Raw genomic sequence first — 72,089 nt, 5'->3', positions numbered from 1 at the left:
GCAAAGGAAATGACTATGTGCATTCATAAGGAAGGTATGGATTTGACGTCAAGTACTGTGATAGCAAAGGGAAGAGTATGTCAACTCATAAGAATGATACTGATATTCCTATTTCCAAGGCCACAGCCATCAACGGGGCATACTTCTGATAGTTCGCTCATTGTCGAATGTCGTTCAACTGAGACTGGGATCAGCGGTTTACAGCACTCCCCACATAGCTCAAGTTTTGGGTTTGTAGAGAAATAACGTCCAGTCCATATATTCGGAAATATGTTGCACAAGCGATCAGTAGGCTACTGCTGTGTGCGTGATATGGAGAAGTACCGCGAAAATGGTATAATACTATGGCAAACCATGCGAAAATACAATTGTCCTTGTAATCCCAGTCTGGATATGGGTGTAGAAAAGCAAGCAAGGAAGCAAGCAGGTCCAGACCAGAATCAGTAACACGGTTTTGCTGACGGGGAACGAGCCCAAAATTGTAGAACAGTTCTGAGAGTGACTTTGGTCCACTGAGAGTGCTCTGGTCACCCTTCGGCCGTGGATGACCACCGACCTCGCAGGGAAATATCTAGTGCTGCGAGGAGTGTATACGGTGCTGTCTGTTTTCACGGTAAATGTACAAATTATGTAAAAGGGCTGATTTTGCATGGTGCATTATATGAATTGTATGTCTACTGCATCGACACAGTACACGGTGATATACTACTGGGTTGGAGATCTGCTTCGCTCTTTAATATTCAAGCTACTGTCCTCAGTGGGAGAGCAGTGTAATTGAGTAAGAGTCTTTCATTTTTTGATGAGCTGTAGGTAACTTTGCAGGGTTTAATTGTTGGTGCAGCATGGTGATCTGTACAAAATACAATCATAATGCTCTATTCATTCACAAAACATCCTTTGTACCTGGACGTAGGAGCGTCTACAAACTGATCCAAACAAGATGGATGCAAGTTATGTACGGAAAATTGTGAGAAAGCATGTGTTCAAAGACAAGTTGAAGCAGTCCATCTCTGGCAGGGATCCCGTCACTCATCTGCCATTATGGCATTAGGACATCTCCAGACCTGTAGCTGTAGGATACCGAAAATTATGGCCATGTTTTTCTCTTCTGTAAGACTGCTTCGAATTCTGTTAGTGTAATTGTTCTGATTTCCCCCATCTGTGCTTCGAGCGTGCTCTCTTTCCAAACAACAAGAATGCTTTTATGATTAACTGTATTTTCATGAGCATGCAGAGGCTTTTAGCTGTGGGAAAGTTTAATGTTTCTGAGATTTATATTGATAGCAGGACGAACATTTCACTTTATGCTGCAGCCACACGCGCGCGCTTGGAGCATCTGTGCTCTGCAAATAGGTCTTCGCTCCTGCCCGATTGCGTCAGCAACGGTGCGTAGGTGATCACGTATTTGGAGAGGAATTTCTCAGGTGTCAAGTATGAAAGGGATGCCACTGCCTCATGCTTGAGGGATCCAAACTGGCACCTGTGCGTGGCTTGGCAGCAGATTGCTGCTTCACTTCGCAGGGGCTGTCAGTGCATCCCGACTTCTGGGAGCATGTGCAGTAGCCTCCTGTGCGGTCCAGCTGTGCACATTGTTTTCGTTTCTGTTGCATTATTTTGCGAGCAGGTGTGTAGGCTGTGCTTTGCATTATTTGGACAGTTTAAGACTTGGTTTCGTGTCTGCATGTAAGTGTACTGCATTATTTAGGAGGAGTTTGCATGTATGTGTGCTGTGTACTGAAGTTATTTTTTGTAATTTAAGAATTGTTTGTGTGTCTGCAAAGCATTATTTCGGTAATTTATGAGTAGTTTACAGGTCGGTAGGCTGTGTGACACGACCCCAAGCATGTCAGAGCGTGTGTTTTATATCAGTGTGATAAATATAGTATCTAAAATCCATCCCTAAATAAATTATTCCAAAATAAATAAGTACACTCCTTCCTCTCTCCAGCAGCTCAGCACAATCTGAGTCATTTTCCCCTCCAGACAGCCATCTTGGGCTACGTTACAGAATGGGTGAAAGCATCCTCTGGTGGCAATGCTTTGCATTAGGTCAGTTGGACTACGGATCTCATGACGACTACACTTGATGGTGGTACTACCTGTAATTGCACTTCGAGTCCCCTTCCCACCAGTCCTTAGTAAGAGGTGGCTGTCGCATGACTTAGGTTAGTGGAGGCAGTACAACTACTCTTTCTTTCCTGCCATTTTCTTAGGTTAGTAGAGGTGTGTTGCACTGTCCTGGTTGAATTTGAACTTCCCGCCATTTTCTGGGGGTAGGGAGGGGGTTAGGTTAGTAGAGGTAATCCAACTGACCTATCTTCCCGCCGAAATGCGCTGTTGCCAAGTCTACAGGTCATCTTGGATGACGTCATCGACGCCATCTTGGATACATCTGGCAACAATGGAGAGTGGGGCGACGCCTGCTTAGTTCCCCTACTGAGAACAGTTTGAAAGTAATTACCCTAAAACGCAGTCCATTATTTTATTTTATACGAAAGTGTGAAGAATAGAGTTTTTTGTGACTCCTAAAGTAAAACGTAAATGTCGTGTGACTAGGGCCTCCCGTCAGGTAGACCAATTGCCGGATGCAAGTCTTTCGATTTGACGCCACTTGCGCGTCGGTGGGGATGAAATGCTGATGAATAAGACAACACAACACCCAGGCGGGAATGAAACCCCGTCGCGCTGACCACTCAGCTAACAGGGGCGGGCATTCCTGAAGTGAATTATAATTGTGCAGTTTCTCGTGTTGTTCTAATAAAAAAGCGAGTGGCATTAAGCATAAACAAACTAACTGACGATTTAATGATTTATACAGTATCAGTTCCTCGCTAAAAGTTTGTTAATGCCTCAAGATTTTGGATTCACGACCCAAGTGCTGTTTTCTGTGCGAGAAACAACTAGAGATTGCTGCAGGTTGGTGAACATTAATTAGAACTAAAACATTCCACTCAGGGCGATGGAAGCAAATAGGTACCTCGCGTGTACTGCAATTTTAGTACAAATGAGATCAGTGACACGTCATTTGTGGTAAGACAGAGGAGGCATGGAGGGAAATTTTCGAGGGAAAGGGTTTATCATATACACAAACAATAGCCATCTCTCTCTCTCTCTCTCTCTCTCTCTCTCTCTCTCTCTCTTTCACTTGCCGTAATATGCTTTCCACCTGGCAGTTAAAGTGCGCATTTCCGAAGTTTTACCGTATTGTATTATATTAAACTCAATTAGCGTTTGCTGTTTTGTTGTTTCTCTGTAGGTCATCGTTTCTACAACCTATCCGCAGGCGTTCATATGAGTCAGCTAGCACGGCTGGCCAGTCAGCACAAGTGTGTCACTAACATCTGTGCGGCTGTGAGATTTTTTCGGTCTTATCGGCGACATTGCTTATTATTGTCTCACTTGAGTGCACATGAGAGGGCGTGTTTTAAGCTCCACGTAAGCGACAGGTCAGTGCGGTAACAGCAAACGAAGAAGTATACATACCGCAATGTTTTGCATCAGGTTATTGTTAACAACACAAAGTCTGTGCTGTGCAGTCAGTATTCGACTCCAGAGCATGCGGTTAACCAAGCATTAGGACTGTTTGTTTACTTTGCAGAGTTTTTACCCACGTGAACTAAATGGATAAAAAAATCCCAGCGGTGCGTTTAAGCGAAAAAAATAGTCTGGAAAAAGAAGAGAGTAAACAAAAGTTGACAAATTTCTTACTCAGCTTTCCACAAGTACTTGCGGCCCAAACATTTGTGCTGACGGTGACTCAGACAATGTGGTACTTGCTGAGAAGCCTATTGGAGACGATGCCTGCAGGCCACGACCACGCCACTGATCGTTTCGACGACGTCTGCATCGCACGCGAAACAGGGAAAGAACAGTCGACCTACACACTCTTCGAAAAGGTAAATAAAGTTTCCTATGACTTGGGTAACTCCACTAATGAGACACTAAGTGATAAAGAAAAACGTCTAATTATAGATATGAGGCCGTTACAGCCTTCAGGACCATTTCCTAAAGATCCCCACCAGAACAACAGGTGTTTTCAATATCGTACTAAGTATGTTCCAGTTTCCAAGTATGGACCAGCTAATCGTTTTTGGCCGTGTTATTTCAAAATTATAGATACTGCCTAATGTTAACCTTGCTGGTTGTTTGCTTCGCGAGGGAGTACTGTACGATATGCAGCTAATCAGGACTGGAAATACTTATTACAAAGAATTAAAGAACACAGTTTCTGAGTGGCCGTACGGAAGTATGTGCCATGTACATACTTAGGAAAAAGAATGGTACAATCGACAAGGAAGTCGAAAATTAAATTCGAAAAAAGATTCATTTTGGAAAATGGTTCTTACAAGGTTATTCGATGTCATAGTTGCTCTAATAAAAAGTTAGTTGGCTTTCAGAGGACACCTAGAGAACTTACGTCAGGAGGAAAGATATCAGGGCAATTTACTGTCCGTTGTAGAGCTTGTCATCCGACATGATGACATTTTGCGGCAAGTTTTAGCTATGGCCAAAGGTAATCATTTTTACTTCTAAAAATTTTTCTTAGGGTTTTTTTTTCAATTGCTTACATTCGAAAACATTTTTAAAATTACACCATTTTGTTTATAGCACCTACAACGTATGTGAGTCCAACAATTCAAAATGAAATGATTGAGTGCTTAGGAAACAAACTTGAAAATAAGCTGCTAGAACAAATTAAAGCATCAATTTTTTCCATCATAATGAACACTGCACAGGATACATCGAAGGTAGAGCAGATAAGTACTATTCTGAGATATTCAGTAATAACCAGATGGGAAAATGGACAACCGATCGGTATAGAAGTAAAATAATTATTCCTAGGCTTTTATGCAGTTAGCATACGTGGCACAGCAGATTTGGTCAAGCAGGTGACTAAATTACTCTTTACTGACAGAAATATAGGGTTAAAGTGCGTGGATCAAGATTATGATGCGACCAGTATGACGAGTGGTGCTTATAATAGTGTAACAAAGCAGATTTAGAATATTCAGCCAAATGCGGAGTATGCACATTGTGCCAGTCATAATTTGAATTTAGTAATAAATGATGCCGTTAGCAGGTGTGTGGAAGTACAGATTTTTTCGCAACAATACAAGACATTTAATTTTTTCGGGAATTGCGTAAGTGTTGGGATCTACTGTCTAAATTCACTGGCAAATCAGAAACCATTCTAAGAAAATTAAATCCAACTACACTCATGCTCATAAATTAAGGATAATGCTGATACATGGTGAAACGACGCACTGGTGGCAGTTTGCGGGTTTAAATCACCTCGGGGTAGGAGCATGCGGTGCATCTGAACTGCGGTCGTCGCACAATAGCGCTTTCAGCAGTCCACATACACAGAGCTGTGTTGATGCATGTCAGAGTACGGTGCAGCGAGTAAGTGTGCAGACGTTTTCAAACTTGCTAATGGTGACAGTGTGTGTAAAATGGCTCAAAGAACACATATTGATGACGTTATGAGGGGTAGAATACTAGGGCGCATAGAGGCTGGTCAAACACTGCAGGTCATAGCACGGGCCCTCCATGTGCCACAAAGTGTGATCTCAAGACTATGGCAATGATTCCAGCAGACAGGAAACGTGTCCAGGCGCTACAGTACGGGACGTCAACAGTGTACAGCACCACAAGAAGACCGATATCTCACCATCAGTGCCCGCAGACGGCTACAGAGTACTGCAGGTAGCCTTACTCGGAACCTTACCGCAGCCACTGGAAAAGTTGTCTCTAGACACACAGTCTACAGACGACTGAACAGACATGGTTTATTCACCTGGAGACCTCCAAGATGCATTCCACTGACGCCTGGTCACAGAAGAGCCCATAAAGCCTAGTGTCAACAACACAGTACATGGTCATTGGAACAGTGGTCTCAGGTTATGTTCACGGACGAGTCCAGGTATAGTCTGAACAGTGATTCTCACCGGGTTTTCATCTGGCGTGAACCAGGAACCAAATACCAACCCCTCAATGTCCTTGAAAGGGACCTGTACGGAGGTCGTGCTTTGAAGGTGTGGGGTGGGATTATGATTGGTGCACGTACACCCCTACATGTCTTTGACAGGGAACTGCAACAGGTCAGGTGTATCGGGACGTCATTTTGCACTAGTATGTCCGCCTTTTCAGGCGTGCAGTGGGTCCCACCTTCCTCCTGATGGATGATAACGCACAGCCCCACCGAGCTGCCATCGTAGAGGAGTGTGGCACCACATTCTGCAATTATCCTTAATTTATGAGAATGAGTGTAGATGGAGTTAATATCAGTGATCACAAAGCGGTTACGGCATCGCTGATTTCAGCCGTAAATAGAAATATTAAAAAAGGTAGGAAGATTTTTCTGTTTAGCAAAAGTGACAAAAAGCAGATTACAGAGTACCTGACGGCTCAACACAAAAGTTTTGTCTCAAGTACAGATAGTGTTGGGGATCAGTGGACAAAGTTCAAAACCATCGTACAATATGCTTTAGATGAGTATTGCCAAGCAAGATCGTAAGAGATGGAAAAGAGCCACCGTGGTACAACAACCAAGTTAGAAAACTGCTGCGGAAGCAAAGGGAACTTCACAGCAAACATAAACATAGCCAAAGCCTTGCAGACAAACAAAAGTTACGCGAAGCGAAATGTAGTTTGAGGAGGGCTATGCGAGAGGCGTTCAATGAATTCGAAAGTAAAGTTCTATGTACTGACATGGCAGAAAATCCTAAAAAATTTTGATCTTATGTCAAAGCGGTAGGTGGATCAAAACAAAACGTCCAGACACTCTGTGACCAAAATGGTACTGAAACAGAGGATGACAGACTAAAGGCCGAAATACTAAATGTCAAAGCTGTTTCACAGAGGAAGACTGCACTGTAGTTCCTTCTCTAGATTGTCGCACAGATGACAAAATGGTAGATATCGAAACAGACGACAGAGGGATAGAGAAACAATTAAAATCGCTCAAAAGAGGAAAGGCCGCTGGACCTGATGGGATACCAGTTCGATTTTACACAGAGTACGCGAAGGAACTTGCCCCCCTTCTTGCAGCGGTGTACCGTAGGTCTCTAGAAGAGCGTAGCGTTCCAAAAGATTGGAAAAGGGCACAGGTCATCTCCGTTTTCAAGAAGGGACGTCGAACAGATGTGCAGAACTATAGACCTATATCTCTAACGTCGATCAGTTGTAGAATTTTGGAACACGTATTATGTTCGAGTATAATGACTTTTCTGGAGACTGGAAATCTACTCTGTAGGAATCAGCATGGGTTTCGAAAAAGACGGTCGTGTGAAACCCAGCTCGCGCTATTCGTCCACGAGACTCAGAGGGTCATAGACACGGGTTCCCAGGTAGATGCCGTGTTTCTTGACTTCCGCAAGGCGTTCGATACAGTTCCCCACAGTCGTTTAATGAACAAAGTAAGAGCATATGGACTATCAGACCAATTGTGTGATTGGATTGAGGAGTTCCTAGATAACAGAACGCAGCATGTCATTCTCAATGGAGAGAAGTCTTCCGAAGTAAGAGTGATTTCAGGTGTGCCGCAGGGGAGTGTCATAGGACCGTTGCTATTACACAATATACATAAATGACCTGGTGGATGATATCGGAAGTTCACTGAAGCTTTTTGCGGATGATGCTGTGGTGTGTCGAGGGGTTGTAACGATTGAGGATTGTACTGAAATGCAGGAGGATCTGCAGTGAATTGACGCATGGTGCAGGGAATGGCAATTGAGTCTCAATGTAGACAAGTGTAATGTGCTGCGAATATATAGAAAGATAGATCCCTTATCATTTAGCTACAAAATAGCAGGTCAGCAACTGGAAGCAGTTAATTCCATAAATTATCTGGGAGTACGCATTAGGAGTGATTTAAAATGGAAGGATCATATAAAGTTGATCGTCGGTAAAGCAGATGCCAGACTGAGATTCATTGGAAGAATCCTAAGGAAATGCAATCCGAAAACAAAGGAAGTAGGTTACAGTACGCTTGTTCGCCCACTGCTTGAATATTGCTCAGCAGTGTGGGATCCGTACCAGATAGGGTTGATAGAAGAGATAGAGAAGATCCAACGGAGACCAGCGCGCTACGTTATAGGATCATTTAGTAATCGTGAAAGCGTTACGGAGATGATAGATAAACTCCAGTGGAAGACTCTGCAGGAGAGACGTTCAGTAGCTCGGTACGGGCTTTTGTTAAAGTTTCGAGAACATACCTTCACCGAAGAGTCAAGCAGTATATTGCTCCCTCCTACGTATATCTCGCGAAGAGACCATGAGGATAAAATCAGAGAGATTAGAGCCCACACAGAAGCATACCGACAATCCTACTTTCCACGAAGAATACGAGACTGGAATAGAAGGAAGAACCGATAGAGGTACTCAGGGTAACCTCCGCCACACACCGTCAGGTGGCTTGCGGAGTATGGATGTAGATGTAGATGTAGAATATGATATTTGCAATAAAATCGTTTTTCTAATAGAATCTTGGCAGTGTGAGAGATACGTAATATTACAGAGTTCCAATAAAGATCAGAGTAGCGAAAAGTATTTAAAAAATGCTGAATTTCGAGTTCTTATTCCTCTGTGAATTCATGCAACAAAAAAATAGTTCAAATGGCTCTGAGCACTATGGGACTCAACTGCTGAGGTCATTAGTCCCCTAGAACTTAGAACTAGTTAAACCTAACTAACCTAAGGACATCACAAACATCCATGCCCGAGGCAGGATTCGAACCTGCGACCGTAGCGGTCTTGCGGTTCCAGACTGCAGCGCCTTTAACCGGACGGCCACTTCGGCCGGCAATTCATGCAACAAATATTGAATGACATCAATTATGCATCCAAAATTTTATAAAAACGCGTTATCGATTTGGACGAGGCAAGTAGAGCTTTAGCAGACCTTAAAACAAAATTGATATTTTATAGAAATGATTCCAGATCATTCAAGTGCACAGCCAGTGAAACTGATCCCAGTTTTCAAGAAAAACAGCAATAGAAGCTTAAAAAAACATTTCGATGAACTAGCTTCTGACCACTGATTTCGACATAGGGAAGAAATATTTAAAGTTACTATTTTCACTAATGTGTTGGACACAATTATGGCTCAATTAAATACGCGCTTCACGGGCGTGAGTGCAGTCTGCCAAATATTTAATTTCATAACACCATCATTTCCGCTCACTGTAGATGAAACAACTTTATTACAAAAACGTGATCAATTCCAAAGAAAATTTTTTTGGTATAATAGGATCTCATTTTTCACTTCAGTTTATTAATACATATCATCTTGTTCTACCTAAATTTGTTTCGACTGGACCGTTCACCAATTACGTAAGGAAATTGCAACTAAATATGCAATGCTAGACTGCGACAATGCGGAAGTGTTTACCTCTGTTTTATTATTTTATGCAATACCTGTCACTTTTGCAACAGCCGAAAGATCATTCAGCAAATTAAAAATGATCAAACCTTATTTAAGGAATAGCATAGGTCAAGCTCGACTCCGACATTTGGCACTAATAAAGATCGAAAACAAGGCCGTATCAAGTCTAGATGTACCGGTACTTGTTGATTTTGCAAAAACTAAAGCCAGAGAAAGATTATAAAATGAATTGTTAAAATAAAACTGTCTACTCTATTTTATCGTCTACCTGTATTATTAACTGTAATCTAATACAGCCGCCGGCCGGGGTGGCCGAGCGGTTCTAGGCGCTACAGTCTGGAACCGCGCGACCGCTACGGTCGCAGGTTCGAATCCTGCCTCGGGCATGGATGTGTGTGATGTCCTTAGGTTAGTTAGGGTTAAGTAGTTCTAAGTTCTAGGGGTCTGATGACCTACGAAGTTAAGTCCCATAGTCCTCAGAGCCACTTGAACCACTCTAATACAGCCACGAAAACACGGCCCATGCCTTCGACGCTCTAAACGAACTCATACTGATCGGTACGGTACACTGAGCTCACAGCAGACTATAATAGTTTAGAGTGAGTTGCTGCCACTGATAACAGCATGTCTCCTCCACGGATGTCAAAGTCCTGCCTTGACTGTTCACAGCATGCTTCACGGCAAGGGGGCATGATTTCGTGGCTGAGAACCACTTCTTCATTGTTTATTTTTTACTTGCTTCTGCCTGCGACGTTGTTCGCCTAGTATCGACCAACGTTGAAAATTATCACACGGGATCCTTATATCAGCATCTACATCTACATGGTTACTCTGCAATTCACACTTTAGTGCCTGGCAGAGGGGTCATCGAACCATTTTCATATTACTTCTCTACCATTCTACTCTCGAATGGCACGTGGTAAAAGGAACACTTAAATCTTTCCGTTGGTGCTCTGATTTCTCTTACTTTATTATGATGATCATTTCCCCCTATGTAGGTGGGTTTCAACAAAACATTTTCGCATTCGGAAGAGAAAGTTGCAATATCAACCGATACCTTCTGTCTTCTCTCCCCAGTTCTATTCAGTACTTCCTCATTAGTTATGCGATCTACTCTTCTAATCTTCAGCATTCTTCTGTAGCACCACATTTCAAAACCTTCTATTCTTTTTGATCTAAACTGTTTATCGTCCATGTTTCACTTCCATACATGGCTACACTTCAGACAAATTCACACTTAAATCTATCTTCGATGTCAACAAATTTCTCTTCTTAAAAAATGCTTGTCTTATCACTGCCAGTCTACATTTTATATACTCTCAACTTCGGCCATCATCAGTTACTTTGCTGCCTAAATAGCAAAACATATCTACTTCTTTAAGTGCCTCGTTTCGAAGTCTAATTCCCTCAGCATCACTTCATTTAATCCGACTACGTTCCACTATCTTTCAAGATATTGTACATACCGCTTAACTGCTTTTCCAAGTCCTTTGCTGACCTACAGAATTACTATGTCATCGGAAAATCTCAGATTCTTTATTTCTTCTCCTTGAGCTTTAATTCCTACTCCAAATTTTTCTTAGGTTTTCTTTACTGCTTGCTACAATTCCGCCTCACAGCTTTCTCAACTACTGCTTCCGTTTCATGCTCCTGGACTCTGGTTTCTGTACAAGTCGTACACAGCATTTGGCTCCCTGTTTTTGCCCATGCTACCTTTAAAGATGCAAAGAGCTTACTCCAGTCAACATTGTGGAAAGCTTGAAGTCCACAGTTGCTATAAATGTAGGTTTACTCCAACCTATCTTCTTTAAGAAGTCGCAACGTCAGTATTGCCTTGTGCGCTCCTACATTTCTCCGGAAGCCAAACTGATCTTCCCCGAGGTCAGCTCCTCCAAATTTTGGGTATTTCTACAACTGCTAGTAACTGTTTTCTTTAGAAGTGGAATTATTATATTCTTTCCTAGTATGTTGGCAATAAACCGAAGTCTCTCACCTGCTGTAATTACTACTGATCCCATGGGATCGTTCCATTCCATATCCTTAGAAATTGTTACACGCAGCTATTTGCACACGTTGACAGATTTCAGTTGGGACTCTTCGTTATTACAGAAGTTTTCAATTCTGAAATTTTAAGCTTTCCAGCACTATGGAATCTCATTAAGATACAACTGAATATCTGTGATGCTTTTTTTGAGACTGTTCTTTATTACAGATGTCATCACCAGCAAAAAGTCGTTACAATTACGAGGGGCATTCAGAAGGTAGGCCTAATGCAACACTGTTTTTCCTCAGCCAGTATACCGTGAGAAATGTGGAAATTGTTGTTGGGCGCCCATTTGAACATGTTTTTGTTGTGGAATATTCCCGCTTCAGCCCTTATAGTTCCATGAAGTTCCGATAGGTGGCGGCGCTATACTTATCTTGTAACTGATGTACGTTGCAATCGGAGAGCCGTCATGGAGTTTCTTTTGGTGGAAAACCAAAGCATCGCAGATATTCGTAAGCGCTTGCAGAGTGTTTACGGAGACTTGTCAATGAACAAAAGCACGGTGTGTCATTTGCCGAGATGTCTGACATCATCGCAACAAGATCACGCAAACCTGTCCGATTTTCCGTGTGCCGCTCGGCCGCACACAGCTGCGACTCCAATGTTGAAACGTGCGAACACACTCATTTGAAATGATAATTAAATCAAGACCCTACGCTGCTGACAGGTGTTGACATACATCAACGGGGACAGCTGAAAATGTGTGCCTTGACCGGGACTTGAACCCGGGACCTCGTGCTTGCATGGGAGACGCTCTATCCATCTGAGCCACCGGGGACACAGAGGATAGTGCAACTTGCACGCTCCCCATGAGACCCACATTCCCAACTTAATGTCCACACACTACATTCGTAGTGTCCCTGTCCGAAAGAAGAGATACCATCTTCATACACTCATTTGAGGTGATCCACAGATGACAATCAGACACCTCATTGCGCAAATGGATGTTTCTGTTGGTCGTGCTGACACATTCGTCCACCACTTGGGCTACTCAAAGATGCGAGTTCAATGTGCACCTTGCCGCCTAATGGAAGTCCATAAAGAGCAACAAGGATCATATGTACCGAACTGCTTGAGCGCTACGAAGTTGATCGAGATAATTTTTCTTCAACATCGTCACTAAACTTTATTGGACTGTTCTTCCTCATCCACCATACTGCCCGGTTCTCGCAGGCTCCGAGTCTCATCTGTTTGGTCCAACGAACGAAGCACACCCTGGATGCTGCACGTGGATGATGGGGAGGTTATTAATGAAGCGAGACGTTGGATCCGTCATCGGCCAGTAGAGCGGTACCATGAGGGCGTACAGGACCTCCCAGTAAAGTAGAGTAAGGCTGTCGCACGGAACGGAGGTTATATTGAAAAACAGGGTTTTGTAGCTCAAGCCAGGTCGATAGTTGGTGGTTGCAGAAAGAACATCGTTGCTACAGGTAGTACGCGAATACCAGTTATAGATGTTGGTCACTGATAAGTCGTGTATATGGAAGGTGTTAACCTCGTCAGCATCAGTTAAGGCCTGAAGATTGCGTACTGAAGCACGGAAAACTGGAACTATATAGTAACATAGTAAGGACGACTGTATGTATGCCATGTTATTACTTAATTTAGAATATTTGTTGGCCAGCTTTATCCCAGGACAGGATACCACATGGTAATGATAATGTTCGTAATCGGATATGTGCATGCATGCAGGACAGAGGTGGTGCTTTATCATGCTGATAAGTAGACTCATTCTGTCAAGTTCACTGTAATTGTGACTCGAATTTGTAGTCGCTTCAGTAACCTCACATCTGTCTCAGACCGTGAATTTGCACTTTCTTTCCTACTCCCCTATTCGGTGCCCCTCTTTTTGTCAGACTGTGTATTTCAATAATTTGAAATTTAATTTTTGGTGGTAGTGGTTGCATTTAATAGTGTAAACTGCAAATATCATTTGGCTATTCTTGTTTCTGCAAGTTATTTTCTAACGAATATTACTGCAGAATTATGACCCGAATTTTCTTTTTTTCAAATTACACAATTTGTGCCGGCCGCGGTGGTCTAGCGGTTCTAGGCGCTCAGTCCGGAGCCGCGCGACTGCTACGGTCGCAGGTTCGAATCCTGCCTCGGGCATGGATGTGTGTGATGTCCTTAGGTTAGTTAGGTTTAAGTAGTTCTAAGTTCTAGGGGACTGATAGATGTTAAGTCCCATAGTGCTCAGAGCCATTTGAACCATTTGAACACAATTTGTTTTGCTGTTACATTGAAAAGAACCATAAAAGTGGTCTTTAACGAGACAACATCTGCAGAATTTCCACAAATAACAGGAAGATAACAGAGCAGTCAGGAGTAGAGATCCCACAGATTTCTGCTCTACTGTACCAGATGTAAAGGAAAAAGTGAATCAGTTATGGTTCCTATGTTTGTTATGACGACTGTCATACCAAGTGCTGAAAGTTATGAACTTCGCCACTGATACGTGCTCCTTGTACAAGCGAGTCTGGACAAAACACACTGCACGTTCAGTTTCATCTGAAGTAATCGGAACACGTTATACTCCCATCCCATCTCGTGTTCGGCCAAGCAAGGCACGAATTACCTGAAGTGCAGAATGCTGCCCGAATCATAATACTTCCACTACCAAAATTTCTCCTCGTTCTTACCTGCTGCTCTGTTCTCAGATTCCATCTGGCTCATATATATTAAATTTCTTTCCATCACTGAAGATCACGTTATCCCATTCTGTAGACTGTGACATATGTCTCTCAGCAAACTCCAGTCTAGCCTGTTAGTATTTGGGTGTTACAGTAGTTTCTGCAGTCGTTTCTTGAATGCATGATGTTTGTTATTTAACATTTGTCGTATACGTCTGGCAGTTACTGAAAGCTGTAAATCAGCAACAGGTTGAGAAGAATAACGGTTTGTGGACCAATTTCATTGACTTGAATAATTTTCTACTTAGCCCATATTTCCTGTTCTGTCTGTAAACTTGTAACACCAGAACTCCATACCTCTACTGACATATTTTTTTCTTTCTTGTCTGTTCTTCCGTCCGTCATTAAGATATTGTAAATATTGTTTGATTATATTGATACCACAAGAGTGTATCCTTTTTCCTTTCTAAAAACTTTGATATCATGGTTTATTCCTATACAATGTAGTGTCTCTGTTATTTAAATTCTTTGCCTCATTTGGAGGAGACAAAACTTACTGTATATAATTGTAATTTCTTTCTGAATAATTTTTTGTAGAAATACCAATATGTGTAACTGATCTATTTTATTTAAAGTGACTGTTTCCTATTATGTAAATTACTGTCCTTCACTACGGGCTTTTAATTATTGTATGATATATGGTGTGGTTCCCATCAGGGACAGAACTTTGTAACGTGCGCAAAATGTGGTTGGTATGGATAGAAAGGTGGATGGAAGAGTCAGTCTGGGACTCTCTGGCCAGACATGGTGTTGAACCCCTCTACCATACTTCACACCAACAAATCCTTAATCCGTGCCATCCTCTGTTATGTCATTCCCACCTGGATATCCGCCCTGCCAAAACTCTATAAGTCACTCCAGATCCTCGAGTGCCATGCATTCTGTCTCGCCTTCTGTATCCGCCTCCCGTCCTCCACATGGATCCTCTATGACCTGACTCCTTTCCCCCATCTGCTCCTATTCTTCAAACATATCCATATACTCTGCAACTCCCGCCGCCTTGATCCCCCTCATCCCCTGGTTGCTCCTCTCCTCTCCAACCCCTGCCCTCTGCTGCGCCTTCATTGTTGTGCCTTCCCTGCCCTTCATTTCCTTTCCCAAGGTGGCTTCCGGCAACTCCCCCTCCCGGATGATGTCCTCTCTCCCTCCATTTATCCCTCCTATCAACTCTGGTCCTCACCCCCCCTCCTTTTCTTTGTCCTTTTCCCAGGCTCCCTCTTCCCCCCCACCACCACCCTCTTCTTTCCTTACCTACCCTCTCTCCCCCTCCCTTCTCACCCCCCCTCCAAGTCCTTTTGCGTTTCCTTCCTCTGCCTTTCCCCATTCCCTCTCGCATCTGCCTTGCTCCCAGGTTCCCCCTCCCATCAACCTTGCCTGTGGTGTGTCATCTTCATGCCGACATTTTAGTGCAGTGTTCGCAGTGATTGTTAAGTGTTGTGCGTCTTTTCTGAAGTGTTGCAAACGGACATCATGTTATCCCAGGGTGTGATTTTTATATCTCTTCGAACAGAATCAGGACTGACACCGTGTTTTTTGTCTATTATTTTCCCTGTCTGCTCCCTGTAAATTTTATTATCATCGCCCACCATTTGTTTTATGTTTTAACTTTCCACAAGTTTCCGCCATTTTACATTTTTACCATTTTAGCGCCTGTTTTTATTGTTTCTTATCTTCTTATGTTTAAAAAATTCTGCAGGCTGAAGAGCAGCGTACTAAGCTGCTGCCAGCCCGCCCCCTTGGGGGGGAGGGGGGGGGGAAATCGAAGTCCAATAAAGGAAAAAAAAGTCTGGGACGAGGTACCTACCCGCCATGTGCTCATATAAAAGTTGTGTATAGTGCTGGTGCCGAGAGAGGCATTACGTGCCGTTTTCCAATGTGCTGAAGCCTCTCATGCTTAAGTGATTACCGAGTATTGAAAAAATATTAAAGCCCAGTGTTTTACTGATTAATGCATCTTGAATATAGTAAAAAGAACGTTAAAGTTAATGTGTCAAAAGAGTGTGCTAAAGTAAATGATGTTTGTTGAAAGTAATCTTGCAATCAGAACTGCTTTCGAAAGACGAAAGTAAATAATTGAATATAAAGCAACAGAGTAGTTGAAACAGGCATTAAAACAATTTGCTGTTACTTTTAAAAACTATAAGTTCTTAAAATTGAGGCTTACAAAGTTTTGCTTAGTTAATGATCATAGTGCTGCCTGTTGTAAATTGCTAAAGGTGAGTCAGTATGTTACAAATATGTCGCTTTTGTGTCTCACTGCAATAAAAGTTGAGAACTGCAATTGTGGAAATTTATATACTCATGCTTGCTAAGTGCTTGTTTCTATTGTGTATTGAAAGTGCATATTAATAGTGTAACAGGATCCACAGTTTGTACATAGTGCTCATGATAGATAACCTTCAACAGATAGACCACTATCTATGAAAACAGTAACTTCCTTTATTCGGAGGACAGTGAGAAATAGTTTGCTAGAGATTTCTTTTTATTCCCATGTCAGAAAAGTAATTGGTAAAAGAAAGACTAAACCTATGCCCAATATACAATTTTGCAGTGAACTTTATTCACATCTCATGTCAGATAGGAAAGGGTTTGAAAAGTGATACTAAATCTACGCCCAATTTATGATTCTAAAGTGCACTTTAACAGTAATATTATTGAAACCATTCAGTTTGTCCAAGCCTTGAAGACAAAAGTGTATTTCATTATCTGTTGTTCTATTACTGTTAGCACTTTCTTTAGCGTCAACATCTGCTAGAGACAGAGTTCGTTGCACCCTGTGTCTGTCCATTAACGATACTCATACCTATTTTCTTGAACAAGAATGTTAACCATTCTCATGCCTAATTAGGCTGGCGACCGTTTTCTTTATTCTTTGAACAGTGTGGATATGTAAAATATTGTTTGTTAATGTTTAAATATTTAGGTAATTATGACTTTCACTTCCGATAGGCCACCTTCGTCAGGTACATCACGGTCCCATCATCATTTCATCGTTATTGAATTGCAAGTCGCCGAAGTGGCGTCAACTTAAAAAAAAAGACTTGCAATACAGCGGCCGAACTTCCCCGCATAGGGCCTCCCGGCCAACAATGCCATACGGTCAACACAAAAAATTCCTTTCAGAGGGTAACACTGCTCTGTTGCTTTATACCATAATTGGTTAACAAGAATAGTTTTAGAACATAAATAAAGAGCAGTGGTAGTGTTATAACCTGCGCCCTATCAAACGAAATTAACTACTATTATTAAATGGTTCAACTTGTTGGCGATTTGACTATCTGAGAGTCCTATTTCCTTGTACGCACAGATTTTCGCTTTTTCATCTGATGTTTTCCGCGTGGTACTGTCACAACCGTGGTTTATGTACACAACGCGCCGTCACTAGTGGTGTGTCTTTCCTATCTGCAGTAGACGAACATACTGACACACACCACCTCAGAGCCGACTGACTTTATGCCGAATTCCACCCTCTACCACCTGAATCATTGATGTGATATACTATGCTACTGACATCAAATGCGATACCACCTGATTGCATTTGTCGGTATACTGCGTCTCATATTATTGCATATACACTGTGAATAGCTGTTCCAGCCGACAATGTCAATTTTCCTGCAAATATCTATGGCTGTATACTGATCCTCACTGCTGTGTCTTGAGGACCGATCGACTCGGGTCCCAGTTCTTACTGTGGGGGGAGGGGGGGGGGTGTAGTCGTTTAAACCCTCGTCGAGATTCGAAGGAAGCGGCCGATTGCGCAGGCTTCTCCTCACTTTCTCAGTTCAGGGCGGACTGTTCGGTTACTTTAGCCTGCTACACACCATTTCTGACAGCCAGAACCACTTCTTTGACACCTTTCCGGTGTATTCCTGCGCGAAAACCTTTCAGATTTAGCAGGAAGGTCTCTATTGACGAAAATAGCTAAGAATTTTTAATACTGTGCAGCCTAGTCTGCAACTGTGATAATTAAACATACGTCAGCCTCAGTTGCAAATAGAAACCAATCTTTACCTAGGTTTCAGTCAAAATAATTTGGCCTTCTTCAGAAGCTATTCACACTAAACTATCGCATGCCAAAGTTTGGCCATGTCGAGTACAAAACTATGGCACCGTAGTACCCAGTCACAGGGCTGCATTACCTAGCTGAAGAGAAAAAGCAGGCCCCACTGCGCGGAAGAGGGTAGGCCGCGAGACCCGCGCCGGAAGTAATCGCAGCGAGCAGCTGTGTACCGAGCACCGCTGACAGTCATGCGCATGCGCGCGTGGAAATACAGATGTTTAGCAGTAGCTACCTTTACGTTAGGAATTGGATTCATATAAGCATTAAAAATGTTAATGGCGTAATATGTAAACGTACTCACTTCTGAGGAGAACGAGAACCCTATAAACGGATTCGGAACCCGTAAGAAAGACTAGCTATTACTCGGCAAAATTATTCCTCAATTTTGAATACATTAGAATTCGACTAAAGAAAGTGGAGTCAGGCGTCGGCGACTGCAAAGGAACGTAACATCAGGGCCGGTGAAGCAGTGGTTGAAAACCTTCTAAAACCTTCTTATTTCTCAACTGCAGCTGGTCATTAAGTAGGTTTTCTTTATCAAGCAACAGGTGTTTAAAGATTTGCAACTCCTTAAGGATGTGAAGCCTAGTGCCTTTAGCCTCGCAGTTTAATAACTCTGTGTTATTTGGTGGATTCGGAGCACGGGCCTTGAACAAGGCGTTCGGCAAAAGTCGAGCCGCGTGTGCCACTTTTCGAATAACAGCCTCAAAAAGAACTTCGTCCACTCGTTAAAGAATACCAATGACAAATTATCTCGTCCTGATGTGTGCAAAATCACCTGTAGTGATTGCCCGAGTTATTACATCGGCCAGACAGGGAGAGCCCTCTTAGCTAGATATAAAGAACATATACCCACGAAAAGTGGTGATGGTACGCAAGATTAAAGATTGCAAGATTAAACCTAACGAACTATAGAAAAGTTAGACTGCAGCATATAAAGCTAAAGTGCGAAGGGCTGTTAAATCGATGACAATTATCCAGCCCAGCAACGTAAACGAGTTGCTTAAAAAACTAGTTATTCACGACCATTAAATAGCTGTAAAATACTGCGTAGATATGATAACGCAAGAATAGCATCGCCAGCTGCTGAATGAGTTATTTTATTTGTTACATACTAGTAAAGGAAGAATGCTTTGGATTAAGTATACTAGACATGAACATGGAAAAAAATGACTTTGAGCTATTTGCCTAAGTCAAAGTTCTCTGGGTGCACAAAGTGGGTTATCGGGAACGTCCGATTCCACCCGTCTCCTTTGACCAATGACGTCACCAATATAGCGAAAACGACCATTCACACCACCTCCCATATCGCGACTATGACGTCATTAAGTAAGCATGACATCAAACACAAAAATAGATCGAAAATCCATCAAACACATATTATTCCAAAAAATATAATGAAACTAACAGGACAAGCGGGGGAAATTGGGGGATTTGGGTGGGGACAAACTAAAAATAAACACACGACACTAAACCAAACGACAAAACGCTAAAATAAAACGACTACAACCTTCCCAAAATCAACTAAAAACAATATCCACTGGAATCGAACACTTCCCTTGAGTTATATAGGTCAACAGAAACTACCGATACCAAATCATAAAACCCACAACTACAACCACGTCCACAATCATTACTACCTCAAAAAACACAACAACAAATGAAATCGAATACTTCCCTTGACCTATATAGGTCACCAGCAACTACCGATACCACACTATAAATCTCAAAACTTTCGCCACCACCACACTTAATACTAGCATAAAAAGACACCTAGAAAATCAAAATTGGAATTGAACACTTCCCGTGACCTGTTATCCTTACGACATCTCCACATTTAGCCGTCCCTGGTCCAAGACGCTAGAACTTTAGTAAGCGTCATTTCTTCATGACGCACTGAACACTTCACGACTTCATCCAAAAATCCGAATAGTTGAAGAAATTTTGTTAGAGACAACGCACTGTCCCCCCTCATCGCCAAAAATCGAAAACTGTTGACGTTGTCAGTCACATCCATACCTACAAAAGACATAAACAAAGCAATTTACCAAAATTCACACACGATGAACAGAAAGAAACTACAATAATGTCGACATAACAAAACCAAAATCGTTAACTCACTGAAAAATATTCCGCTGAAAGCACAGTCACTACCGACACCACACACGTGCAATGCTACCACGCAAATGAACCCCATACGCCATATTTTTTTTTCTTTATTGTGATTTCATTCCCCTGCCCCATAAGGTCAGAGAGGATGGAAAAGGAGGGTAGAGCATGGGGCAGCTAGTGAAGCAGCGGGATGAAGAGAGTAGGGGCGTCAGTGGGTTCACGAAGAGGCAGGAGACACTTGGGGGCGGGAGAGGAAGAGGGAAGACAGGACAGGAGGGAGCACAGAGACACTGAAAGGAGGCACAAGAGATGGAGGGGGAGTAGGAGGGGCAAGCCGCTCAGGAGGAGGGAGGAGGAGGAGAGGGAGCCCTGAGGAGGAGGCAGGAAGAGGGGGTTAGAGTTGGTAGGAAGGGTACGCCACATAACACGCTACCCATAAACACACCACCAGAGAGAACCACCGACCGCAACAATACGCCACCTATAAACACGCCACACACGCAAACTAAACCAAAAACATCACCTACCACACAACACATAAATACACCACCAGAGAGCACCATCGATCACATCAAAATGACACCTACAAACACGCCACTCTCACAAACTCAATTCCGCGCCATCATGACGTCACACATCACAACAGCCTTACGTCACCGGTGAAGGCCGACGGGTGGATTCTGACGCTTCCGTTGACCCTAAATCCGAGATGAGGTTGCTGGTTTGAAAGCGCCACTGCCGTCTTTGTTGAATGAGATCGCTGATTTTTGTCCTCTGTTGGTAGCTAAAACATTTACTTCATTACAATAGCATTATGAAAGGAAATGTTTACTTGGATTTGTGAAAGTTCAGTCCTAATTTCAGAACGTCACTCCCTGTCAGAGTTTTATAACGAACACTGCTGCTTTCCATGTAGCTAACATTTTTTCTCATGATACGTTTTGCAAATGTACGCTGCTCTGGCGATCGTAAAATGCGATAGCCCTTTAATGCTAGAGAAACATGGCGAAGCAACTTGCGCAGATGGTAAGACATAACTTTGTTAACCGATACCGATACACAGCTGGCAATCTTTCTAGTCGGCCTATCAATTCCAGAGATCCCCTCCCCCCTCCCATTCTCTGGAAAAGTGGAAAACATCCCCACCAACACCTGAGGTTTTGTGGACCTCCTACCACGCCGTGCGTCAGCGCCGGCACGGAGACCTGCCTCTGAACTAACAGAGCGCTCCATTGATTCGGGCTGAAACACGCCTCCTCTCTCTAGGACAGGTGCAGGACCCACCCGAGGCAGGCGATGAGTCGCACGGAGGTGAAGGTGTGGATGTTTTACCAAATAGACGCGCCTCCACTGACGGAACAGTTTCTGTCAACCTGCAGATTATGGGGCCCCTCATCATACAAGATATTTCCAGTCAGCGTTTGGTGTGGGAAAATCTTCGACATCTAATATATATGTTAACAGCTCATGTCCAAAACTACATTTGAGAACATTTCTTACATCTTTTTCATAATTTCTTGTAAGACAAAGGAAACGTTAAACTTATTTTATGAAGCAATTTTCGCACCAAACTGATTGAATTCTATATATTTTAAGAAAAGTGAGTTGGTTATATTTAGAGCCGGTCTGGCCAAACAGCACTCCGAGCGCCACGGCAAATGGTGCTGAGGGGAACAGGAAATGCAAAGCGAGTCAGCAGCCGGGCGCCGCTAGAGAGAGCCTGTCGCCTTGTCACATTTTTCCGACAACACCGACTGTGCTAAATTAGATTTACGTTCTGAATTAGGAACACCGCTGCGTCTACGCACTTGTTAAAAGAAAAAGTGGAGAAGTCACATCATTCAGTGCTAAATGGAAATTGCTCTTTGAACGCCATGCAAACTGCTTAATGCACCGTCACACTATTATGAGCTGGGAAAAACATTCATTGGAACGTCGTTATACCACCAAGCACAAAGACGATGCGATTAGGCGAAGAAGAGTTAAGGGGAAAAAATACAGCAGTGACAAAATCTTTTATGGTCGACCTCACCAGTTATTTGATTTCATCAAGTCTTTTAATGCAAGGGGAGAATGATTTACATATAGAACCGACTATATTGATGTTATAAAACAAAAGTTAATCCTGTGGAAAAATCAGCTTCTAGTTCATGACATGGAACATTTCTCAAAGCTCAAGGCAGTCATCTCTCGACCAGACATTATTATCTTCGTTTCAGTAATTGAAAAATTTCGTTATGAGTTCTCAAAGAAATGTCAAGACTTTGCACGTTGAAGACTGATTTTGATTTTTGTCAGACCGTTCATGGTTGTGGCTGCTGATGTACCTCCTCACTACCTCCCACTGGAGCTGATACGACCTCTCAGTCCACTACAGGAATTTACAAGAATCTTATACAATATTACCCCAAGAGCCATATCCTCGACTGCACAGACATTTTGGTAAAGTTAGTTAACATTTGGATCCACGCTAGTGTGCGATCGGTATTTATTTTGTTGTAAAATTGGGTTAGTCCCCTCAACGTTCGGGTTAAGCAGATTTTAATTTCTGTGACACCACGTGTTTGTATCACGAACCGCAGTTCCATCTGTATCACATACTAGCTTAGCGCCCGATACTTTTCACGCGTAGTCTGTATCGTCTGCACAGATTTTTTTTTTTTTTTGTTTTTCTTTAATCAAATTTTTATATTGTTCACAAATTACAACACCCTCTAAACTTTTCACGCTAACTGAGGCCATAGATGCATGGTCTTTTCCGAATGTAATTCTGACCAAAAAGTAATTCCGGTAACTGTAGTTCAAGGATTCTGTTAATCATGCCGTTTGCGTTCTTGTGATGATATTTCCACTGAAACACATACTTCTTTATATCTAACCTAGAAGTGAAATACTCGTACCAATTTCGTAGGCTAAGCTTTAAAAACTTTTAATGTAAGGAAATATTTTCTTCACAATTTTACCCCCTAAAGGATTGAATTTCTGTAAAGAGTAAACACATTTTTTTTTAAATTTCTAACAGAGAAACCAAATACTAATTTCCAAAGATTTGGCTTCTAAAACGTTTCCGTAATGAGTTGACATAAAAAAACTGGAAATAGGGTAAATTAGTGTTTCTTTTGGGTTATGGTTTTAGGGCTCAAAACTGCTACGGTCATTAGCGCCCGGTCTGGGGCTTAGGAAAAGGTAAAAAAACTGGAGATCAGCAGCAATGGGAACGAAACTCAAAAAAAGCGGGGAAACTAAAAACAGAGGGAAAGCTTAAAAAAACAATATAAAAGGGGGGTTGTTTGTCCCGAAAATGAGCTTCAAATGACTGACGTCATCTCACTGACATTAATAAACTCGAGAACGCGATCGGCTGAGCGCGTGTCATCTGCTAAAATGGAATATACACTCCTGGAAATGGAAAAAAGAACACATTGACACCGGTGTGTCAGACCCACCATACTTGCTCCGGACACTGCGAGAGGGCTGTACAAGCAATGATCACACGCACGGCACAGCGGACACACCAGGAACCGCGGTGTTGGCCGTCGAATGGCGCTAGCTGCGCAGCATTTGTGCACCGCCGCCGTCAGTGTCAGCCAGTTTGCCGTGGCATACGGAGCTCCATCGCAGTCTTTAACACTGGTAGCATGCCGCGACAGCGTGGACGTGAACCGTATGTGCAGTTGACGGACTTTGAGCGAGGGCGTATAGTGGGCATGCGGGAGGCCGGGTGGACGTACCGCCGAATTGCTCAACACGTGGGGCGTGAGGTCTCCACAGTACATCGATGTTGTCGCCAGTGGTCGGCGGAAGGTGCACGTGCCCGTCGACCTGGGACCGGACCGCAGCGACGCACGGATGCACGCCAAGACCGTAGGATCCTACGCAGTGCCGTAGGGGACCGCACCGCCACTTCCCAGCAAATTAGGGACACTGTTGCTCCTGGGGTATCGGCGAGGACCATTCGCAACCGTCTCCATGAAGCTGGGCTACGGTCCCGCACACCGTTAGGCCGTCTTCCGCTCACGCCCCAACATCGTGCAGCCCGCCTCCAGTGGTGTCGCGACAGGCGTGTATGGAGGGACGAATGGAGACGTGTCGTCTTCAGCGATGAGAGTCGCTTCTGCCTTGGTGCCAATGATGGTCGTATGCGTGTTTGGCGCCGTGCAGGTGAGCGCCACAATCAGGACTGCATACGACCGAGGCACACAGGGCCAACACCCGGCATCATGGTGTGGGGAGCGATCTCCTACACTGGCCGTACACCACTGGTGATCGTCGAGGGGACACTGAATAGTGCACGGTACATCCAAACCGTCATCGAACCCATCGTTCTACCATTCCTAGACCGGCAAGGGAACTTGCTGTTCCAACAGGACAATGCACGTCCGCATGTATCCCGTGCCACCCAACGTGCTCTAGAAGGTGTAAGTCAACTACCCTGGCCAGCAAGATCTCCGGATCTGTCCTCCATTGAGCATGTTTGGGACTGGATGAAGCGTCGTCTCACGCGGTCTGCACGTCCAGCACGAACGCTGGTCCAACTGAGGCGCCAGGTGGAAATGGCATGGCAAGCCGTTCCACAGGACTACATCCAGCATCTCTACGATCGTCTCCATGGGAGAATAGCAGCCTGCATTGCTGCGAAAGGTGGATATACACTGTACTAGTGCCGACACTGTGCATGCTCTGTTGCCTGTGTCTATGTGCCTGTGGTTCTGTCAGTGTGATCATGTGATGTATCTGACCCCAGGAATGTGTCAATAAAGTTTCCCCTTCCTGGGACAATGAATTCACGGTGTTCTTATTTCAATTTCCAGGAGTGTATATCAGGCGACAGCTGTAGACGAGACGGGCGCGTAACGGAGTAAAATAGGGGCACTCAAGTAAAAGGTGTCTCACCGTCCACAGTTGAGAGTAGTGGGGAAAAAGCGGAGAAGGATCGCCACTTAAAAGATGTCGATGGCTAAAAAGACAGTGCCCTATCCGGAGTCAAGTTAAAATTACCTCCTGCCGACGACGGGTTCGGGAGGAAGAGGTCCAGGCACAGGGAAGAGTTTTCACGTCCCGCAATTTATTATTGGAAAGTGTCAATCAATGTGCGAGCCATAAAAGAGCAACACGACGACACAGAACACTCCGTAGATCGTCGAAGGGAATCATGCGAACAGCAGGCTGAAGAAGAGAGACTGCAGCCTTGGCCGCTATATCGGCCGCCTCGTTTCCACAGATACCAACATGTCCTGGGATCCAGAGGAACGCCACAGAGACGCCCCCCAAGTGGAGCAAGTGGAGGTAGTCCTGAATCCGGTGGACCAGAGGGTGGACAGGGTAGAGAGCTTGGAGACAGTGCACATAATATACTGTATCCGCTGATGGCGACGGATGTATTGGACAGCCTGGAGAACAGCGTAAAGTTCCTCGGAAAAAACCGAACGCCGGCCGGTGTGGCCGTGCGGTTAAAGGCGCTTCAGTCTGGAACCGCGTGACCGCTACGGTCGCAGGTTCGAATCCTGCCTCGGGCATGGATGTGTGTGATGTCCTTAGGTTAGTTAGGTTTACTTAGTTCTAAGTTCTAGGCGACTGATGACCTCAGAAGTTGAGTCGCATAGTGCTCAGAGCCATTTGAACCATTTTTTTGAAAAAACCGAACACTGGTCGGGAAGCTGAAATCGATTAGGGGTGTCGCCAACAATGTAGGCACTCCCAACACCAAATGATGTTTTTGAGCCATCAGTGTAAATAAATGTGGCACCCTTCATTTGTGCGCATAGAGCAGCAAATGCCCGACGATAAACAAGAGAAGGGGTACCATCCTTGGGAAACTGACAAAGATCACGGAGCAGGCAGGTCCAAGGCCGGAGCCAAGGCGGTGCTGTACCCCAAGCTGTCAAGAAAGTTTCAGGAAAGTGGAAGGAAAGAGAGCGTAGCAGTTCACGGAAGCGGACTCCCGGTGGTAGTAGAGAGGAAGGGCGGCCTGCATACCCTAAATCCAAGAAGGCCAGCTCGCCGATTGGACAGCGGAGGTTCAGCAGTCTCAGCATAAAGGCTTTCCACAGGGCTGGTGTAAAAAGCTCCAGACGCTAAACGTAATCCACGGTGGTGGACAGAGTCGAGGCGCCGAAGAATAGACGGCCGAGCAGAGGAGTAAACTATGCTTCCATAGGTGTGATAGAGGCGGAGAAGCACCCCAGGAGGTACCGTTCAGGACACGGAGGGTGTTGAGGGATCGCAGACAGCGAGCCGAAAGATAGGAAACGTGGAAGGACCAGCACAGTTTTCTGTCAAACATAAGACCCAAGAATTTAGCGACATCCGTGAACGGAAGGTTGACAGGGCCTAGATGTAAGGAAAGCGGAGGAAACTCCATACGACGCCAAAAATTGACACAAACGGTCTTACTAGGAAAAAAGAGGAAGCCGGTTTCGATGCTCAAGGAGTGGAGGCGATCGAGACATCCTTGAAGATGTCGTTCAAGAAGGCTGGTCCGTTGAGAGCTGTAGTAGATCGCAAAATCGTCCACAAATTGGGAGCTCGAGACATCGGGAAGGAGACAATCCATAATTGGATTTATGGCAATGGCAAACAGTGCAACACTTAGCACGGAGCCCTGCGGTACCCCGTTTTCTTGGTAGAAAGTACGGGAAAAAGTAGTGTTCACCTGCAGTTTAAATGTGCGCTCTGCCATAAATTCACGAAGAAAAAGGGGCAGCCGAGCTCGAAAGCCCCACGACAACAGTGTGTGGAGGATGCCTGTCCTCCAACAGGTATCGTATGCTCTCTCCGCATCAAAAAATATTGCTACCGTTTGGCGTTTCCTGAGAAAATTGTTCATGATATAAGTGGAGAGAGCAACAAGATGGTCAACGGCAGAACGATGCTTTCGGAAACCGCACTGGGCAGGTGTTAAAAGACTTCGGGACTCCAGCCACCAGGCTAAACGGCAATTCACCAAACGCTCCAAAACCTTACATACACTACTCGTGAGAGAAATGGGGCGATAGCTAGAGGGGAGAGGTTTGTCCTTTCCAGGTTTCGGAACAGGAACGGCGATTGCTTCCGCCATCGTCTGGGAAAAGTACTGTCGGTCCAAACTCCATTATAAAGGCGAAGGAGGTACGATAAATGCAGCAACATTTGGATGTGGATACCATTCGGTCCTGGAGCGGAAGAGCGAGAAGAAGAGAGGGCGTGTTGGAGTTTCCGCATGGAGAAAACAGTATTATAGCTTTCGCGATTTTGAGAGGAGAAAGCAAGAGGTCGCACTTCCGCTGCACGTTTCTTCGGGAGAAAGGCTCCCGGGTATTTTGAAGAGCTCGAAATCTCAGCAAAGTGTTGACCCAATGAGTTACAAATTGCGATGGGTTCCACGAAGGTATCATGCGCGACAGTGAGCCCAGAGCCCGGGGAAAAACTAGGCGCGCCAGATAACTGTCGAATCCGACTCCAAACTTCCGAGGAGGGAGTGAAGGTCTTAAAGGAGCTAGTAAAGAAGTCCCAGCTTGCCTTCTTGCTCTCGCGGATGACGCGACGGCAGCGCACACGGAACTGCTTATAGCGGATACAGTTGGCCAAAGTAGGATGGTGGCGGAGAGTGCGAAGAGCACGTCGCCGCTCACGTATTGCGTCACGGCATGCCTCGTTCCACCGAGGAACTGGGGGGGGGGGGGGCGGGGGGGGGGGGACGCCGGGGCAAATAGGAGGTGCACGGTATTGAACGTTCCGCAGCTGTAAGAATAACTTCTGTCGTAGGACAGTTGCTATTCAGAATATACATAAATGACCTTGTCGATGACATCGGAAGCTCACTGAGGCTTTTTGCGGATGATGCTGTGGTATATCGAGATGTTGTAACAATGGAAAATTGAACTGAAATGTAGGAGGACCTGCAGCGAATTGACGCATGATGCAGGGAATGGCAATTGAATCTCAATGTAGACAAGTGTAATGTGCTGCGAATACATAGAAAGAAAGATCCCTTATCATTTAGCTACAATATACCAGGTCAGCAACTGGAAGCAGTTAATTCCATAAATTATCTGGGAGTACGCATTAGGAGTGATTTAAAATGGAAGGATCATATAAAGTTGATCGTCGGTAAAGCAGATGCCAGACTGAGATTCATTGGAAGAATCCTAAGGAAATGCAATCCGAAAACAAAGGAAGTAGGTTACAGTACACTTGTTCTCTCACTGCTTGAATACTGCTCACCGGTGTGGGATCCGTACCAGAAAGGGTTGATAAAAGAGAGAAGATCCAACGGAGAGCAGCGCGCTTCGTTAGAGGATCATTTAGTAATCGCGAAAGCGTTACGGAGATGATAGATAAACTCCAGTAGAAGGCTCTGCAGAAGAGACGCTCAGTAGCTCGGTACGGGCTTTTGTGGAAGTCTCGAGATCATACCTTCACCGAGGAGTCAAGCAGTATATTGCTCCCTCCTACTAATATCTCGCGAAGAGACCATGAGGATAAAATCAGAGAGATTAGAGCCCACACAGAGGCATACCGACAATCCTTCTTTCCTCGAACAATACGAGACTGGAATAGAAGGGAGAACCGATAGAGGTACTCAAGATACCCTCCGCCACACATCGTCAGGTGGCTTGCTGAGTATGGATGTAGATGTAGATGAGTGACCTCATCGTCGACGCTAGGAAAGTGACGGTCATCGAATGTCGCTAGAGACGAAAAGAGTGTCCAATCGGCTTGCGCAAAATTCCAGCGTCTCAGGCGCATATATGGCAGTTCTGGCTGCAATCGAAGGACACATGGAAAGTGGTCAATGGAGTGTGTATCAGCAAGAGCGAACTATTCGAAGCGCCGAGCTAGCGGAACAGTACCGAGCGAAAGGTCCAATTTGTCGTGGAGGCAGACAAAAATGTAGGGTCCCCAGTGTTGAGGCAAACAAGATCCGCTTGGTGGAACACGTCTATCAGTAGTCAGCCATTCGGACAAGGACACGGAGATCCCCAAAGCGGGTGATGGGCACTGAAGTCCCCAACCAGCAAATAGGGGGCCGGGAGATGACTAAGGAGATGAAGGAAATCAGCTCTTGCCATTGGTGTGGACAATGAAATGTATACAGTACAAAGAGAGAAGGTGTATCCAGAAAGGGAAAGACGGACAGCAACAGCTTGGAAGGAACTGTTTAAGGTACTTCGGTGATAATGGGCAGTATCATGGAGAACAATCATGAGTCCATGTGTTGGAGTGTCATCAGCAGAGGGGAGATCAAATCAGATTGACTGAAAATGAAGGAAAACAAAGTGATCGTAGGGGCTCAGTTTTGTTTCCTGAAGACAGAAGATGACCGGCGAGTAGGATCGTAAGAGGATCGACAATTCATCCCGATTGGCTTGAATGCAGCGGATATTCCAATGGATAATGGACTTAGGGTGGACAGTAAATGGAAGAATGTGACCAGGGTTGCCCTCAACTCAACGGCTGCTCAGAATCGGCGACCGACAGCGTGGAACGGCATTCAGCTGAAGGCAGAAGATCCTGATCCATAGGTTGTTCGGGAGCAGTTCCTGCCACCAGCGATCGGCCGGTTGATCGGCCGCCAACAGTGCGCCTTGGCAACACAGAAGACGGCCGAGGGCGGTTACCGCCAGGTTGTGCTGAAGATGAGACACGCCGTGGCGGAGAAGGAGAGGAACTGCGTTTTTTATTAGCATTCTTGGAAACAGGACGTTTAGATGAGGGAGGAATCGATGGTTGTGAAGACGGGATACGTAAAAAATCTTCACGAGTAGGCTCTGTTTTGGAAGTCCAGGTGTCTGATTTTGGGGCTCGTGATTTAGCAGAACCCAATAAAGGATGAGCCATAGAGTGAGCAGGTGATAGCGGGGACGTGGAACGGGCGATCTTTGCGCTGGGCGATCTGACGAGCGTGGCACTAAAGGTGAGATCACAAGTCTGCGTGTCTACCTCCTTTGTAGGCCGAGGAGAGGCAAGGACAGTGCTGTATTTACCTGTGGGAGGCACTGAGCTTTCGACTGGTGAATGACTTTCGAGCAGCAAAGGTCGACACCTTTTCCTTCACTCTGATTTCCTGAATGAGCTGTTCGTCTTTGAAAATGGGGCAATCTCTAGAGGAAGCAGCGTGGTCACCCATACAGTTGATGCAACGAGGGGATGGAGGTGGACAAGTACCCTCATGGGTATCCTTGCCACACGTATCGCATTTGGCCGGATTGAAACATGACTGGCTGGTATGATTGAACTGCTGACGCCGATAGCAATGCGTAGGGTTTGGGATGTAAGGGTGAATGGAAATTATCTCATAGCCAACTTTTATGTTCGATGGAAGTTGAACTCTGTCAAATGTCAAGAAGACAGTATGGGCTGGAACCAAGTCCTTGTCAACCCTTTTCATGACTCGATGAACAGCCATTACACCCTGGTCAGACAGGTAGCTTTGAATTTCCTCGTCGGACAATCCGTCGAGGGAGCGTGTATAAACCACACCACGTGATGAATTTAAAGTGTGGTACGCTTCCACCTGGACAGGGAAAGTGTGTAGCAGTGAAGTACGCAGCAATTTTTGTGCCTGGAGGGCACTGACTGTTTCTAACAAGGTGCCATTTCGTAATCGGGAACAAGACCTTACAGGACCTGCAATTGCGTCGACACCTTTCTGAATAATGATAGGGTTGACTGTGGAGAAGTCTTGACCTTCGTCCGACCGAAAAACAACAAGGAACTGTGGCACTGATGGAAGCATTGTCCGTGGCTGAGACTCATTTAACTTTCGCATGTGAGCAGACATAGCAGATGATGAGGAAATCATTGCGGAAGTATCCCACATGATTACCGGCGTCTCCGATGGCGCGCTCCTTCCTTGTTGGGACTCCCACCTTAGGTAATTGCTCACACGTCAGATCACATCTCCCAAGAAACGGACGGAGGGACCAATCGGCACTTTCGGAAGGTACCAGCTCGGGTAATCACCCCTCCATGGGCCTGACCGTTACCAGGGGTAAGTATGTGGAGAGTGTCAGAAGAATCCAGTTTGTTCTTGTACGGTGTTTGCAGTAAGATATCCCAACAGACGTCAGCCATCTCGGCAATTGTGTATCAACCTCTTTAACCAACAAGTTACGACAGAGCAAGCAGAAATTAATGTTCTTGCTGCTGTTGCAATTGATCCGCAAGTTGGCTCACACACAATCGCATGCGGAAGTGGCATGAGTCAAAAAGCTGTTCTACATATTCTCCATAGACACAGGTTTCATCCCTGTCACATCTTTCGCCATCAAGAGCTGCATAGAAACGATTATGAGATGCGTGATAACTTCTGTACATGGGCATTAAGACAGGATAATCCATTTGTATCACGTACCTTGTTTAGTGACGAAGCTGCATTTGCCAATCACGGCCAGATGAAACGTCGAAACATACACTATTGGTCTGTTGACAATTCCTGTTGACTCCGTCAGTTGGAACGACAGCGCCCATGGTGTGAATGAGTGATGTGGGATAGTGAACCATCAGCTCTTAGGCCCATGTTTCATGCAACGAACACTAAACGCACACAATTAATGCAGCCTCCTAACAGACCACCTTCCACAAACGCTAGAAGGCTAGAGACTAGGAGGAACCTGTGGTACCAACATCTTGGCTGTCAAGCCCATAGTGCACGAAGTACTACAGCAAGCCTTCACGAATTGCAAATGCACACATCGAAAGAAGTTTTGCTTCACTCCGGTTCCCGGAAGTCCTGAAGATAGATATTGATTGTGGATACTGCATCACAGACACAGCCCTTTGACTGTTCAGCGATGTCACTAAACCCGCCCAAAGATGTAAACAACCATGCATGTATTATTTAGTGCCAGGAAGGGCTCTCAACAAGTGAAGTGTCCAGGCGACTTGGAGTGAACCAAAGCAAGGTTGTTAGGACATGGAGGAGATACAGAGAGACAGGAACTGTCGATGACATGCCTCGCTCAGGCCGCCCAAGAGCTACTACTGCAGTGGGATGACCGCTACCTACGGATTATGCCTCGGAGGAACCCGGACAGCAACACCAACATGTTGAATAATGCTTCTTGTGCAGCCGCAGGACGTCGTGTTACGACTCAAACTGTATGCAATAGGCTGCGTGATGCGCATCTTCACCCCTGACATCTACGGCGAGGTCCATCTTTCCAACCACGAAACCATGCAGCGCGGTACAGATGGGCTCAACAACATTCCGAACGGACCGCTCAGGATTGGCATCACATTCTCTTCACCGATGAGTGTTGCATAAGCCTTCAACCAGACAATCGTGGAAGACATGTTTGGAGGCAATCCGGTCAGGCTGAACGCCTTAGACACACTGTCCGGCGGGTGCAGCAAGGAGGAGGTTCCCTGCTGTTTTGGGGTGGCATTATGTGGGGCCGACGTACGCCGATGGTGGTCATGGAAGGCGCCGTAACGGCTGTACGATACGTGAATGCCATTCTCCAAGCGATAGTGCAACCATATCGGCAGCATATTGGCGAGGCATTCGTCTTCATGGACGACAATTCGCGCCCCCATCGTGCACATCTTGTGAATGACTTGCTTCAGGATAACGACATCGCTCGACTAAGAGTGGCCAGCATGTTCTCCAGGCATGAAATCTATCGAACATGCCTGGGATGGACTGAAAAGGGCTGTTTCTGGACGACGTGACCCACCAACCACTCTGATGGATCTACGCCGAATCGCCGTTGAGGAGTGGGACTATCTGGACCAAGAGTAGAATACAGGGATGCATCAATGCAAGAGGACGTGCTACTGGGTATTAGGGGTACCGGTGTGTACAGCAATGTGGACCAGCACCTCTGAAGGTCTCGCTGTATGGTGGTACAACACGTGTGGTTTTCATGAGCAATAAAAAGGACGGAAATGCTGTTTATTTTGATCTCTACTCCAGTGTACTGTACAGTTTCCGGAACTCTTGGAACCGAGGTGCTGCAAAACTTTTTTTGATGTTTGTAGTTAGACTGGACGAAGAGGACATGTACTTTGGCCGGCCCGTGTCCCGGATATGACGCCTGCAGACTTGTTTATGAGGGGGAAGTTGAATGACGCTATCTATCACATTAACTACACCGCAGAAATGCTAGTGTGTACGTGCAGTAGTTGTTCCATACCAGACCGGAAGCGTGTATTGCCACTGCTGGTGTTATTGTGAACATAACATGTAATGGTCAATTGTATCCGTTACTGAACTAGTGTATGAAATTGTGTTGCCCTTCAGCGTGTGCTATCACAGATATTGTACCAATGTCGGCCTGGGAACTTCTCCAAGTAAGAGACCTCGTAAACGACTCGTACTATAGTCCTGCAACAAACAGCACTAATAATCAATTATTCAAAATGACTGTCACAATCGCATTATTTATTTTGCCGCCAACTGGTTTCAACCCGCGATGGGGTCATCTTCAGGGCAATTTACACCATTTGGTCGCTCCCTGGAGTCGTCAAGCTGCCTGTGCACGGTTGGTAACACAGGCACAGGCAGGGTGACGACTCCAGCGAGCGACCAAATGATGTAAATTGCCCTGAAGATGACCCCATCGCGGGTTGAAACCAGTTGGCGGCAAAATAAATAATGCGATTGTGACTGTCATTTTGAATAACTGATTATAAGTAAATTAATCGCTGTTTATCTCCATACAACTATGTTGTCTAAAAACACCACTGATATTCTAATTTATCCGACTTTTAGTCTGTTTATGTCAATAGTCATTGTCCCATTTAAAAAGTGACGTTCGCACAAAAAATACGCTTCTAAGTATTATTGCAATATACTGATTGGCTAACAATACGAGCCCGACTGCTAATTCATGCTATGAAAACCACTCATCAATAGCACTTTCTTTCCATTTCTAAAATATTTGTGGTGCAAGTTTTAGGTGATTTACCTTGTACATAAATAGCATTTTTAGTGGAACAATCCCTCTGAAATCCAAACTGTGGTACTCTAAGTAAACTGTATTTCTACTTCAATGTCAGACAACACTTGAGTACATTACTTTTTCAAATGCTATGGTAAAAATATCAGTAAGGAAACTGGACGTTAATGTTTTTCACCTTTCTTATGAATGGATTTAACCGTTGCATATTCTAATGTGTCTGGGAAAATTCACTGCGCCAGTGATGCAATACAAACATGTAGTACGTAAATGCTGCGCGAAGCACTTACCTCTGTGTGGGCAGTCCGTCCTTGGGCCCGAGCACGGGGACAAAGCTCACCGACCAGAGGTGGCGCGGCACGGGCGGCCGGAACCTGGCGAGCGCGTCCTCGAGGCTGAGCACCAGGTGCTGCTGCTGGCTGGGCGCCAGCCGCGAGCCCACCACCACCCCGCTGTCCAACACCCCCACCAGCACCACGCCGCCCACGCCTCGGTTCAGGAAGCCGCACAGGTTCCTGCCACAGGACACCACCGTCAGTAGATTAGAATCTACTGTACGGAGGACGTTGCCGTGTTTCACGACCAAATCGCTGAAGTGCAGACTGCGTCCGGTTCGCAGTATGGGGGACGGGTATTATCGTGCAAAAGGATAGTTCTGTCCGAAGGCATTCTTGGATGTTTTGACTTTATGGAAGATGTGAGAGATTTCCAAAGTTGGCTTTGCCGTTTGTCCTCGCGCTGTCAGAATTCTTTCACACAGAATCATCCTGTTGCACAATAACGCCCGCCCCCTCACTGCTAATCTGATGAAGTCTACGCTTCAGCGATTTGGTTGGGAAACACTGAAACATCCCCTGTACAGCCCAGATCTTTTACCGTGTGATTTTTACATCTCTGGTGACTGAAGAAAGACCTGCATGGAAGTTGGTTTCAGCCGGATGAGAAAGTGCAAGAGTGGGTGCTGTTGCGCAACCATCAGTGGCTGACCCCGTTCCACGAAACAGTAATTCATCGTCTCGTCTCCGAGTGGGGAAAATGTCTTAACGCGTGTGGCGATTACTTTTGAATGGAACCATTCCACAGTCCCGTTGTGGCGGGAGTTCGGTGTTCATTTGACAGAACCTGATAGTAACAATATAAATGAAATATTATGAAATCGCAGCCAGAAATGGATTCTCTATCTCCAATGTATAAAACTCAGTACATCGAAGGAACTCCTCAGACAATATCTCGATGAATAAACTGTCCACCCGAGGTATCTAGCGGAAACTTCAGAACTTAATCGTGAAGCAGCAAACAAAGAGAGAGTCTCTAAATTACGTAAGTATTAAGGAATGACCCAAAACACGCATAAAATCACTAATCCGAAACCCAGAAAACCAAGAAAGAAAAAATCTGAAGAAAATTTTTGGCCAAATTTACAGAGGTGCAATACGGATGTAAATGAAATATCGGAAATTATATCAGCATGTTAAGTACATCTCTTGAATTGTCAGGAAGAGACGATTACAACTGCACGGTCATATGCTCAGAATGAATCACAGGCAGCCTAGTAGCATTCTTGGTTTGAGTCATATCAATTAAATTTAAGAAAATTCGGCCGCTAGAAATTGTGACAGAGCTTCACGGAATAGGGATCACAGGTGACATGGTACAGGATATAACTGAATTCATAAAAACTGTCGACAATCATTTGTATGTAGATTAACTGGGTACTGGGACCAATAGAACATGGAGACAGAAGAACAGAGAAGGAACTTCAGTGAGAAGAGGAGGTGGTTTTGAGAAATGAGGAAAGCGAGCTCTTCAGCTGAATAATTTCCAATGGGCTCCTCAGCTCAGCATAACTGTGAACGACAGTTGAAAGGGGGAATACTGGATCAGTTAGGGCATGCTGTTACACCTACAGGTATAATGAGTCGGCGAAACAAGATCCCTGACAGTTGCAATGGGCTTGCTGGCGGCTACCTCAGCCAGTCCCGTAAAGTGATTTTGTATAAGACTCTATGGCAACGCCTAAGTGTTATCGCACGCCTCTAGTCAACTATTGTTTTCATCTTCAGCCATTTGTGCTTCGCAGTTAAATGCTGGCAGCAGCTTTGCCAGCTGTCAGCGGTCTACTTTTTGCCGACTCTACGATAGTGGTCCACATACGTCTGACAACGATATGGCAGCTTCTCTGGTAGGTAGTTCAGGGTGCCTATTGGCAATTGATTTCATTTCTAAGAAAGAGCTTGTAAGATGGCAAAGCAATGATTGATCTGGTGCTTTAACGAAGAAATTGGGTTCAGAGTTTCATTCATTTTCATGGGCTGGCAGGATGAACCAAAAACTATACAGGGCGTGGTGGTCAATATTCAGGGATACAACAGGAATGATCATTAGAAACAAAAAAGTCAAGTAAACATGGGGTCTAAAACTCATACATTAAGAGCTATGGGCAATTCTTGATCTTCGATACTGTGAAACAAATCTCTGCTACTGTAAGCTCTTTGCTTTCCATATTCTGGGAAGTGGTAGTATGGACCAATACAAGAAAAAAAGTCCAGTAAAGATGTGCTCGAAAATGCATACCTTAAAAGTTATGAGCGCTTGTTCATTAGAAGCGTTGGTTTCGAAACAGCGAAGATGAACAAGTGCTCATAGCTCTTAAGTTATGCGTTTTCGGTCACATGTTTACTGGATTTTTTTCTTGTTTTAGTCCATACTACATACTATCACTTCCCAAACTATGGAAAGCAAAGAGCTGGCAGTAGAAGAGACTTGTTTCACAGTATCGAAGATCAAGAACTGTTCATAGCTCTTCAGGTACGTGTTTTAGACCCCATGTTTACTTGACTTTTTTGTTTCGAATGATTATTCCTGTCATGCCCTTGAATACTGACCATCACTTCTGAAATACCCTGTATATTCCAGGGAAGAGCTAGAAAAATGTCTGATTCTTCACGGAGGATGAAAAAACAAGCTCAGCAAAGCCCAATAGCGCTTCGTGAATGAAGGCTCACCATCAGAAGTGCAAAGAAACGGTGACTGATGTCAGTAATTGGGTTTGAGAACATGTCAGGATGTACGAGGAGCCACGAATCCTGAGTTCTTGCAGACTACCAGCGTGTCCAATTTGATGCACTTCGCGGAGTGTATGCCAGACATGATTTCAAAAGTGTCTGCAGTGTCAGGCAACGGAGAGATTAACAGTCGCATCCAGTCGATGGCAGCGGACGTACTAATAAACGTTTCATAAATAAATTGAGAAAAAAAGACCTAAAGACCACTATGACTGCTACAAGAATGGTGGTGGCCACGTTTTCCGAGTCGAGCAGCCACTGGTGGAGTGCCTTTCAATTAGTGCAGATATAATCGCGAAGAGCAACAATAGCTTGCATTGTCGCAATAATTTATTTTTTTTAAATGATACTGGTAGACCCTTTTTTATTTTTTAGACATATTTGAAATTAATTAGTCCATTTCCTTTCTCTCTGAATCTTATATCAGCATCATTCTTATTCTCTTCTTCCTCTCTCCTCTCTCTCTCTCTTCGTTACGTAAGTCACCTTCTATCATTTAAATCTTACAATTAGCATCAGTAAAGTAGTGTAATGCGGTGTCAGATTTTGAGGCTGTACGGTGAAGTTACAGTATCTCTTTAATATTTTGCAATTGAAGATTATTATTTCGTCTCTACTATAGCTTGATCACGGTGTACTGTATAAAGTGATTCACTTGAGACAGCACGAAAAGAATCTCATTATTCCTGAGCAATTTAAATCTGAACTAACTTATGTGTCTGGAATCTCGCGAGGAAACGTCGAAATCCGGTCATCTGGAGAATGGAGGCCGGGTGAACACGTCTCCAGGATGACACACATGAACTAACAACATTGGAAATCGTGAGTGAATTACAATAATTTAACCTCACGAAATTTGTGCTGCGAAAGATATGTTTCTTACCTCAAAAACAAGAGAGTGACATGAGAAAACGTAACATTTTAAGATACTTGTGACCAGTGCATAATGCATTTCATTATATACAATTACAGGCCGCTGAAGATGCTTCATAAATAAACGATGCGAAACGCGTATGGCAAAAAACAAACTACCTTTCATTTAGTTGCAAAGACGGTACATACCTACATGAATTTTGATGCAGCTAAGGAACGACGGAAAACTGGCCTGTAGTAGCTTCGATGATGCAGGTCGTATACGAAAACAGCAACTAAGCACGCTGGACAAAAAGTTTGTCATTTCCAGGAGACGCCATGCAAATACCGCCTCTAGCCTTCATACTGGTCTCAACTCAGCAATAAAGATATTCCATTCCAGTAATTTCTTCAAGTATGCCGTGTCCAGATGAAGTCTCTCACTGATGATTAAGGATGCTGAATGCTATGTTTCACACGCTGTTCCAAACAGTCCCAGATATTTTCTACGAGAACAGACTCAGCCGATTTAGCTGACTCGTCTAGGAGCAGTAGCGTGTTCCTCAAGCAACTAATGTATGCATAAAGCTCTGTGAACACGGATGTCATCTTGCAAGACAGAGGTGTCCACAGTGCACTCGTCATGAGTTTTCAGAAGAGGACGACATATAGTCACAAAGAATGTAGAAATAAACATCGATTCATGTGTTTCGTGGAGTTTCCCCGGTGGATCGAATATTGCATCATTTTTGGGCGTGCATCATGGTTATTAGTACCTCTTACACCGAAAATCTGGCAGACAACCTTTCAGCTATTCTCACCGTGAGTAGCTTCCAAGATTTTTAAAATACAGGGTGACACAGAAAAACTGGAACACTTCCACAATCCAATAAAACTAGAAGATATGAAGGGAAGAAATTACACTCATATTAATCGAAACCTTACAACTTTGCCATTTACGAAACATTGATGGCATTTATAATTTTTTTTTTTAATTACGTTCTTTAGATGGCGTCTACTGTACGAATACATTCGTGAAATCTGCTGTTGAGATTCCTCATTGTCCGCTGCAACATCTCAGCTGGGATACCGTGATACATCCCGAATTCCCTGCTTTAACTCATCCAGGGTTCTTGGTCGAGTCGTGCAGACTTTGCTCTTGAGGTAGCCCCACAAGAAAAAATCACAAATCGGATAAATCTGGCGATCTAGGGGACCAGGGAATGCTACCGAATCGTGAGATCACACGCTTGCCAAACAATTCTCGCACATATGCCATTGATTGCCGTGCAGTGTGTAATGTCGCTCCGTCGTGTTGATGAAACCAGGCTTCCTGAACGTTTAGAAAGTTGTTCAATGCAGGTGTAACGAAAGTTCGTAACATCTCCACGTAACGATCGGAATTGACAGTTATTGTGTTTCCCTGTTCATCGCAAAAAAACTGCCATTTTACTAGCGTGTAAAGGGCGCTCATGAACGTCATTAGGATTCGTGTTGGCCAGTAACGGTAGTTCTGTTTATTTCACATAACCTGTGAGATGAAAATGTACCTCATCTGACATCCACAACTTGTTTAGAAATTCAGCGTCATTGTTTATTTTTGTTATCATTTGTTGACAGAATCCTAATAGTAACAGGTAATCGTTGTCCTTCGCTTCTTGCACCATGTGTAGTCTGTATGGATGAAATTTTAAATCAAGATAAAGAATTCTGCGAACACTCTTCAGGGACATTCCAACCACTGCTGCTTGACGCCGTGGGATCCGTAAGACACACTCACATGCAACATCAGTGTTCGCTCGAGAACGCACATTTCTTGGTCGTCCGGTTGGTTTCTTCTTGAGGGCAGATCCAGTCTCTTCAGAGTTACTAATCCAACATTTTATCGCGTGTTTCGACAGAACGGCATCATGACACCCTAAATTATAAAAACGTCGAAACTCCCTCTGTGCCGCTGCCAGACTATCATTGTTTTTATAAAACATTTTTGTGGCTAATGCACGCTGTTGTCCGTTCCACTGATCCATGATTACTGAAATGGCGGACTGTTTACTCGCTGTGACGAACTCGCAGAGCTGCCACCTGCCCATGGCTGCCACTACTCATTTCAAACATTCCTGTTATTCTGTGTCACCCTGTACACCTCTACGAGTAAACCAAATAAAGCACCTCTACGAGTAAAACAAATAAAGCACGAACTCAGCGAATCCACAGTGCTTACGAAGTGCTTGGTTGATTATTATGGATGACCTACAGAGTGAGCAGGCAAACTTGGAAGGAACATTCTGTAAGAGTGGATATCATCATCTTCAGTGTTCTGCCCTAGGGCAGCTATCCATGCAGTCCTGTCGTTTGCTACCCTCTTCTTTTTCTCATAATTATTTTCTATCCTTATTCTCTTCACCATCTGGTTTCTTCATCCTCATATTCCATTCAACGTTCCTATGTCCAAACCAACTGCATTTTCTCTTCCTGATTACCATTAAAATTTCTCTCATTTCCTCCATTCTTCTCAACACTTCTCATTTCTCACTTGTCTACCCATTTTATACGTTCCATCCCCCTGCAAGTCCACATCTCAAATGCTTCTTCTTTCTTCCTCTTTCCTCAGTGTCCATGTCTCAACTCCATATAATGCCACACCCCATATACAGCATTTCGCCAGTCTCTTCCTCTGGTCCCTGTGTATGTACCGTCTTATTAAATACCTCTTGAGCAATTGCTATACGCGTTTCCACCTTCTTATATCATCCCATGTCATCTGTAATTATGCTTCCCTGATAAACATAAAGTTAAGACGGCTCCTCAAGCGAAAATGCCAGTCCAACCAAACGAAGAGCAAGAAAAAAGAGATGTGAAGTCTACGGTCTTTCTACCGTGTGTGCGAAATATTTCTTTAAAAACAGCAAAAATAAGAAGAATAAAGTGTACTCGTTCCATCAGCCAAGACGCCAGCTCTTATGGGATGTGTTCGATAATGTGTCGTTACGAAAGGCGGGTATATTCGAAATGCCTCGTGGGTGTGGTAAAAGGTGCGTAGGATAAACAGTGCGCACTGTAAAAGTGTGTTGCATTGAACATAAGCGATACACCCGCCTACTAAGGCCAAATATATCTGCAGTGGATGAACATTGTGTTTCCACTGGTCATTCACAGATTACCGGAAAAGTTACGATACTGGCCCTAGCCTCATCCTACTGGGATTCTGTGGTCAAGAAAACTGTGGAAAAACAGTTAGACAGCTTTCTCAACTGAGACAAGGGTTTCCAACTCGATAAACCATGGAACTCCCTCACTTCACGTATGCACTCTATTGGTCTACTTTTCACTGCTGGCACTCCAGCATGTGCCATCCACAATAATCAGTCAAATATTTCGTAAGCACTGTGGGATTCGTTGACTCTGGGCTTGCTTTGTTTTACTCGTACTGCCGTACAGTTTTATCTATGACCTGTTACAAATAACGTTATCCCTGATGCATATGCCTTTACTCGTCAGTGTGAAGTGTTTTAAAAATCTTGCAAGCGACTCACTGTGAGAATGACTGAAATGTTGACAGCCGAAATTTCGGTGCTAGAGTTAATAATACCCCAAAAAATGATGGATCCTGATGCATGTTGACGATAATCTGATTGCGTGGGCCCGACTAACGTTACGCAAAACGTCAGAGAACTTCCTCCGGCCTGAACTACACCCTCTACATGGGCTGCAGGTTAAGCGCTTCAGTGGGTCGTATGTGAACTGGACACATTGCATCTTGAGGCAAGAGCGTGGCTCATCCGACAACAATATATGCCTCCGGTCACCTATTGTCCGATTTCTGTGTGGTTTTGCCAGCTGGAGATGCACAGCTTCGTGTGCTGCTGTGAGCAATGGTCTCTTTCGAGTTACCCTATTCAAAATGTTCACTGGAAACTGTTCCCTTCGCAATGTTCACTTGGAAACTGGTTGAGTAGACCTTCATTCACTGACAGCAGCAATATCTGTCCGGTTTAAATCCGGTCGTCAGTGACAAGGCGTGACACTCGACTCTCGACCCTGTCGGTTAGGAAGTTTTTGCGACCACTGTTTTTAAGGTGTGTTTAAACGTGCGCGCCGGCCGCGGTGGTCTAGCGGTTCAGGCGCTCAGTCCGGAACCGCGCGACTGCTACGGTCGCAGGTTCGAATCCTGCCTCGGGCATGGATGTGTGTGATGTCCTTAGGTTAGTTAGGTTTAAGTAGTTCTAAGTTCTAGGGGACTGATGACCAGAGATGTTAAGTCCCATAGTGCTTAGAGCCATTTGAACCATTTTTTTAAACGTGCGCGCCTTGTACCTAGTGGCCGTCTGAATGTGCTCGCTCCGCCCTGAAGAAGAGGCACGGGTATGGTGCATGCCTGTTTCTCAACATACGCGATTCCATTCACACCTAGAGAGAAGCACGTACGCTATTGGAGATGTCTGCTTTGTTAGCAACAGCTACCAACTCAGCCCATATTATTCTGATAAAAAGACGAAATAGTACTAATAATTACAAGGGCAGGGTGTGGTGTCACCGCCAGACACCACACTTGCTAGGTGGTAGCCTTTAAATCGGCCGCGGTCCGTTAGTATACGTCGGACCCGCGTGTCGCCACTGTCAGTGATTGCAGACCGAGCGCCGCCACACGGCAGGTCTCGAGAGACTTCCTAGCACTCGCCCCAGTTGTACAGCCGACTTTGCTAGCGATGGTTCACTGACAAATTACGCTCTCATTTGCCGAGACGATAGTTAGCATAGCCTTCAGCTACGTCATTTCTTACGACCTAGCAAGGCGCCATTATCATTTGCTATTTATCTTGTGATGCATGTACCGTCAGACCGATGTTCACCAATTATGGATTAAAGTTAAGTATTCCAACAGCTACGTACTTTATTTGCTAGACTCAAATCTTTTAACTGTTCCAGACCTCACGCCAGCCTGCGTGAGCTTAAACGCGTGCCTTTCGGCTTCACCTCCTAGTGGCTTCGTTGTCTTGCCAAGTCACAACACAGGGTTAATGAATACCTTTTGTTTCGTAATGTATGAGTGAGTTTGGTGGAATAAATAAAGATGGCCGCGCGGAGTAGCCGCGCGGTTTGAGGCGTCATGTCACGGATTGCGCGGCCCCTCCCGCTGGAGGTTCGAGTCCTTTCCCGAGCATGGACGTGTGTGTTGTACTTAGCATAAGTTAGTTAAAGTAGTGTGTAAGTCTAGGGACCGATGACCTCGGCAGTTTGGTCCCTTAGGAATTCACACACATTTGAACATTTTTTCAATAAAGATAGCAACTGGTGTGCTGTTTAAAAAGTTTACTCGTTTGTCATCGAGTGATTTCGAGGTAATACTTCTCCATCTTGTTGGGTCAATGACAGAAAAGGAGACTACGAAATACAGAAACTCTAGCTATACCATTAGCGACAAGACAGCGGTGACACTTCAGTTTATTGCTACTACCAACAGATACCCCAATCGGACGTTCCTGTTCAACTTTCTCTACCGCATCGATATCTGACATAATACCACAAGTTTGTAACGCTCTGGTGAAATTCCTGGAAAGCTACATTAAGGTAAGTTGATGCTTAATGTTTACAGGCAGTAGTTCAAGGAGACGGGATTATCTTGTTAGTTCACACTATACAATGCTGCAGAGCGATATAAATGGAACTGCTGAAAGAATAACACATTTCCACACAAATATACATCAGTAAAACTTCGCCAGTATTGGTGTGCACGCGTGAGTGAGTGTGTGACGAGAAAGCGAAGAGGGAGGAGAGAGTACCTTATTGTATCAAAAGCGGCTGATTATATCATCTGGTTTCTTTTTTGTTTACTTTCAGCTTCCAGGCTCAGGAAAAAGAGTGATTGGTTGTACGGCAGTATTTTGAAGTGAGGCGGAGTTTTCCGCAGTTTTTGGGGGGTTTGGCGGTAAACATGTGCTTGTATAGTGGCAGCAGCTACTTGTACTATAAGACTCCCGTCGAGTCCGACTATTTATTTCGGTATGTAAATGTAGGTATTCCAGGCCAGATATCTGATGGTAGGATATTTCTCCACACGTCATTGTACATCGCGACTGCAAATGGAAAGTTAAATGGAAGTTTTAACCCAACACCATATGTATTCGTCGCAGGTGAAGCCTTTCCGTTATCAAGCTACATAATGAAACTATTTCCTGGTGAACTGCACTCAGGATCTCCGTGACGTGTGTGCGGCTATAGACTGCCAAGAGCACAGCGTGTGGCTGACAACGCCTTTGGCATTTTAGCATCCTTATAAGGGATTTTTAGAAAGCCAATTAATGTGAAAACTGACACAATTGAGCTTGTTCTCACAGGTCCTTCTCTACATAACTTCCCTCGAAGACGTGTAGTTTCATCTTATCTACAGGGTCTGGCAAAAACACCTCCCATATTTCAAAGGATAGTTCCAAGCAAACAAAGAAAGATACACAGAGCATTCTTTTATTGGTAAACAACAAATGCTATGCCATTTTACATTAGCTGGTTTTAAAAATTATGTCCGGTAAATGGCGCCCTCCATTGTTGACACACCGGCGATGCCTTTCCCACAAGCTGTCCATAGTGCTTCGTGTCATTTCACGTGGTTCAGTGGTTTCAGTTGAAGGCTACAAGACTAATGGTTTGGGATTTGGTGTCTGGTTGATCCTATGATTTTCTCTGTTACTTATCGCTTTTTTCACCTATGATAATGACACAAATCGCAAGTTCAGTTGTACCGTATTTCGGAATACCTGTTGAAATGTATCTCTTCCTCCAACTGGCCGTATTAAGCCTCTTCAGAGTTAGGAGGAAGTCAAGGGCACACCACCATGCCAAGTAATGTTCTGGAGTGCTGAAACCAACCTTCGAGTTGAGCACAGCTTTACTTGATTTTCAGCCTACTAAGTGAAACAAAAATTCTTATAGGTGGGCCGGCCATAGCAGTTCCACTACAGACGTTCGTTCAACTGTCTCTGCACTTGCCAGTACTTCTCGCCCTTCCACGCTAGTTTGCGCAAGTATTCAACGTGAGCAACAAACATGAGAATGCAGCCGACAAAAAAACTTAAATCTTCGAACCCCTCTTAGATTGCTAACATTATCGGATATACACTGATTAGCTATAACATTGTGACCACCGACTTACTATCGATATAAACCCGTCAGGGCGCTAGCAGCACTACCTGGCTAGTTAGGACACATGCACGGTGTGAGCGTGCTATTCGTTTGTGGAATGAGGAAGGGGCGAGATCTATCAGAGCTTGACCGACAGCAGATTGTGATGGCCCGGAGGCTGCCCACGAGCGTTTCGGAAACTGCTCGACTTGTAGGGTATTTGGCAAGTGCTGTTGTGAGTGTCTTCAACGGGTGATGAAACCAAGGTGAAAACACGTCCAGACGTCTTGGGGTGGGCGGCCACCCCTCATTACCGGCGTCGGACGTCGTAGACTGGAGTGGTAAAACAGGACGGGTTACAACTGTGGCGGAATTAACGTCAGATTTAATGCCGGGCAGAGTACAAGCGTGTCTGAACACACAGCACACTGAACGTTCGTAATGCTGGGCCCCTGCAGCCGACGACGCACGCATGTGCCAAAGTTAACACCACGACATCGGCAACTTCGACGGGAATAGGCACGTAACCATCGGCACTGCATGGTGGAGCAGTGGCAGTGCGGCGCGTGGTCTGATGATTGCCGGTATCTTCTTCATCATGAGGTTTGGAGGGCGCGAATCCGTCGTCTTCCAGTAAAAGAACTCCTTAACAGCTGTACTGTGGGACGGAGACAAGGTGGTGGCGGCCGAAATGCGGGGAAATTGAGGAAGTACTTGCGTATCTTCTGGTTCGCTCCGGACAATTTGTACATGGGAACAAGTATGTGGCAACAAGAGGAATCCGGAAAAACGTTGACATCGAAAAGAAGGGAATCACAGAGGCAGTCAATTTTTTTTTTCCGTCGAGGCAGCATTATACTGTATGTCTATTGAGGTACCAGAGATACACGCCAGTTGACTACTGTATTTGGTGCTTTTCAGGAAGACAGAGAACTATTCACCTCAACACTTACTTCCATCTGCGCTAAAGGATAACAGAGACTGGATGGGTTGATCGTTTGAGATAGAGCTGTAACGAGGTACGATTAAATGGTTGACTGATTCATTTTAGAGAAGGAGAAGTTGCTGCAGGTCAATTTTTTTCCAGTGTTCTGTCCGGATGCATCAGTCACGTGACATAGGCTGCGTTCTACTCGTATATAGCCACGTGTTCCATATGTGGATTAAAGCACTGTCTACTTGCGATAGTTAACGGTAAACCTGTCGGTCATCAGAGGACATCCATCTCATGTGTGACGAAACTTGACACTGTCCTCTAAACGAACTTTCATTTATGCGATTCCCCCTCCCCCTGTCGCATCATGGGTGTAAAATCGAGACTTCGGCATCATAACTAAGTTAGTGGTAGGAGCTTGTGAGGCGCTGCAATCCTCGTGTACACAATTGCCCGACAGATGTGGTGTTTACAGAGTTAGTAACGGAATGACTTGTAATTTTCACATGTAGGACGCTGCTGATATGCGTTTATCTGTTTCCATGTAGGATGTATCCCCCACTGTTAACGATTATTTTATATAGGCCTGACGCAGGCATCATATAATTTATGAACCGTGATCGGATGTGAACAGTGGATGCTATACGTCTCCGCAGAGCTATATTGTGCTCGTATCATGCAGGGCGAGTGTTTTACAGAAGTAGTTTGTTTTTTGTTTTACGGTTCGATAAGATAGTTCATCGTACAGAAACCAGGTAAACATGCGCTTGAAACATATTTCTTACAATACAATATTAATGACGCTACATTCCATACGAGTGATAGGTCGGAAACATAAGCGATCTAACATTATAGGCCCATTTTAAGTGCAGAACGTTATAGCCTTAGCAGGGCGTGTGTTTATGTTCTCTTTCTTAGTAATACCTTTCAGGTACCGATCCTAGACCTTAGAACAATACTTCAGAGCTGATAGCTTGAATAATTTGCGTAAAAGTGTGTCCAACTCCATCCGTCTGGAACTCCATCGCGTATAAAAATGAATCGTTTCTTGTTCTTCTTAAGTGTCTCTACTACATCACGGCACTTTGAAATCTGTTACTATACGTCGATAAGGAGTGCTAAGCTCCTCCACATGATCGCATCTCGAGAAATCTCGTGCACTTGGATGGGTTAGGACTCGGAAAGGTCCATTCATTCACGAGACGTGGAGTGTAGCGGTCTTCATCTTCTGATTGTTTGTACATTAATTCGGTATCGGTGCTGCATGGCGGGTTTGTGAATTACAGTGTGAGGATGGTCTTTCACTCTCTAATTTTACCCCAAGACAGCGAGAATGCTCTGTGACTCCCATACACAGAGAGATGGATCGTAAATTAAGTACTATGCTCGAGGTATTAGAAATATGTAGAGCGCTGTCTGGTATACTTTGATGATTTATGTGATCGAGAATTAACAGTGAATGGGCGTACTGAGCAGTTATCTATACATGTTCGCAGTGATACTCGCAAAGTAGAGAAGGGATGGTTTAGCTATGATACAGAAATTGGGGAAACATGCTGTCACATGATTGGCAGGTGTTGGAGTTACTGTAAAATTGCTAAAATTGTACATATTACGGAACTCTCAGAACCGAGGTGACGCAAAACTTTTTTTGATGTGTGTATTTGAATCCCAGTTGTAGACCTTCTGTTCATTTCCTGCATAGCTTTTTCAATATGTAGATGGAACAGTGAATGAGAAAGACTGCATCCCTGCCATGCACATTTTTTCCATCTCAGCACTTCCTGCCGGCCGCGGTGGTCTAGCGGTTCTAGGCGCGCAGTCCGGAACCGCGCGACTGCTACGGTCGCAGGTTCGAATCCTGCCTCGGGCATGGGTGTGTGTGATGCCCTTAGGTTAGTTAGGTTTAAGTAGTTCTAAGTTCTGGGGGACTGATTAGCACAGATGTTAAGTCCCATAGTGCTCAGAGCCATTTGAACCATTCAGCACTTCCATTCCTATTGTTCCCTCTTGGTTTTTGTACACACTGTATAATACCCGTCTTTCCTTGTAATGTATACCTGGTATACATTTGTATTTTAAACGTGTTGCTCTAGTTTACCGCATCTAATATTTTTTGTATGTAACAAATTCCGAGAAAAGAGTGATTAAAATTCTGATTAGCCCACTATATTAAGGGCACAGCCTGTATCATATTTCAGTACAAAATGCAAGCCAATGTCACCCTAGGGGAGTTATACACAGTGGCGGCTCGTATGTATACCAGGCAAATGTGAGAGTGCGAAATTAATAGCATCTGCTGTATAATAAGCGTAAATTGTTGTGTGGGTGCAACGTAAGAATGCCTGATTTTCAGCGCGCAAGACAATTCGTTAACTAATACATGAATTAAGGTTCTTTTACATTTTTCCGAAAAAAATAAAAGAGCCCGAAAACTACTCACATTTACACAAAAATGCAAAACGGAGAGTAGCGAAAGCTTAAACGGAAGAAACAGAGGAACCAGCTAGACGACTTTTCACGAATGTTCAGACATACGTGCAATGAGGGCCTACAGTACAGATAAACCTAACCCACCATAAGATAAACAGGTGTCAGAAGCATAAATAAATGCTACACTCTCACAATCGACGATGTTGTGCTTTATGATTCTTGTAGTGACGTAACAAGACTGTTACGCCACTTGAGGTAGCCGAAAGAAAGGCACGCGTATACACACGCCGACTGGCGTCAAGTCTGGAACAGGATAACTATTGAATGGTAGCAAGAAAAGTACGTAGCTGCTTTATACTTAACTTTACTGATCCTTGTGATACATCTCTCTTGACTATACAAATGCGACTCGTAAGATACATGCACTGTTGCAATTGGCGCCTTGCTAGGTCGTAGCCATGGACTTAGCAGAAGGCTATTCTAACTGTCTCTCGGCAAATGAGAGGAAGGCTTCGTCCGTCTTGTCGCTAGCAATGTCGTCCGTACAACTGGGGGCGAGTGCTTGTTCGTATCACGAGACCTGCCTTGTGGTGGCGCTAGGTCTGCGATTACACAGTGGCGACACGCGGGTCCGACATGTACTAAATGGACCGCGGCCGATTTAATCTACCACCTAGCAAGTGTGGTGTCTGGCGGTGACACCACAATTCTCAGTGCCTCAAGGTCCAAAACTTAATGTACTACATCTCATTCAGAATCCTACAACATAGGTTTTTCTATCAGTATAACATATATTGGTGCCGCAACTAATTCTTACTATATAGCAAATGAATTGGCACGTCTGTGAAGTCTGCTACTGCCTGGTGGGATTTATGTCAAGCGAATATGGATGAAAGTTTGCTGCAGTGTGCTACCACCTGGTGGCAATGAAGTAAACTTGTAGTTGAGTGGTAAGGGCTAACAGTGTACACCGTGAATTGTGCCCATTGTTTATGAAATCCGTGTGTATTTGGCCCGTAAGGCAGTTACGTCAAGCGAGTTGCGCATGTGCAGAAGCTCCTTAAAACGTGCACAAGTGAAGATGTGCTCGCGACCCCGATGCCAAGTTTCACAGAGTCGAGAGAGCATGTAGCACAGTGCGTTAGATTTAGTGGCATGTATTTCAGATTACCGCATCTACATTACGTTTAACAGCATTCAAAGATGAGTAACCAAGAAATCCGCAAGTTGTCAAAAGTTAGGGTGTTAGGTGCTCTTACACAACAGCCGCTACTGGTTACACAGCTAGGTGTTGCGCACCTGGAGATGGAAGAGCGCGTGCGGCTGGAAGTGTCCTGCGCGCGGCGGCACCAGGGCGGGATGTCCTCGGGGCAGACGTTGCGGTGTCCCTTGAACTCGTGGCGCTCGTCCTCCTCCACGGAGAGCACCTCCCCCAGGCGGTACCAGCGCCGGCGGCCGTCCTTCACGCCGTCCCCACTAACGCCGCTACCCTCTGCCTCCTCAGACGTCTCCTCCAGAGGAACGTAGCTATCCTCTGCGTCTCTACTCTTCTCTTCAACAGACAGCTGTTCCTCTGCGTCACAAATCTTGTCCTCCCCGTATGTCTGGCATTCCTCTCTCTCTTCTGTGTGCTCCTGCTCCTCCTTGAAGATCAACAGCTACTTTAAAAAAAGGTTGTTGTTGTGCCTATGTTTAATGGCTGATGACGGTAACTACTGTGGCAGGAATTGCAACAACCAGTCGCTACTGTATTATCAAATTTATGTCGTTGTCCTTTACCAGTTTCATATGTTTTCCCACCCATCTTTAAAAGTTGTACACTTAGGTTATTACGATCTGTAATACAGGGTGTACATGAAGTCCGGGAACACTTTCAGTTATTTATTGCACAAGAATCAAACATTGTACAGATATCACACATGTCATTTTGAAGAGAAACCCTGAAAGTTTTTTTCACGTATACCGCTACGGCGTAGTTTGGTAATTTGCCGATAGTCAGCACTAGTCGCAAACATGGCGAGTTCAGGTGCTGAGTGAGCTTTCGACTTTGGAGTTCACTGTTTGGTGAAATGGCCTCTCCGATCGCCAAATCTCACTCCCTGTGGGGACACATTAAAGATCTGGTGAATGTACAGTCTCTACTACGGGATGTAGCAGAACTCCGGGAGAGAATACGGGAAGCGACTGCCACAGTCGACGACGCCATCCTGGGACGGGTACAGCAAGAATTCCATTACCGTACTCACGTCTGCCGGGTCACTCATGTTTCGCATATCGAAGGTGTGTAAAAAAAACTTTCAGAGTTCTCTTCAAAATGCAATATGTATGACATCTGAACAATGTTTAGTTCTTGTGCAATAAATAATTGAAGGTGTTCCAAGACTTTATGTACACCCTGCATTTGTCTGTAACATTCCCAGCTTGTTCTTCCTTTTACCACCTGTGGCTACCAATACACGAACACAGTGCATCATAAAAACAGTTTCATATTGCTTACGTTGCTTTTCACATTAGCTGCTGCAATCTCTTCCATAGTAAAGTGTAGGCAACTAAAATGTGGCATGCTGACGCTAGAATGTCACAAAAACCTGCTGACGCTGGAGAAGAATACACGCCTCACGCTGGAGAAGAACACACACGCAGGGGCGTGGGTGTGCAATACGAAGATGTGTTAATACTACTGATGGAACGTTAAGTGTATCACTAGTTAGTATACTGGGTGGTATTGAAGACTAGTAAGTTTATTCTAATTAAATCTAAGCCCTGTGTTGTTTAGTAACATGTATACGGTAAGCAGCCATTCTCAAAAACAAATCGTCTACGCGTAGCCTGTAAACTTACTAGGTCTACATTCTTACAATAAAAAAAGTGCTAGTCATCCATATAACACGAAACTAATAAGCAACTGTTAAGCACAAATACGAGGGTTGTCCAGAAACTAAGTTCCGATCGGTCGCTAAATGGAAACCACAGTGAAAACCAGAAAGGTTTTATTTGCAACAGTTAGGTACACCTTCCACCTACTTTTCTACCTAGTCGCCGCTCCAACTGAGAGTTCTGTCGTAGTGCTGTATCAGATTTTCCAATATCCTCGTCATAGAAAGCAGTCGCCTGTGCTTTCGGCCAGTTATCTGCCCTGGTCCGCAGCTCGTTGTCTGTGGAAAAATTTTGTCCATAGCCAGCGGTTCTTGTGAGCATAGATGAGACTCCGGGGGAGCCAATTAAGTACAGTATCGTGGGTGATCAAACACACAGGCAAAATCTCTAACCAGGCCTTCATACTCGGCGGGAAACTCTATTCCCTACACATCTTTACGTGCTCACTGTTCACTCAAAGCTGAAATGAGCAAAGTGACACGATTGACGGGCATACTAGATACACTGCCCAACACATCTGTGCACAGCTTCACCGGATTTTCCCAGTGGTTTCCATTTTGTGACTGAACAGAAGTTACTTTCTGGACAACCCTCGTAGCTTTCTGCCTTTGATATTTTTCGTTCAGCAATGATCAACGACGGATTAATAGCCTCATGGTCATTGATCTGTGTCTCTAGGTTAACTGAACGAAAAATTACAATTTTTCACGGAGAAACCAAAGTCAAATGAATTAAAATGAGCGGGCTCACCGAATCGTAGCCGTCTGGTTCCTCCAGCTGTTCACTCCAGAGTGTACTCATCCCTGCCACAGCAACTGCCAAACTTGTGTGGCTTCCTAGGAGGATATTTCACGCAGTAATACTTCACACGGTACGTTTGCTGTAACAAAATATAGTAATTTCTTATTGCTGACACGGATAAGAAAAAAATATGAACCAAGATAGCAAACTGAATCCCTGGATACTAATACGTGTTTTTCCGAACTGAACTTTATGGAGCCTGGGGGAAAGCCTAGGAAGACCGAATTCGGTTATCAGTGTCTCTCGCACTTCTGAGAGTGCTGCCTTTTACTACCCCCCATGAACCGAGGACTCTGCCGTTGGTAGGGAGGCTTGCGTGCCGGAGTGATACAGATAGTCGTAACGTAGGTGCAACCACAGCGGAGAGATATCTATTGACAGGCCAGGCAAACGTGTGGTTCCTCAAGAGGGGCAGCAGCCTTTCGGTAGTTGAAGGGGCAACAGTCTGGATGATTTACTGATCTGGCCTTGTAATATTAACCAAAACGGCTTTGCTGTGCTGGTACTGCGAACGGCTGAAACCATGGGGAAACTACAGCCGTAATTCTTCCCGACGGCATACGGCTTTACTGTATGGTTAAATGATGATGGTGTCCTCTTGGGTAAAATATTCCGGAGGATCTGGCAGGGGACCACTCAGGAGGACGTAGTTATCAGGAGAAAGAATCTACGAATAGGAGCTTGGAATTTCAGATCCCTTAATCGGGCAGGTAGGTTAGAAATTTTAAAAGAGGAAATGGACAGGTTAAAGTTCGATATAGCGTGAATTAGTGAAGTTCGGTGACAGGAGGAACAAGACTTCTGGTCAGGTGAATAGAGGATTATAAATACAAAATCAAATAGGGGTAATGCAGCAGTAGGTTTAATAATGAATAAAAAAATAGGAATGCGGGTAAGGTACTACAAACACCATAGTGAACGCATTATTGAAGCCAAGATAGACACGAAGCCCGTGCCTACTACAGTAATACAAGTTTATATGCCAACTAGCTCCACAGATGACGAAGAGATTGAAGAAATGTGTGATGAAATAAAAGAAATCATTCAGATAGTGAGGGGAGACGAAAATTTAATAGTAATGACCGGCCGTTGTGGCCTTTCGGTTCTAATCGCTTCAGTCTGGAACCGTGAGACAGCTACGGTCGCAGGTTCGAATCCTGCCTCGGGCATGGATTTGTGTGATGTCCTTAGGTTAGTTAGGTTTAAGTAGTTCTACGTTCTAGGGGACTGATGACCTCCGATGTTAAGTCCCATAGTGCTCAGAGCCATTGAACCATTTAATAGTAATGGGAGACTGGAATTCAATAGGAGGAAACGTAAGATAAGGAAAAGTAGTAGGTGAATATGGAAAGGGGGTAAGGAACGAAGCAGGAAGCCGCTTGGTAGAATTTTGCACAGAGCATAACTTAATCATAGCTAAAACTTGGTTTAAGATTCGTGAAAGAAGGTTGAATACGTGGAAGAGGCTTCGAGACACCGGAAGGTTTCAGATAGCTTTATTTATTTAATTGTATGGCTAGGGCTCCCCGTCGGGCAGGCCGTTCACCGGGTACTGGTATTTCAATTTGCCGCCACTTCGGCGACCTGCAGTCGATGAGGACGATAGGAAGAAGAACAGGAAAGCACAACATCCAGACCTTGGGCGGAGAAAATTCCCCGACCTAGCCAGGAATCGAACCTGGGCCCAGAGGGTTGACAATTCGTCACGCTGACCATTCAGCTACCGGGGGCGGACACTCAGATAGATTATATAATGGTAAGACAGAGATTTAGGAACTAAGTTTTAAGCTGTAAGACATTTCCAGGGGCAGATGTGGACTATGACCACAATTTACTGGTTATGAACTGAATGGGCAGCTTTGAGAGATGAAATAGTGAAGGCAGCAGAGGATCGAGTACGTAAAAACACGAGGGCTAATAGAAAGCCTTGGGTAACAGAAGAAATATTGAATTTAATTGAAGAAAGGAGAAAACATAAAAAATGCAGTAAATGAAGCACGCAAAAAGGAATACAAACGTCTCAAAACTGAGATCGACAGGAAGTGCAAAATGGCTAAGCAGGGATGGCTAGAGGACAAATGTAAGGATGTAGACGCATATATTACCAGGGGTAATATAGATACTACCTACAGGAAAATTAAAGAGACCTTTGGAGAAAGGAGAACCACTTTTACGAATATCAAGAGCTCAGATGGAAACCCAGTTCTAAGCAAAGAAAGGAAAGCAGAAAGGTGGAAGGAGTACACAGAGGGTCTATACGAGGGCGATGTAGTGGAGGACAATACTATGGAAATGGAAGAGGACGTAGATGCAGATGAATTGGGAGATATTATCCTGCGTGATGAGTTTGACAGAACACTGAAAGACCTGAGTCGAAACAAGGCCCCCGCAGTAGACAACATTCCATTAGAACTACTGACGGCCTTGGGAGAGCCACTCCTGACAAAAGTCTACCATCTGGTGAGCAAGATATATAAGACAGGCGAAATACCCTCAGACTTCAAGAAGACTATAATAATTCCAATCCCAAAGGAAGCAGGTGTTGACAGGTGTGAAAATTACAGAACTATCAGTTTAATAAGTCGCCGCTGCAAAATACTAACATAAATTATTTACAGACGAATGGAAAAACTGGTAGAAGCCGACCTTGTGGAAGATCAGTTTGGATTCTGTAGAAATATTGAAACACGTGAGGCAATACTGACCCTACGACTTATCTTGGAAGATAGATTAAGGAAAGGCAAACTTACGTTTCCAACATTTGTAGACTTAGAAAAAGCTTTTGACAACGTTGTCTGGAATACTCAAATTTTGAAGATGACAGGGGACAAATACAGGGAACAGAAGGCTATTTACAATTGGTACAGAAACCAGGTGGCGGTTATAAGAGTTGAAGCACATGAAATGGAAGCTGTGGTTGGAAAGGGAGTGAGACAGGATTGTAACCTAATCCCAATGTTATTCAACCTGTATATTGAGCAAGGAGTACAGGAAACAAAAGAAAAATTTGGAGTAGGAACTAAAATCCATGGAGAAGAAATAAAAACTTTGAGGTTCGCCGATGACATTGTAATTCTGTCAGATACAGCAAAGGACTTGGAAGAGCAGTTGAAAGGAATGGATACTGTCTTGAAAGGAGGATATAAGATGAACATCAAGAGAAGCAAAAAGAGGATAATGGAATGTAGTCGAATTAAGTCAGGTGATGTTGAGGGAATTAGATTAGGAAATGAGATACTTAAGGTAGTAGATGAGTTTTGCTATTTGGGGAGCAAAATAACTGATGACGGTCGAAGTAGAGAGGATATAAAATATAGACTGGCAATGGGAAGGAAAGCGTTTCTGAAGAAGAGAAATTTGTTAACATCGAGTATAGATTTAAATGTGAAGAATTCTTTTCTGAAAGTCTTTGTATAGAGTGTAGCCATGTATGGAAGTGAAACATGGACGATAAATACACTCCTGCAAATTGAAATAAGAACACCGTGAATTCATTGTCCCAGGAAAGGGAAACTTTATTGACACATTCCTGGGGTCAGATACATCACATGATCACACTGACAGAACCACAGGCACATAGACACAGGCAACAGAGCATGCACAATGTCGGCACTAGTACAGTGTATATCCACTTTTCGCAGCAATGCAGGCTGCTATTCTCCCATGGAGACGATCGTAGAGATGCTGGATGTAGTCCTGTGGAACGGCTTGCCATGCCATTTCCACCTGGCGCCTCAGTTGGACCAGCGTTCGTGCTGGACGTGCAGACCGCGTGAGACGACGCTTCATCCAGTCCCAAACATGCTCAATGGGGGACAGATCCGGAGATCTTGCTGGCCAGGGTAGTTGACTTACACCTTCTAGAGCACGTTGGGTGGCACGGGATACATGCGGACGTGCATTGTCCTGTTGGAACAGCAAGTTCCCTTGCCGGTCTAGGAATGGTAGAACGATGGGTTCGATGACGGTTTGGATGTACCGTGCACTATTCAGTGTCCCCTCGACGATCACCAGTGGTGTACGGCCAGTGTAGGAGATCGCTCCCCACACCATGATGCCGGGTGTTGGCCCTGTGTGCCTCGGTCGTATGCAGTCCTGATTGTGGCGCTCACCTGCACGGCGCCAAACACGCATACGACCATCATTGGCACCAAGGCAGAAGCGACTCACATCGCTGAAGACGACACGTCTCCATTCGTCCCTCCATTCACGCCTGTCGCGACACCACTGGAGGCGGGCTGCACGATGTTGGGGCGTGAGCGGAAGACGGCCTAACGGTGTGTGGGACCGTAGCCCAGCTTCATGGAGACGGTTGCGAATGGTCGTCGCCGATACCCCAGGAGCAACAGTGTCCCTAATTTGCTGGGAAGTGGCGGTGCGGTCCCCTACGGCACTGCATAGGATCCTACGGTCTTGGCGTGCATCCGTGCGTCGCTGCGGTCCGGTCCCAGGTCGACGGGCTCGTGCACCTTCCGCCGACCACTGGCGACAACATCGATGTACTGTGGAGACCTCACGCCCCACGTGTTGAGCAATTCGGCGGTACGTCCACCCGGCCTCCCGCATGCCCACTATACGCCCTCGCTCAAAGTCCGTCAACTGCACATACGGTTCACGTCCACGCTGTCGCGGCATGCTACCAGTGTTAAAGACTGCGATGGAGCTCCGTATGCCACGGCAAACTGGCTGACACTGACGGCGGCGGTGCACAAATGCTGCGCAGCTAGCGCCATTCGACGGCCAACACCGCGGTTCCTGGTGTGTCCGCTGTGCCGTGCGTGTGATCATTGCTTGTACAGCCCTCTCGCAGTGTCCGGAGCAAGTATGGTGGGTCTGACACACCGGTGTCAATGTGTTCTTTTTTCCATTTCCAGGAGTGTAGTTTAGACAAGAAGAGAATAGAGACTTTCGAAATGTGGTGCTACAGAAGAATGCTGAAAATTAGATGGATAGATCACATAACTAATGAGGAGGTACTGAAGAGAATTGGGAAGAAGAGGAATCTGTAGCACAACTTGACTACAAGAAGGGATCGGTTGGTAGTACACATTCTGAGGCATCAAGGGATCACCAATTTAGTATTGGAGGCCAACGTGGAGAGTAAAAAGCGTTGTGCGAGACCAAGAGATGAATACACTAAGCAGCTTCCGAAGGATGTAGGTTGCAGTAGGTACATAGCGATGAAGAAGTTTGCACAGGTTAGGATATCATTGAGAGCTGCATCAAACCAGTCTCTGGACTAAAGACCACAACAACAACAACAACAAATATAACTGAGACGTTACATGATTATCGCTTTAAAAAGGGTATTTTTATTGTTAAAACAAAACCAATTCAGAAAGTTGTCGGGTAGTTGCTTTTGGGAAACTAAAAAAAGTGATGTGAGAAAAGGAAGTATCACGTTAAGGTTTCCGCTGGGACATTTATCTTTAGGAAAGAAAACTGTCGGCTTGTTAGTTCAACAGGACCGTCAGGTAACATACCGTTAGATACAAGCGCCCTTAAGCGTATCAAAGACTGTAGTACATTCAATTTTGCATGGAAATTTAACCTTAAAATATATGCATCTCACATAGCAAAAGGTTCATGACAAGTGGCATTATCAAATGCTAAACAGTTTAACTGAAGAAATGCAAAATCCGTATGAAACCAGGGTCGGTTTACGCCGAAGCAACTCAAGCAACCACTTGGGGTGCCAAGCTTAGTGCCCATTCTTCCTGCTGGAAGATCACGGTTAAGTACATTAACCTATAGTACAAAATTCAATTTCACCGACATTTTCCCCGTTAGGTTTCCTCCTGACATGATTTGATTTACGTAATCTGTAGGTAGTGGTAAAAGCAGTTATTTCAAAACTTAAACTGACAAAGACACACCATACGCCAACAGTTTAACAAGCATGATTGTTAAAATTTAGGCGCTCCGTGATAAGTAGAGCCCAGATTTTAATGATCTAAAAACAGCGAAATATGCAACCATTTATGACCTAAAGATTGTATAAATATGACCTTAAAATATGGCTTCATATAAGTTTATTTAAAAACATTTTTGTTTATTTTTTATATTGCGTGTAATGCAAAATTCACTCATGAATAAACTGGTAGTATATTACTTATTTTTTGCAGTGTTTGAAACTAACTATTTTTGAAACATTTGCATGTGCCAGAAAAAAACACGAAGTACTGTGAAACCAAAAACACCTATTATTCAAACAATACAACCGTGATTTCACTACTCCACACCACTTGTTTACGCTATTCCAAATTAGTTAATTCATCCTATCGCTTTTCAGTTTATGCAAAGTTGCACTGGATGGCACAGGAGCGTGTTAAACTTTGAAGGCGCCGACGTCACTGTTTACGCCAGCTTTGGCCAATTGTTTTCGAATCTAGCATTCCCAGAAAGACCTTCAGTAATTGAGACTGTCGATAATTTTGTACATTGCAGAATATCTAGGATTCCACTGGAGAACACTTAGCAGATTGTTATTCCACTTTGTCAACCACTTGACCACGAGCACGAATTAGCTCACTCTGCACATATTGCACAATGTCCAGGGCGTCACAAAGTTGAATAACAGCAGCTTCCATTCGAGTGATGACTTTTGACACCACGGAAAAGTTGGCGTTCATGTATGTCAAGTTTCCAAACATGGTGCCTGTAAAGACCTCTTTCACGGTTACGACAGCACTTGATTCATTATTATCAAGCTCAGAAATGATTGTCTTTATTTTGGTGTAATTGGTGCAGTGCAGTAGTTCTCGGCAGCATTAAGCCAACAACTCCATTCTATAAGAATAGACGAAGGAGGAAGCAGTGAAAGAGCTTCTTCGTTGAATTTCTGCACCCGTAGCGGAGCTTCCACGTAGCTATGTGACGTACATTTTATCGGGGTAAGGATTATGAAGCAAACTGTTTGATTCAGCCATGTACAAGATGACAATTATTGAACTGATGATGATGATGTTGATGATGAGTCCCATACTTCACAGAGCGTAGGGGAACGACGCGGGAGAACCGCGCCGCCTTACTAGGCAAGGTCCTAGTGGAGGTGGTTTGCCGTTGCCTTCCATCCGACCGTAATGGGGATGAATGATGATGAGGAGGACAACACAACAACACCCAGTCATATCGAGGCAGGAAAAATCCCTGACCCCGCTGGGAATCGAACCCGGGACCCCGTGCTCGGGAACTATATGAAATAAATCGTCGTAACTTCTGAACGGTTTGCGTTAGGACATTCAAACTCCACGGTTGGCTGTCGGACATGATGGCATGATGGGAATTACTATGCGTACGTATGGTGTGGCTTAGCGACGAAGCCCACTTTCAATTGGATGTGTTTGTCAGTCAGCAAAATTGGCGAATTTAGGGGACTGAAAATACGCATTTCGCGATCGAGAAGTCTCTTCACTGTGACTGGTGACTGTGTGGTAGCCCAGTCACGGAATAATCGATGCAATTTTCCTTGATGGCACGGTGACTACCGCAGGGTACATGAAGGTTTTGGAAGATAATTTAATTCCCATTATCCAAAGGGACACTGATTTCGACAAGATGTGGTTCATGCAAGACGGAGTTCGACCCCATCGAAGCAGGAGGGTGTTTGATGTCCTGAAGGAGCACTTTGGGGACCGCATTCTAGCTCTGGGGTACCCAAAGGCCACTGGCATGGGCCTCGTTTGGCGCCATGTTCTCCGGATCTTAACAGATGCGAATCCTTTCTGTTGGGCTATATTAAAGACAAGGTGTACAGCAGTAACCTCAAAACCTTGCTGATCGAAAAATAGCCATTCAGGAGGTCATCGACAGCATCGATGTTCCGATACTTCGGCGGGTCATGCAGGATTTCGCTATTCGTCTGCACCACGTCATCGCCAATGATGGCAGACATATCGAACATGTCATAACCTAAATCCGAATATCTGTAGTGATGTTTGAATGTTGAAAAAAGTGCGTGCACGATGTAGTTTGTAACTAATTTACTAATGAAGCACAATCTCTTACTAGCAGCCTAACTTTGTCTCTGTTCGCACCAGTCTAATACATGTTAGAATGTGGTTCACACCATCCGCACACAGTAGCTTCCTAGAATTGTCAAACAAAATGGAAATTGTGGAGTTGTTTACTTTCTCCGAGAGCTCCACACGTTTGAAGAACATTTCACCAGACCCGCCAACTTTTAGAACATCGTCAACAACATTTGCAACGTAACGCCAAATTGGTGGTTTCGTCTATGGGCAACCATAACCTTTGGCCAATAACACTGATTTTTGTTTTGTTGAGTACGATCTCGTAGTACACGGGTAAATACGTTGCGTACTTCTAAAAATGGTTCAAATGGCTCTGAGCACTATGGGACTTAACATCTACGGTCATCAGTCCCCTAGAACTTAGAACTACTTAAACCTAACTAACCTAAGGACATCACACAGCACCCAGCCATCACGAGGCAGAGAAAATCCCTAACCCCGCCGGGAATCGAACCCGGGAACCCGGGCGTGGGAAGCGAGAACGCTACCGCACGACCACGAGATGCGGGCAAGTAGTTCTCCAAGAACTATTTGAAGAGTGTATCATTCAGCTTCTCCAGTGGGATGTTGCAAGACACCATTATCTCACACAAGTTATTGAGGAATGATAAGAGATTTCCAGGGACAGATATCGACAAAATTGTGTATTTATTGGTTACGAGCCGCAGATTAAAGCTAAAGAAATTGCGAAAACGTAGGAAATTAAGGATATGGGACCTGGATATGCTGAAAGAACCAGGGATTGTTGAGAGTTTCGAGGGAACATTAAGGAACGATTAACTAGAACAGGAGAAATGAATATACTGGAAGAGACGAAGTACTGAAGGCAGCTGAGGATAAAACAGATAAAATGACAAGGCCTAGTAGAAATCCTTGAATGACACAGGATATATTACAATTAATTGATGAAAGGAGAAAATATAAAAATGCAGCAAATGAAGCAGGCGAAAGGGAATACAAATATCTAAAATATGAGATCAACAGGAAGTGCAGCATGGCTAAGCAGGAATGGCCAGAGGACAAACGTAAGGGTTTAGAAGCATATAAGTACGAGGGTGGTTTGAAAAGTTATCGGAACGGAATAGAAAGAAAGTACTTACATCACTGAAACTTTTTTTGTTTTTCAATGTAGTGTCTTTGTAGATTAATGCACTTGAACCAACCATGTTCCAGTGTCTTGGTCCCATCCCGAAAATGAAAGTTTCCTCCAGGGCTGCAAAATAGTTGTCAACTCCGGCTATCAATTCTTCGTTTGAAGTGAATCTTCGTCCACCAAGAAAAATCTTCCGTTTTGGGAACAGATGAAAGTCTGACGGAGCCATATCAGGTGAATAAGGCGGGTGTGGCAACAGTTCGTACTTAGTTCGGATAATTCTGCCGTGGCGACGGCACATGTGCGCGGGCGCGCATTCTCTTGATGGAAGATGATTTTCTTCCTTGCTAAACCTGGCCTTTTTTCGCGCATCTTTTGTTGAAATTTGTTCAGGAGGTTAGTACAGTATTATCCAGTAATTGTTTGTCCAGTTGGGACATAATCTACACTATTGGCCATTAAAATTGCTACAACACGAAGATGACGTGCTACAGACGCGAAATTTAACCGACAGGAAGAAGATGCTGTGATATGCAAATGGTTATTAGCTAAGCAGAGCATTCACACAAGGTTGGCACCGGTGGCGACACTTACAACGTACTGACAAGAGGAAAGTTTCCAACCAATTTCTCATACACAAACAGCAGTTGACCGGCGTTGTCTGGTGAAACGTTGTGATGCCTCGTGTAAGGAGGAGAAATGCGTACCATCACATTTCCCACTTTGATAAAGGTCGGATTGTAGCCTATTGCGATTGCGGTTTATCGTATCGCGACATTGCTACTCGCGTTGGTCGAGATCGAATGACTGTTAGCAGAATATGGAATCGGTGGGTTCAGGAGGATAATACGGAACGCCGTGCTGGATCCCGACGGCCTAGTATCACTAGCAGTCGAGATGACAGGCATCTTATCCACATGACTATAACGGATCGTGCAGCCACGTCTTGATCCCTGAGTCAACAGATGGGGACGTTTGCAAGACAACAACCATCTGTACGAACAGTTCGACGTTTGCAGCAGCATGGACTATCAGCTCGAAGACCATGGCTGCGGTTACCCTTGACGCTGCATCACAGACAGGAGCGCCTGCGATGGTGTACTCACCGACGAACCTGGGTGCACGAATGGCAAAACGTCATTTTTTCGGATGAATCCAGGTTCTGTTTACAGCATCATGATGGTCGTATCCCGAGGCTCTGCCCTTCATTCGATCCCTGCGAAACCCTACATTTCAGCAGGATAATGCACGACCGCATGTTGCAGGTCCTGTACGGGCCTTTCTGGATACACAAAATGTTCGACTGCTGCCCTGGCCAGCACATTCTCCAGACCTCTCCCCAATGGTCAATGGTGGCCGGGCAACTCGCTGGTCACAATACGCCAGTCACCACTCTTGATGAACTGTGGTATCGTGTTGAAGCTGCATGGCAGCTGTACCTGTACACGCCATCCAAGCTCTGTTTGACTCAATGCACAGGCGTATCAAGGCCGTTATTACGGCCAGAGGTGGTTGTTCTGGGTACTGATTTCTCGGGCTCTATGCACCCAAATTGAGTGAAAACGTAATCACATGTCAGTTCTAGTATAATATATTTGTTCAATGAATGCCCGTTTATCATCTGCATTTCTTCTTGATGTAGCAATTTTAATGGCCAGTAGTGTACAAACAGAATCCCCTTCGCATCCCAGAGCACTAATGCCATGACCTTTGCACCGAAAGAACTGTCTTTGCATTCTACGGTGAGAATCAGCATGTTTCCACTGCTTGACTGTTGTTTTATCTCTGGGGTATAATAGTGCACCAAACTTTCATTTGTGGTCACAAGCCGGCGCAAAAAATCTTGTTCGTTTCTCCTAAAATGGGCCAAACATTGTTCCGATAGGTCCATTCTGATGAGTTTTTGATCCAGCGTCAATAGTCGTGGCACCCATCTTGCAGATAATTTTTTCATTTCTAATTCTTCAGTTAAAATGTGATATACCCTTTCAGATGACATCTGGGAAGCGTGTATAATTTCACACACTTTCAATCGGCGATCCTCCGTGATCATTTTGTGTACTTTTGCAATGATTTCTGGAGTAATGACACATCTTGGCCGACCACGGCGCGGATTGTCATCTAAGCTCTCCCGACCAAATTTAAATTCATTTGTCCACTTGGCAACAGTTGAATATGAAGGAGCAGAGTCCCCCAGTGAATTCTGGAAATGCTTTGGTGTCATACCTTTCTTTACGAAGTACTTAATCACTGCTCGAAACTTGATTCTTTCCATCTTCGCAAATCGCTACGCGGGAACAATAGAGCCACGTGACTGCCACAGCTCTCTTCCACGAGCAATGACGTGGCATATGTTTACAGGCAGGGGTAAAATATAAGGAGCTAAAAGCTATTTACAACTTGTACAGAAACCAGACGACAGTTATAAGAGTAGATGAGCGTGAGAAGGGAGCAATGATTGAGAAGGGAGGGAGACAGGGCGTATACTATCGCCGATGTTATTCAATCTCTACACTGAGAAAGCACTGCAGGAAACGAAAGAAAATTTGGAGAAGGAATTATAGTTCAGGAGAAGAAATACAAACTTTGAGGTTTGCCGATGACATTGTAGCTCTGTCAGAGACAGCAAAAGACTTGGAAGAGCCGCTGAATGGAATGGACAGTCTTTAAAAGTGGACATAAGATGAACGTAAACAAAAGTGAAACAAGGATAATGGAATGTAATCGAATTAAATCAGACGAAGCTGAGGAAATTAGATTAGGAAATGAGACACTTAAAATGGTATATGAGGTTTGCTATTTGGGCAGTAAAATAACGGATGATGGCCGAAGTAGAGAGGATATGGAACGTAGATTGGTAATGGGAAGAAAAGCGTTTCTGAAGAAGAGAAATTTACTAACATCGAATGTTGATTTGTGTGTTAGGAAGTTTTTTTTGTTTTTTTTTTTTTTTTTGTGAAACATGAACAATAAAAAAATTAGATGAGAAGAGAATAGAAGCTTCTCAAACGTGGTGCTACACAACAATACTGAAGATTAGAAGAGTAGATTATGCAACTAATGAGCAGGTACTGAACTGATTTGAGGAGAAAAGAAATTTGAGGCACAACCTGACTAGAAGCAATCGCTTGATAGGACACATTCTGAGGCACCAAGGAATCACCAGCCTAGTACTGGAGGGGAATGTGGGAAGCAAAAATCGTGGATGGAGACCAAGAGATGAATACAGTAAGATATAGGATGCAGTTGGTTGTAGTAGTTATTCGGAGATGAAGAAGCTTGCGCAGGATAGAGTAGCATGGAGAGCTGCATCTAACCAGTCTGCGGACTGAAGACCACAACAGCAACAACGAATCTCTTATAGTCGAAGAAGCCTGGCCAGCCTGAATGCAGGCAACTGAAAAGAAGTTATGGAAAAGGAACCACAGTCATTTTCCAAAGTGATACTTATGGATGGGTTGATGCACCACAAGGAAAGAAACCACAACGAGTAAGGCCGCCTTCGCACGCAGCTACTGAGAAGCGCGGGTCAGTAGCACTGCCGCCGGCAAATAATTGGTTCTGTGGCGATCAGTGTCGGACCACCGCCACAAGTGGGGCGAAGCCGCCACCGGCCACTGCTAGTGGAACATTGCTTCCAATAGCGGCCTTCACACGACGACACTCAGTGGCGCTGCTGTCTGGCCAAGCAGCAGAAATGCTCCACGTCAACTGTCGGTTCGTGACGTATTGGGATTGCTGCTCACTGGTATTTGGTAATACGGTAGTGTACGACCTACTACAGTTGGCTAGAGATGGAAGTAAGTACAAAATATTTCATCTGTGAAACTGAAGGACATCTATCGATCTTCAACACAGTGTGAGGAATATTCAGATAAACTGCAGAAAATCTGAAGTGTTCACCAGACGTTGGAGGCAAACGTCTTTAGAGAAGACGACGATTGGTGAGCGTCACTCACATGTCTTCCCGCTTGTCTACGTTTTTGCGCAGTAACAAAGATGACATTTGGAAACCTTAATTATCAACGATTACAAGTAGAAAGTAACCACAGCCGTCATACAACTGCCTGCTGTGAGGAAAATTTGGTTACATTGTAAATTAACTTCTTATGAAGCAATCAATTCTTGAACACAGACCAACCTGGCCATCTTGTATTTGCTCCAGCGTCAATTAACATGAGTCTATAGGAATCACACATGACAGCAAAACCATATCGAGATTTCTTGTTCTTGTTGTTGTAACAAAGCTACCATGAGTCAGCTGCCTTGTGTAAGTTGGTTGCCTTTTTAGTAAATCTTTAACTACTCTTCCTTTGCGAGATAGTGGCACCCAGGATTTACTTTAACATTGCCTCTTTTTGATATTTTTATTCAGTAAGAGACCTAAAACAGAAACATCCTGCCCATCAGACTCCATGACGGAACCGAAACACCGTGGCGCGACGGCAGCGGCTGATCAAAGCGGTGACAAAGGAGCCGCTGCAGGCTCGGCGCGCTGCAGAGAAGCGATTCTCGGTGACTCGTTTGAAGCGGCCCTAAGACGAGTCTTTAGTATTAGAAATCCTGATGATGCAATACCAAATCTTGCTTGGTACGAGTAGGTTAAGGCCGCTCTCAGACAGAGGTTGCTGACTATATCTCAATTGAGAATTGGAGGAGGGAATTTTTGTCATTGCGCCACAGGAAACCAAGAAAAATACTCAAGAAAAGAATAAAATTTGGTGTCTGAAAAGAGGATCTATGATCTTAAACAGATTAGATGCTTTATCAGTAAACTCTTCCGGGCTAAGTTGCCGTGGTCGATCTGTAGAACTTCTTCTCCCTGACGTTTCGTTCTCAACTGCGGAGAACATCTTCCGAGGTGAGTCGACGACTGGCTGCTAGGAGCTGGGGCCGCCGCTTATATAGAGATCGTAGGGGGCGCCACCACACGTCACATGGCGTCGATGTGCAGCTATCTCTGGCTATCGTCTGTTCTCTCGATTGCAGGCAATCGATTGTCACGTGATTGATGCAACGTCGACCGCCATATCTTATCCAATTTTAATCCTTCTTCTTTACGATTAAAATTGTATTGATATATAGAGAGGCAATTGAAATCCACAAACATCAATACAATTTTAATCGTAAAGAAGAAGGATTAAAATTGGATAAGATATGGCGCTCGACGTTGCATCAATCACGTGACAATCGATTGCCTGCAATCGAGAGAACAGACGATAGCCAGAGATAGCTGCACATCGACGCCATGTGACGTGTGGTGGCGCCCCCTACGATCTCTATATAAGCGGCGGCCCCAGCTCCTAGCAGCCAGTCGTCGACTCACCTCGGAAGATGTTCTGCGCAGTTGAGAACGAAACGTCAGGGAGAAGAAGTTCTAGAGATCGACCACGGCAGCTTAGCCCGGAAGAGTTTACTGATAAAGACGCCGGCCGTGAAAGCCTACATGGAATGATTCGACGCCTCTACGGGGAGGAAATGTCAACTAGGGTACGACGACTGGAGAACCTACGCAAGAAGAAAGGTCAACAACTTTGCTCACTCACTTTTCTGCTACGCTGTCATGATACCGGTATAGTTCCCAAGTTTTTAAAATTGAGAAGAATGTTTCATTCGCCACAAGCTAACCGTATTTATTCTCGTATGGAACTGGCATTACTACGTGAGCGGATACATCAGACACGACGAGGACTGGCGGTATGTGATGGCCAACTGCTAAATCTTCATTTACTTATTAGCAATACTATGCAGTTTTGTCATTGGAACAAATTGGACAGTTTAACATTTAGATCTATGGAGATTAGTGCAGAAGTGTCTTCCAATAGGCAGAAGGACAAGTTTGATCGTCTACAAGAGGGTCGACAGGAAACAGCGATTCCAAACAATTCCCAAACGGTTATTAATTTATCGGAAAAAGAATTGTCTAAGGAAGAACTTTCTGTTCTGTCTAAAGGAGGGAATTTTGCAATAACTCCATCCAAGATTCCTGTGGAGGACATTATTGCTAATATAGAGGCAGGAATTCGTCAGTTACCATCATATTCTGCTGATGAAATTAGAATGGAAACCTCCAGAATATTACGCAAAGCTAAGTCACCCAGCAGCAATCTGTCTCAAGGGGAAAGGAAGGCATTGCGGGAGATCAATGCAGACAAGAATGTTATTATAGTTGCCACTGACAAGGGAAATGTTACTGTTTTAATGAATACTGAGGATTATCACAAGAAGATCAGTGATCTCCTGGAACCCAGCACATACAAGAAGTTGAAAAAGGATCCCACAACGAATGTGCTGAATGCCACCAAGCGTCTGATAAAACAGTATTCAATTCCTACAGAAGTTAAAAAGTATCTTTGTGAAACGGAGGCTTATCCTCCGAGATTATATGGATTACCAAAGATACATAAACCTGATGTTCCTTTGAGACCAATAGTCAGCGCAATTGGAGCTCCTACCCAAGAACTAGCCAGACATCTTGCCTCTTTGTTACAACCTCACATAGGCAAAACTGAGAGTCATATTAAAAACTCTCTACACTTCATTGAGAAATTGAGGGAAATTACTGTCGGTCCTAATGACATACTTGTCAGTTTTGATATAGTGTCTTTGTTCACGATGGTTCCAGTTGATGAAGCTCTCTCCCATATAGCCAATATGTTCCCTACTGATATAGTAGCCTTGTTCCAACACTGTCTATCCTCAACCTATTTTCAGTATAATGGTGAATTTTATGAACAGATCGATGGGGTAGCCATGGGAAGTCCCCTAAGTCCCGCAATTGCGAATTTATTCATGGAATATTTGAACATCAAGCATTGCAGTCGGCCAAAAAAAGCCCCTCGAAGTGGTATCGGTATGTGGATGATACCTTTGTAATATGGAATCATGAGGAAGAAGACTTGAATGATTTTCTGGTACACTTAAATAGCATCAACCCAAAGATTAAATTTACTATGGAGAAGGAGAAGAATGGACAACTTAACTTCTTGGATGTATCAGTTATCAAACGGGCGGATGGGACCTTAGGCCATAAGGTCTACAGGAAAGGTACACATAACGATCGCTACCTCCATAAGAACTCAAACCACCACCCTAGGCAAAAGAGGGGGGTCATAAAAACACTAGTGGATAGGGCCAATAATATTTGTGAACCAGGCTACTTACAAGAAGAACTAAATCATTTACGAATGGCCTTTGCGAAAAATGGTTATACAAAAAACGAGATTAATCGAGCACTTCACCCAAATAGAAAAATGCCTAAAAATAGGAGACAGCAACAACCATCAGCTGGAAAAGTATTTCTTCCGTTCATCCATAATATCACGGATCGCATTGGAAAAGTACTAGCCAAGTTTCAGGAAGAGACCATTTTTAGACCTACTAAGAAAATTAGTGAATGCCTAAGATCAACAAAAGATGCTCGTCACCCCCTAGCCACCCCAGGGGTATATAAAATTCCGTGTAGTTGCGGCAGGGTTTACATAGGAACTACCAAAAGAAGCATCAATACACGGTTGACGGAGCACAAAAGAAACTGTCGCTTGGGACATATCGACAAATCGGCAGTAGCGGAACATGTTTTTAAGGATGGAGATCACGACATAAAATTTGGTGAAACAAGCGTGCTAGCGAGGACGTCGCACTATTATACACGTATGTATAGAGAGGCAATTGAAATCCACAAACATCAATACAATTTTAATCGTAAAGAAGAAGGATTAAAATTGGATAAGATATGGCTGTCGACGTTACATCAATCACGTGACAATCGATTGCCTGCAATCGAGAGAACAGACGATAGCCAGAGATAGCTGCACATCGACGCCATGTGACGTGTGGTGGCGCCCCCTACGATCTCTATATAAGCGGCGGCCCCAGCTCCTAGCAGCCAGTCGTCGACTCACCTCGGAAGATGTTCTCCGCAGTTGAGAACGAAACGTCAGGGAGAAGAAGTTCTACAGATCGACCACGGCAACTTAGCCCGGAAGAGTTTACTGATAAAGACGCCGGCCGTGAAAGCCTACATGGAAAGATTAGATGCTGTTCGAATCGGTAATTATATAAAGCATTAACAAGGATAAAGATGAGTCAGTCAGCAGCTGATCCTGGTATATAACGCAGAAGAAATGTATAAGGAGCTATAATTTTGGCTGTTTGGATTGATGACACTTTTATTTTGACAAAAGGTGAAAAAGTTCAATGAATAGTTTCCAGAAAAAACTTCAGTCTGGATTTGATTTAGATGAAGTGAAACAGTATCTTGGTATGAAGATCCTACGAAGTGGCAATGGAAAAGAATCTGCGATTGATCAATCAATGTACACAAACAGAATACTAGAAAAATTTGGCATGAATAATTGTAAGCTAGTTTCCACACCTATCGAACAGAGTGTGAAGATTCCAGAATGAGAAAGAAGGCAAAGGTCCCGAATTTGAGTCTCGGTCCGGCACACAGTTTTAATCTGCCAGGAACATTCAAGTTTCAGAGCATGAAGATGTTAGTAGAAGAATAAGATGAAATGTGTGAAAAGGAACTACCTTATTTGGAGACAGTGGGAAGTCTTTTGTATTTAGCTCAAACTTCCAGATAAGATATTGCCTTTGCTACAAATACTGTGAGCAAATCTTGCGAAGACCCTAGAATTAAACATTAGATTGCAGTTAAATGAATATTTAGACGTTTTACAGGAACTGTTGAGTACAAACCAACGTACTGTACGACAGGAAACTAGAATGACACACTGTCGCGGACTAGCGAAACCAACTGTATAAGACATTCTACTACAGGTAGCTGTTGCAAATTGCGGGGAGGATTAATGTTCTCGTCTTGCAAGATACAAAGGACAGTGGCTTTGAGTATTGCTGAGATTGAATATTAACACTGTCTTTCACCACACAAGAAGCGTTATGGTTAAGGACTCTTTTAACAGGTGAGACTGAGCCACATATGATTATCGAACAGACCAAAGTCTTTTGATACAACATGGGAGCTATCAAGTTCAGCTCAGAAGCCAATAACAAGAGTGTGATCCAAGCATATTGATGTTAGGCACCGTCTTATTAGGTATAACCTAAACCAGAAAGATATTAGTATCAACTATTTGCGTGCACAGAAAATGCTTTCTGATTTACGACAAAGCCTCTTAGTGAATACAAATTCTAGAAATTGGTAAAACTGTATAGTTTACGAACATAAAAGTTTCACTCATAGGGCTCTGAGATGGTGTAGTGTTCAAGATTACTGTGAGCCGAAACAAGGCCCCGGGAGTAGACAACATTCCATTAGAACTACTGATGGCCTTGGGAGAGCCATTCATGACAAAACTCTACCATCTGGTGAGGAAGATGTATGAGACAGGCGAAATACCCTGAGACTTCAAGAAGAATATAATAATTCCAATCCCAAAGAAAGCAGGTGTTGACAGATGTGAAAATTACCGAATTATCAGTTTAATAAGTCACGGCTGCAAAATACTAACGCGAATTCTTTACAGACGAATGGAAAAACTAGTAGAAACCGATCTCGGGGAAGATCAGTTTGAATTCCGTAGAAATATTGGAACACGTGTGGCAATACTGACCCTACGACTTATCTTAGAAAATAGATTAAGGAAAGGCAAACCCACGTTTCTAGCAATTGTAGACTTAGAGAAAGCTTTTGACAGTGTTGACTGGAATACTCTCTTTCAAATTCTGAAGGTGACAGGGGTAAAATACAGGGAGCGAAAAGCTATTTACAATTTGTATAGAAACGAAATGGCAGTTAAAAGAGTTGAGGGGCATGAAAGGGAAGCAGTGGTTGGGAAGGGAGTGAGTCAGGGTTGTAGCCTCTCCCCGGTGTTATTCAATCTGTATATTGAGCAAGCATTAAAGGAAACAAAAGAAAAATTCGGAGTAGGTATTAAAATCCATGGAGAAGAAATAAAAACTTTGAGGTTCGCTGATGACATTGTAATTCTGTCAGAGACAGCAAAGGACTTGGAAGAGCAGTTGAACGCAATGGATAGTGTCTTGAAAGGAGGATATAAGATGAACATCAACAAAAGCAATACGAGGATAATGGAATGTAGTCGAATTAAGTCGGGTGATGCTGAGGGAATTAGATTAGGAAATAAGACACTTAAAGTAGTAAAGGAGTTTTGCTATTTGGGGAGCAAAATAACTGATGATGGTCGAAGTAGAGAGTATATAAAATGTAGACTGGCAATGGCAAGGAAAGCTTTTCTGAAGAAGAGAAATTTGTTAACATCGAGTATTGATTTAAGTGTCAGGAAGTCGTTTCTGGAAGTATTTGTATGGAGTGTAGCCATGTATGGAAGTGAAACATGGACGATAAATAGTTTAGACAAAAAGAGAATATAAGCTTTCGAAATGTGGTGCTACAGAAGAATGCTGAAGATTAGATGGGTAGATCACATAACTAATGAGGAGGTATTGAATAGGATTGGGGAGAAGAGAAGTTTGTGGCACAACTTGACTAGAAGAAGGGGTCGATTGGTAGGACATGTTCTGAGGCATCAATTTAATAATGGAGGGCAGCGTGGAGGGTAAAAATCGTAGGGGGAGACCAAGAGATTACACCAAGCAGATTCAGAAGGATGTAGGTTGCAGTAGGTACTGGGAGATGAAGAGGCTTACACAGGATAGAGTAGCATGGAGAGCTGCATCAAACCAGCCTCAGGACTGAAGACCACAACAACAACTC

This window comes from Schistocerca piceifrons, chromosome 1, assembly GCF_021461385.2.
Source record: "Schistocerca piceifrons isolate TAMUIC-IGC-003096 chromosome 1, iqSchPice1.1, whole genome shotgun sequence".
Classification (NCBI taxonomy): Eukaryota; Metazoa; Arthropoda; class Insecta; order Orthoptera; family Acrididae; genus Schistocerca; species Schistocerca piceifrons.
Note: the sequence above shows the minus strand (reverse complement) of the source record.